The following is a 72089-nucleotide window of genomic DNA, read 5'->3' on the forward strand; positions in this document are numbered from 1 at the left end:
AAGCATATAATTTGACTCCCAGTTATGACTTCAACAAACGATGAATGACAATGCTCCAAGTTAATTAGGTCCGCTTAAATTAACCTTCAGATTTCCCTAGATTCATTGGATTGAATGGGATACGCATTACAACCAAATTATTCCTAATCAAAGTCTCTCACATGGAATACGCATGATAGAGACATTCAACAAAGATCATTAAGTTCAACGGAAATCATAAACATTGACTAGGCATTCATAACTATGGAATACGCATGTTAATCCAGCCTAGGGTTTACTAAACACAATCGTGACTAGCGATTTTTACTACTCATGAATATAAGTTCATAACGATTAGGTGAAATTCCCTTATATCCTAGCATCAAGTCTTAGGCATGCAAATTAAGTGTCGACCCTCAACCCACATACATAAACAAGTTCTTAATCAAAACAGAAAAGTAACCCACATCTAAAGTTCATGAATTCATAACTGGAGTAAATCAAATCATAACCAACATATGTCCATGGCTTCAAATTCGCCTCTAACTAAAAAGAAATTAGTTTCACATGTTTAACATAATTGAATAACAAGTTAAATTAAACATGAAAATAGAAACAAGAAAAGAAAGAACAAATGGATGGAAAGTTAGCTACGGGGTTCATCTCCACATATGTTATACTTGCATAATAAAACGATTTCCAATTGCATTTCAACAAATCATTAATTCTCAACGCCCCGGGTCAATTAGGTCCGCTTAAATTAACCGTCAAGTTTTCCTTAAGTTAATGAATTGGATGGGTTAGCGCAACGCAATTCACAACATTCTCCAAAAGTCCTTTACGTGAAAAGCACAATAAAGATACAATCAAAGATCATTAAGCATCATGAAAACTTTAAGTGTTGACGAGGCATTCGTTACTATGGACTACGCATGAAACTTATGCCAAGAATTTATTTAACGCGATTGTTTATAAGCAACCTCCACTACTTGTGAATATAAGTTCGTAACTATTAGGTGAAACTCACTTATATTCTAGCGTCATATTGATGCATGAAAATTAAGCGCGCATTCTTAATAAACATTCATAAATAAGTTATCAATCAAACGGTTAAACAAATTGAACCACAACTTATGAAACGCAATTAGAATTAATCAAATCAAAATGCAAGCATAAACATATATTTCGAATCACCCCCTAGCTAAAGGGGGTTTAGTTTATTATAACTTTGAAATCAAAGAAATACCTAAACATTCCAACAACTCAAACTTGAATTGTATGAACGTTTAGGCACTCTTCTCTTCCATTCCTCATACGTACAAACAAAGAGAATTGAATTTAAACATTGAAATCAAAGAAACACCTAAACATTCCAACAACTCAAACTTGAATTGTATGAACGTTTAGGCACTCTTCTCTTCCTCGTTGTTGTAGCACAAGGTCTAAGGATAGTTTGATGGTGTGAATGGTTTGGGGAGTGGTGTTTGGATTAATAGGGAAATGGAAAAATGGTGTTTGGATTCTAAGGGAGACTCACGGCTAAGAGAGAAAGGGATGTGTTTGTGGTGTGTTGTGTATGAAAATGAGATGTCCATGAATGAATGAATGCAAGGGTATTTATAGGAGTAGTGGAGGGAACATATGGCTATGTTATTTGTAGGTGAAGTAGGTGGATGTTGTAGGTGAAGTAGGTGGATGTTGTAGGTGAAGTACATGTGTTTAAATGGTTGAAATGTGTAGATGATTATGAGTGATAAGTGATAAGTGTATGATATGTTAAGTGATAAGTGAATGATTATGATAAGTGATAAATGAATGTATGATATGATAAGTGGTGAATGATATGTGGTGAATGATAAGTGGTAAGTGATATGTGATAAGTGATATGTGGTGTGTGATAAGTGATTGAGTGGAATGTTGGAATGTTATGCACGGCTAAGGATAAAGGAAAGGTTTAAATGTCCTAAAACTAAAGGGAACAAGGTTCCAACACTTTGGTCTTTAATTAGGTCTTCAATTTTGTCCAACACTTTGGCTTCAAGCATAAGCTATCCGTCCTTAGCCCAAAAGTGCTCCAAAAGTCTCCAAAATGCATCTTTTTGCTCCTTTAGCCCTTTGGACCTACAAACACACGAAAATAGCTTAAAGTACTAAAATAACTAAAGAAAATTAACGTATATGCACGAGAACAAGCTATTTAAGTCGCATGAATATGCTCCTATCAAATACCCCCACACTTATCTTTTGCTAGTCCTCGAGCAAAACAAAACAAAAGAACACGAAACTAGACAAAACGAACAAAACACAACCTACACCTTCCAACAATCGTCTCACGGATTTCCAATGCACAAGACAAGTTAAAAATCATTATTCCCATAGATTTTAGTCATCTTCACACTTGAATACATTCTTAATCATAGTCACCACATACTATTTCACAATTAAGCATTTAAAACCATGTTTTGAATGTAGTAACATGCCTTAGAGAATTTGCTCAAATCCTTACAAGATATGCTCTCGTTTTTCACACAGATTTTCTGACTACACACCCTAAACTAGTTATATGTGAGAAGATTGATGTAATCATAAAAACAAACACTCACATATATGTATTTCAAAGGAAGCAATTTCTGGAGTTAATAAGCATGTTTAGATATGATCTCATGAATGGAATGCTACTATTTAGACGCGAGAACCAGTGATACCATAAGCTCATACCAAGTTCAAACTCCACAAATTGAAATACACAACACTTAAGATAGAAGTCAAGGGTTGTAACGGGGCTTGGGGTATGTGGATAACTGATGCGTGATTTTTACGCACACAAATTAAACCCTCTTTTTATCAATTGTAGTATAGGTGCAAGTAGAGATCGTTCTGGACCGGAGATTAGGAGGGATTGTTAATCACTTGGATTTGACTCAAAAACGTAAAAACGTAATAATAAACACTAAACTAGACTCAAAGAATGTAAAACTAAACTTTAAAACACTAAGACAAACCAAAGACTCAAAATGCTTTTAAAAACACAAACTAAAATGATTTCTAACTAAATTGACATTAAAGTAAAGGGGGATTTAAGTTTATACGAAATTAAATTAAATGAACAAATTAAAACAGAATGTAAATATGAAATTGATGAAATAGAATGGATGAATGCTAGCTAAGGGGGTCATCTCCACATATGTTACACTTGCATAATAAAAAGATTTCCAATTACATTTCAATAAATTATGAAACTCATCACCCCGGGTTAATTAGGTCCGCTTAAATTAACCGTCAAGTTTTCCTTAAGTTAATGAATTGGATGGGTTAGCGCAACGCAATTCACAACATTCTCCAAAAGTCCTTTACGTGAACAGCACAATAAAGATACAATCAAAGATCATTAAGCATTATGAAAACTATAAGTGTTGACGAGGCATTTGTTACTATGATGAGCATGAAACTCGTGCCAAGAATTCATTTAACGCGATTGTTTATAAGCAACCTCCACTACTTGTGAATATAAGTTCATAACGATTAGGTGAAAATCACTTATATTCTAGCGTCATATTCATGCATGAAAATTAAGCGCGCATTCTTAATAAACATACATAAATAAGTTATCAATCAAACAGTTAAACAAATTGAATCAACAACTTATGAAATGCAATTAGAAGTAATCAAATCAAAATGCAAGCATAAACATATATTTCGAATCACCCCCTAGCTAAGGGGGGTTTAGTTCCTCATACAAAACAAAGAGAATTAAAATTAAACATTGAAATCAAAGAAACACCTAAACATTCCAACAACTCAAACTTGAATTGTATGAACGTTTAGGCCCTCTTCTCTTCCTCTTTATTGTAGCATAAGGTCTAAGGATAGTTGGTTTGGGGGAATGGAAGTGTGGAATGGAGTGAGGAGTGATGGAAATGGAAAGATGGTTTTTGGATTCTAAGGGAGACTCACGGCTAAGAGAGAAAGGGATGTGTTTGTGGTGTGTTGTGTATGAAATGAGATGTCCATGAATGAATGAATGCAAGGGTATTTATAGGAGTAGTGGAGGGAACATATGGCTATGTCATTTGTAGGTGAAGTAGGTGGATGTTGTAGGTGAAGTAGGTGGATGTTGTAGGTGAAGTGGATGTTGTAGGTGAAGTAGGTGGATGTTGTAGGTGAAGTAGGTGGATGTTGTAGGTGAAGTGGATGTTGTAGGTGAAGTAGGTGGATGTTGTAGGTGAAGTTGGTGGATGATATGTTAAGTGATAAGTGATAAGTGATATGATATGTGGTTATGATATGATAAGTGGTTAAGTGGTGATGATAAGTGATAAGTGCATGTGGGTTAACTAATGAAGGAAATGCATGTGCAATGACAATGTGTTAGAATGGATGTGTGTTATGCATGGCATGATTGGGATTAGGAAAGGTTTAAATGTCCTAAAACTAAAGAGAACAAGGTTCCAACACTTTGGCTCCAATTAGGTCTTCAATTTCGTCCAACACTTTGGCTTCAAGCATAAGCTATCCATCCTTAGCCCAAAAGTGCTCCAAAAGTCTCCAAAATGCATCTTTTTGCTCCTTTAGCCATTTGGACCTACAAACACACGAAAATAGCTTAAAGTACTAAAATAACTAAAGAAACATAACGTAAATGTACGAGAACAAGCTATTTAAGTCGCATGAATATGCTCCTATCAAATACCCCCACACTTATCTTTTGCTAGTCCTCGAGCAAAACAAAACAAAAGAACACGAAACTAGACAAAACGAACAAAACACAACCTACACCTTCCAACAATCGTCTCACGGATTTCCAATGCACAAGACAAGTTAAAAATCATTATTCCCACAGATTTTAGCCATCTTGACACTTAAGTACATTCTTAATCATAGTCACCACATACTATTTCACAATTAAGCATTTAAAACCATGTTTTGAATGTAGTAACATGCCTTAGAGAATTTGCTCAAATCCTTACAAGATATGCTCTCGTTTTTCACACAGATTTTCTGACTACACACCCTAAACTAGTTATATGTGAGAAGATTGATGTAATCATAAAAACGAACACTCACATATATGTATTTCAAAGGAAGCAATTTCTGGAGTTAATAAGCATGTTAAGATATGATCTCATGAATGGAATGCTACTACTTAGACGCGAGAACCAGTGATACCATATGCTCATACCAAGTTCAAACTCCACAAATTGAAATACACAACACTCAAGATAGAAGTCAAGGGTTGTAACGGGGCTTGGGGTATGTGGATAACAAAGAAGGGATATGGAAAACAAAGGTTTTTAAAGAAATAGTGAGCAAAGCATTTGAATCAACTTAGAATTCACTTTTGAATGAAAACTCAACTTTTGAACAAAAAGGGAGAATTTAGACAATTTACGCCCAGAATTGGTGTTTTGGAACCTTTCTTCAATCACTTATTCTTTCATTTTATTTTTTTTTTTCAAGCTCTTTTTTTTTTCTTTCTTTCTTTCTTTTCTCTTTTTTTTTCTTTTCTTTTGAATCTCAAAACATCAACACTTAAACATTCTCTCCCCCACACTTATTTTCTTTCATAATGTAACTCAAAAGGAATTCAATTAAGTCATGCTCACTATCTTTTAAGAACAAGGGTGGGGATTGTCCTAAACTAGGCTAGGTGAGGAAAATGTGGGTAAACAAAGAATAAAGGCTAAACAAGGCTCAACGGGGTTAAAACTTGTAACATATACGAAGTATGGGAAGTAAGGCTATTTGGCTATGGTGGTGGTCACTACACAACTTCTTCTTGAATATGTGTTATGCAAATCAATAACATGCTTTGAATGAAATGGGCATGAGTTCTAGCATTTGGAACTATATGATAAAACGCCTTCTAAGTAGTAACCAAGCAAAGAATAATGAGATCATGCAACGACTTTAGAAAACAAGAAATCACAGATTATACTCTCCAAAGAATGTTATAGGCTCAAGTCTCTCAGGGTTGTAGCGTTTGTTTGAGTTCCTTCCTTCAAGCATGTTACAAAAAGGAATTTTTTTTTTCTTTTATGATTGCATGTGAAGTTATACATTATAACCATAACCAAGCATATACCAAGAGTAAATCAAACTTTTCTCTATGTTTATAACTCTTTCTAACCGTCATGCAATTATAAACCAAATCCTTATCATTGTGTTGGAAGGTACCCTAAGACACAAACACACACACAAAAACAACTTTAAAACAACTCTTTTTGGGTTTTTCAAAACAATTTTTCAAATTTTTATGGGATTTTCGAATTATAAAACAAAACACACTAAAACACTCTAAAACAACTTAAAAACACCTTAAAATAGCAAGGAACAACATTAGAAGTTATGGTGGATAAAACCCTACGAATTTGCATCAAAACACTTTAGTTACCCCCCCACACTTAAATCAAACATTGTCCTCAATGTTTTAAGCATAGATTCACACAAAACATAAGTAAACACACAAAAAGCAACTAAACATATTAAACATGGCATAATGTAATTAACAAAGAGAAGAGTTTAGGGACGCAAATCTGGTTATGGAGTGTAAATTCCCTCTTCTCCTTGGTGATTGCATTGAGGCTTTGATCTTTGTGATTCCACAGGCTTACTCTTGAACTGGTTTCTGCCCATCGTTGATTTTCCTTTGTGCTACTTCTTGAACTGGGCAGCAGGATGGTTCTTTTGGTTTCCCCCGAAGGCTTGAGCTTCCTCCTGTTATCTGTTTCTTTGTTCAATCTTTGCAGGAGTGGTCCCTTCTCTGGAAGTGTAACAACCGTTGAAGATGACTACTCGAGAGCAACGCTAGGTAAGCAATCAGGAATAGATTCCAGGCAGTTGGCTCCAGATCGGAAGACTGACTCCAAGTGCCGGCTGATTGCTTCTTTTACTTTGCCATGCAAGTAAGAACAAGGACAAAGAAAAAGACAGGGAAAGAGCATGATATGAGATACTTTTGCTTTTGACCTTGATGATATGAGATACCTTTGCTTTGAAGAAGCGGTGAATGAATCAGCACATGCTTCAATCCGCCGTTTCCTCCTGGGTCATAAGTACTCCAGGCATCTGGTATCATCTTTGGGGAAGAAGAAAGAATTGAGTATTTTGAAAGGCTTTGCTGGGAGTGCGCCCTCAGAGGTGAGGGAGAGTTGGGCATTTTCTTCAGGTTTGCCCTGCCATAAAAGACGAAGGTCGACATATATAGAGATAATATCAAGTGGTGGTACTTTTTACCCTTGTCGACAAACGTTTTAATCCCGCAAATCCGGCTCTTTGAAATAGTGGCGCCTCTTCGATCTTTGAATACGCCTCTTCGATTTCTGAGCAGGCGCCCCTTCGATTTCTGAACGACGCCCCTTCGCTTTCTGAACGACACGTGGTAGTGCAGATGCGGCTCCTTTTGACAAAGCTGCACGCGTCTTCTGAAAAGCAGAGAAAGCGTCGCCGAACTTTGCGCTTGTCGGCTAAAGATGTGTAGATGCGATGATGGCCTCCACGTGTTTTCAGCTTTGTCAGAAATCTTTTGACAAAGTTGAACGCGTTTTCTGAAAAGCCGAGGGAGCGTCGCCTAAATTACGCCGGAAAATCCGGCTCTTTGAATCGGTGGACGCGTCGTCTTGGCTTTTTATAGAGCTATCAATCACCCCAACACACACACTCTGAAGATTTCCCATTCCTGAAACTCGACTCCGGCCCTTTGTGAAATTTTAACTCCATCCACCCCTTCTCTTTGAACACTTTTGAAAAAAAAATGGCAAACTCATCGAACCTTAGCTTAGATTTGAGTCTCAGCAGCGATCCGGTTGCGCCCCGTCAAGGTAATGTATGGCGCCCTTCTTTTTTATCTTCTAACGGTCCTCTTTCAGGTGAAGACTCTGTGATGCAGGACGCCACAACAGCTACAATAGTAGCTAAAAACCTCCTCACTCCAAAAGATAGTAGGCTGCTGTCAGGACGGTCCGATGAGTTGGCCGTTCAAGAGTCCCTCGCACTTAGTGTTCAGTGTGCGAGTTCTGTGTCCAACATGGGCCAACGCCTGCTTGCTCGGTCCCGCCAAGTGGAATCGTTGATGGCCGAGGTGGAAAGACTTAAGCAAGAGATCCAGCAGCTTAAGTACGAGAATAGAAGTTTGCATGTGCTTGCAAATAACTATTCGTCGGGGATGAAGAGGAAGCTTGATGAGCTGCAAGAATCTGAGGGTCGAATTCACAGTGACCGTCAAAGGCTTGCGTCTTATCTCCAGAGGCACCTTTTTCCTGGGTCATCCAGCGCTTGGCCAAGTATTGAGGCCTGGAATGCTCTAGCTCCGATGCCTCCCGCTTCGATGGCTTCCGCTCCGATGCCTCCCGCTTCTATGCCTCCCGCTTCTGCGCCTCGTAGTGGGGCTTCACGCAAACAACCTTTGTGAAGCTCCACCTTTCTCCATGTTTAGTATCTTTCTTTCTCTCTTTTTTTTTTTTTTTTTTTTTTTTTTTTTTATTTTTATTAACATAAATAAAATCAAACGGCATGGAATTGGTCCTTGAATGGAAGGTGATACTTGAAGTGAACCGGCAATGGTTTGAATTCTAGTGTAGGTGCCTGATTCATAAAAAACAGCAAGTTAGTATAAAATGTAAAGGAATTTGAAAAAAACTTACTTGTTTTGTCCGACAACAACTCAATGACAAACACCACTCCTTTGAAAGTTTCAGGGATATTGGACTTGGCCAGATTGCAAGTGATAGTTATGACTTGTCCAATGTCATCAAATTTAACTTCTTTGGATTTTGTGGTTTCAAGAACGTCCTCTTTGATGAATTCATGACATTCCCTACTTGTCACCTTTGAAAGGGCTTCCAAGATGTCTTTTTCACCTTCTTCTTCCTTGGAAGTCATGAATCTGCAAGGAATAGGGATACTTGTTGGAACGGGGTTAAAAATAATGAAATTTGGAACAACCATACCTGTATTAGATGGCATAGGAGCAATAGGTGCCTCCGGTAAAGGTGTTTCCACCCTTTCCGTGGGTTGGGTGTATTCCTCTTCCTTGTGATTTGATTTTGATGGTTGAGGGTCCGTTCCAACCTCCTTGTCACTTCTCAACATGATAACATTGGTGTTTTCAAATTCTCCCTTCTGATTTGCAATGGTTGAACTAGGGAGTTCGCCTTGGTCTCGAAACTGTCCTACGAACTCCGCGATCTGCCCAATTTGCTTATCCAAGTGGTCCAACCTTTGTGGTGGCTGCATAGGCGTTGAATAGAACTCCTCATATGGCTGCCAATATCCTTCTTGTTGAGCCTCATTGTCTTGATTTTGTGAGCCCTGCACCAAACAAATTAATTCATTAAGCTTTTGATTATAATCTATTGACGAACTTGAGTTTGGTTGGGCATATTGAATATGAGTTTGTGGTGGCTGCCAATATCCTCCTTGTTGAGCATTTTGAGGTTCCCACCACATAGAGTTTGAATGATCACTCCAATCCGAATTGTAAGTATTGGAAAACACGTTATTCCTTGATTGAAGATTTGATGCGTGATTTTTACGCACACAAATTAAACCCTCTTTTTATCAATTGTAGTATAGGTGCAAGTAGGGATCGTTCTGGACCGGGGATTAGGAGGGATTGTTAATCACTTGGATTTGACTCAAAAACGTAAAAACGTAATAATAAACACTAAACTAGACTCAAAGAATGTAAAACTAAACTTTAAAACACTAAGACAAACCAAAGACTCAAAATGCTTTTAAAAACACAAACTAAAATGATTTCTAACTAAATTGACATTAAAGTAAAGGGGGATTTAAGTTTATACGAAATTAAATTAAATGAACAAATTAAAACAGAATGTAAATATGAAATTGATGAAATAGAATGGATGAATGCTAGCTAAGGGGGTCATCTCCACATATGTTACACTTGCATAATAAAAAGATTTCCAATTACATTTCAATAAATTATGAAACTCATCACCCCGGGTTAATTAGGTCCGCTTAAATTAACCGTCAAGTTTTCCTTAAGTTAATGAATTGGATGGGTTAGCGCAACGCAATTCACAACATTCTCCAAAAGTCCTTTACGTGAACAGCACAATAAAGATACAATCAAAGATCATTAAGCATTATGAAAACTATAAGTGTTGACGAGGCATTTGTTACTATGATGAGCATGAAACTCGTGCCAAGAATTCATTTAACGCGATTGTTTATAAGCAACCTCCACTACTTGTGAATATAAGTTCATAACGATTAGGTGAAAATCACTTATATTCTAGCGTCATATTCATGCATGAAAATTAAGCGCGCATTCTTAATAAACATACATAAATAAGTTATCAATCAAACGGTTAAACAAATTGAATCAACAACTTATGAAATGCAATTAGAAGTAATCAAATCAAAATGCAAGCATAAACATATATTTCGAATCACCCCCTAGCTAAGGGGGGTTTAGTTCCTCATACAAAACAAGGAGAATTAAAATTAAACATTGAAATCAAAGAAACACCTAAACATTCCAACAACTCAAACTTGAATTGTATGAACGTTTAGGCCCTCTTCTCTTCCTCTTTATTGTAGCATAAGGTCTAAGGATAGTTGGTTTGGGGGAATGGAAGTGTGGAATGGAGTGAGGAGTGATGGAAATGGAAAGATGGTTTTTGGATTCTAAGGGAGACTCACGGCTAAGAGAGAAAGGGATGTGTTTGTGGTGTGTTGTGTATGAAATGAGATGTCCATGAATGAATGAATGCAAGGGTATTTATAGGAGTAGTGGAGGGAACATATGGCTATGTCATTTGTAGGTGAAGTAGGTGGATGTTGTAGGTGAAGTAGGTGGATGTTGTAGGTGAAGTGGATGTTGTAGGTGAAGTAGGTGGATGTTGTAGGTGAAGTTGGTGGATGATATGTTAAGTGATAAGTGATAAGTGATATGATATGTGGTTATGATATGATAAGTGGTTAAGTGGTGATGATAAGTGATAAGTGCATGTGGGTTAACTAATGAAGGAAATGCATGTGCAATGACAATGTGTTAGAATGGATGTGTGTTATGCATGGCATGATTGGGATTAGGAAAGGTTTAAATGTCCTAAAACTAAAGAGAACAAGGTTCCAACACTTTGGCTCCAATTAGGTCTTCAATTTCGTCCAACACTTTGGCTTCAAGCATAAGCTATCCGTCCTTAGCCCAAAAGTGCTCCAAAAGTCTCCAAAATGCATCTTTTTGCTCCTTTAGCCATTTGGACCTACAAACACACGAAAATAGCTTAAAGTACTAAAATAACTAAAGAAACATAACGTAAATGTACGAGAACAAGCTATTTAAGTCGCATGAATATGCTCCTATCAAATACCCCCACACTTATCTTTTGCTAGTCCTCGAGCAAAACAAAACAAAAGAACACGAAACTAGACAAAACGAACAAAACACAACCTACACCTTCCAACAATCGTCTCACGGATTTCCAATGCACAAGACAAGTTAAAAATCATTATTCCCACAGATTTTAGCCATCTTGACACTTAAGTACATTCTTAATCATAGTCACCACATACTATTTCACAATTAAGCATTTAAAACCATGTTTTGAATGTAGTAACATGCCTTAGAGAATTTGCTCAAATCCTTACAAGATATGCTCTCGTTTTTCACACAGATTTTCTGACTACACACCCTAAACTAGTTATATGTGAGAAGATTGATGTAATCATAAAAACGAACACTCACATATATGTATTTCAAAGGAAGCAATTTCTGGAGTTAATAAGCATGTTAAGATATGATCTCATGAATGGAATGCTACTACTTAGACGCGAGAACCAGTGATACCATATGCTCATACCAAGTTCAAACTCCACAAATTGAAATACACAACACTCAAGATAGAAGTCAAGGGTTGTAACGGGGCTTGGGGTATGTGGATAACAAAGAAGGGATATGGAAAACAAAGGTTTTTAAAGAAATAGTGAGCAAAGCATTTGAATCAACTTAGAATTCACTTTTGAATGAAAACTCAACTTTTGAACAAAAAGGGAGAATTTAGACAATTTACGCCCAGAATTGGTGTTTTGAAACCTTTCTTCAATCACTTATTCTTTCATTTTATTTTTTTTTTTCAAGCTCTTTTTTCTTTCTTTCTTTCTTTCTTTTCTCTTTTTTTTTCTTTTCTTTTGAATCTCAAAACATCAACACTTAAACATTCTCTCCCCCACACTTATTTTCTTTCATAATGTAACTCAAAAGGAATTCAATTAAGTCATGCTCACTATCTTTTAAGAACAAGGGTGGGGATTGTCCTAAACTAGGCTAGGTGAGGAAAATGTGGGTAAACAAAGAATAAAGGCTAAACAAGGCTCAACGGGGTTAAAACTTACAACATATACGAAGTATGGGAAGTAAGGCTATTTGGCTATGGTGGTGGTCACTACACAACTTCTTCTTGAATATGTGTTATGCAAATCAATAACATGCTTTGAATGAAATGGGCATGAGTTCTAGCATTTGGAACTATATGATAAAACGCCTTCTAAGTAGTAACCAAGCAAAGAATAATGAGATCATGCAACGACTTTAGAAAACAAGAAATCACAGATTATACTCTCCACCGAACGTTATAGGCTCAAGTCTCTCAGGGTTGTAGCGTTTGTTTGAGTTCCTTCCTTCAAGCATGTTACAAAAACGAATTTTTCTTTTATGATTGCATGTGAAGTCATACATTATAACCATAACCAAGCATATACCAAGAGTAAATCAAACTTTTCTCTATGTTTATAACTCTTTCTAACCGTCATGCAATTATAAACCAAATCCTTATCATTGTGTTGGAAGGTACCCTAAGACACAAACACACAAAAACGACTCAAAACACTCTTTTTAGGGTTTTTAAAACAAGTTTTTCAAATTTTTATGTGATTTTCGGAGTTATAAAACAAAACACACTAAAACACTCTAAAACAACTTAAAAACACCTTAAAACAGCAAGGAACAACATTTGAAGTTATGGGTGATAAAATCCCACGAATTTGCATTAAATAAACTTAGAAACTGACTCGAAAACGTAAAATAAAGTTTAAAACACTAAACTAGACTCAAAGAATACAAAACTAAATGCTTAAAACACTAAAACAAACCAAAAGATTCAAACAAGTTCAAAAGACTCAAAACTCTTAAAAACACAAACTAAATTGATTTCTAACTAATTTGACATTAAAGTAAAGGGGGATTTAGATTTTAACGAAATTAAACTAAATGAACAAATTGCAAATTAAAGCAGAATGTAAATATGAATGTGATGGAATTGAATGGATGAATGCTAGCTAAGGGGTTCATCTCCACACATGTTACACTTGCATAATAAAATGATTTCCAATTGCGTTTCAATAAATCATTAATTCTCAACACTCCAAGTTAATTAGATCCGCTTAAATTAACCTTCAAATCTTCCTAACGTTATTGAATTGGATGGGTTAGCGCATACAACAATTCAAAACATTCCCCACAAGTCCCCTACATGATTGCATAATAGAGATACAAGCAAGAATCATTACGCTCTATGAAAATTATAAGTGTTGACGAGGCATTCGTTACTATGGAATACGCATGAAACTTATGCCAAGAATTTATTTAACGCGATTGTTTATAAGCAACCTCCACTACTTGTGAATATAAGTTCATAACGATTAGGTAAAAAATCACTTATATTCTAGCGTCATATTCATGCATGAAAATTAAGCGCGCATTCTTAATAAACATACATAAATAAGTTATCAATCAAACGGTTAAACAAATTGAATCAACAACTTATGAAATGCAATTAGAAGTAATCAAATCAAAATGCAAGCATAAACATATATTTCGAATCACCCCCTAGCTAAGGGGGGGTTTAGTTCCTCATACAAAACAAAGAGAATTAAAATTAAACATTGAAATCAAAGAAACACCTAAACATTCCAACAACTCAAACTTGAATTGTATGAACGTTTAGGCCCTCTTCTCTTCCTCTTTATTGTAGCATAAGGTCTAAGGATAGTTGGTTTGGGGGAATGGAAGTGTGGAATGGAGTGAGGAGTGATGGAAATGGAAAGATGGTTTTTGGATTTGTAGGGGAAGGGGGACTCACGGCAATGAGGGAATGGAAGTGTTTGTGGTGTGTTGTGTATGAAAATGAGATGTCCATGAATGAATGAATGCAAGGGTATTTATAGGAGTAGTGGAGGGAACATATGGCTATGTCATTTGTAGGTGAAGTAGGTGGATGTTGTAGGTGAAGTGGATGTTGTAGGTGAAGTAGGTGGATGTTGTAGGTGAAGTAGGTGGATGATATGTTAAGTGATAAGTGATAAGTGATATGATATGTGGTTATGATATGATAAGTGGTTAAGTGGTGATGATAAGTGATAAGTGATAAGTGATATGATATGTGGTGATGATAAGTGATAAGTGCATGTGGGTTAACTAATGAAGGAAATGCATGTGCAATGACAATGTGTTAGAATGGATGTGTGTTATGCCTGGCATGATTGGGACTAGGAAAGGTTTAAATGTCCTAAAACTAAAGAGAACAAGGTTCCAACACTTTGGCTCCAATTAGGTCTTCAATTTCGTCCAACACTTTGGCTTCAAGCATAAGCTATCCGTCCTTAGCCCAAAAGTGCTCCAAAAGTCTCCAAAATGCATCTTTTTGCTCCTTTAGCCCTTTGGACCTACAAACACACGAAAATAGCTTAAAGTACTAAAATAACTAAAGAAACATAACGTAAATGTACGAGAACAAGCCATTTAAGTCGCATAAATATGCTCCTATCAGGGCTCCTACCAATTGAACATCAAACGCTCGTTGCCTTGGCGGGTGGAGCATTGGTGGACAAAACACCCATGGCTGCCAAGATCTTAATTGCTAATCGAGCGTTGAACGCTCAACAATACAAAGGAGTAGGCCAAAGAGGACCCCCACGGCAGCAAGTTCATGAGGTAAGTTCCATACCCGACATTCATTCACAATTAGCTAATCTTACTTCCATTGTGTCTCAGATGGCCGAAGGAATGAAGATGCAAGGACCAATTGTATGCGGAGTGTGTTCTATCCAAGGACATGCTTCTGAGAAATGCCCACAACTAATTGAAAATGGTGGATGGGAAAGCGCAAATGCAATTGGATTTCAAGGCCAAAACCAACCAAGGAACGATCCATATTCTAACACATATAATCCAGGTTGGAGAGACCACCCAAACTTCAAGTGAAGGGAGCCCCAACAACCACCACAACAAGGAGGCTTTAGACAACAACCCCCAGGTTTCTTCACTAAGCCATACGCACCCATACATGCTTGATAGGAGCATATTCATGCGACTTAAATGGCTTGTTCTCGTGCATTTACGTTATGTTTCTTTAGTTATTTTAGTCCTTTAAGCTATTTTCGTGTGTTTGTAGGTCCAAAGGGCTAAAGGAGCAAAAAGATGCATTTTGGAGACTTTTGGAGCACTTTTGGGCTAAGGATGGATAGCTTATGCTTGGCGCCAAAATGTTGGACGAAATTGAAGACCAAAGTGTTGGAACTTTGTTCCCTTTAGTTTTAGGACATTTAAACCTTTCAATTCCCTTATGCCGTGCATCTCCACCTTTCTCCCAAAACCATACACATGCATTCATTATTCATTCCCTCACATGCTCCCATTACTTATCATCACCACTTATCACTTATCATAACCACATATCATATCACTTATCATTCACCACTTATCACTTATCATATTATTAACCACTTATCACATCATAACCACATATCATATCACTTATCACTTATCACTTATCATCATCACTTTAGCTTTAATTCACATGCACATTCACTCACCACAAACATTTCACATGCATACCTATTCCACAAATCAGCCACACATTCACACCTTTCTCCCTAAAACCGTGCACATGCTATCACCATGCATCCACATGCACTTGTTCCCCTTTCATCATTCCCTTTATTCTTTCATCATTCCATCCACTCATTCATCAAACCACTCCCATCCATTTCATCATTGCAAACATTCAAACAAACACCACACAATGCCGTGGCTCCTCTCCCATTTCCAGATTTCCCCTTTGCATTTCCCCTTCATAAATCAGCCACATGCACTTTAATCATTCAATCACACTAACACACATTCAATCTCCAACCTTTGCCGTGCATTACTCTTCAGATTTCCAACATTTCACATGCATTCCATCTTTTAATATTAATCACATACACTTTCCAGCCATTCCACATGCCATTGTCATTCCACTTCATAACACATGCATCTTGGCAGATTTCACATGCACTCATGCACATTCACCTTAATCATTCACATAGCTTTAATTCACATGCAAACACATTGCATTACCATTCACCACCAGAAAATCACCATCATTGCCGTGAGTTTCATACACTTTCCAGCCATTCCACATGCCATTGTCATTCCACTTCATTTCACCTTGCATTTTCAGATTATTCCTTCATCATTGCACCACACATTCATTGCACATGCTTTCACATTCAACATTCCAGAAATCCTCTCAAAACCGTGCATTCCCTTTCATTTCTGTCAACACACATGCAATTCCAACTTTCACATGCATCTTGGCAGATTTCACATGCACACACAAGCATTAGCACATGCAACCTAGCTGTCATGTGATAGGAGCATATTTATGCGACTTAAATGGCTTGTTCTCGTACATTTACGTTATGTTTCTTTAGTTATTTTAGTACTTTAAGCTATTTTCGTGTGTTTGTAGGTCCAAAGGGCTAAAGGAGCAAAAAGATGCATTTTGGAGACTTTTGGAGCACTTTTGGGCTAAGGACGGATAGCTTATGCTTGAAGCCAAAGTGTTGGACGAAATTGAAGACCTAATTGGAGCCAAAGTGTTGGAACCTTGTTCTCTTTAGTTTTAGGACATTTAAACCTTTCCTAATCTCAATCATGCCATGCATAACACACATCCATTCTAACACATTGTCATTGCACATGCATTTCCTTCATTAGTTAACCCACATGCACTTATCACTTATCATCACCACATATCATATCACTTAATCACTTATCACTTATCATCACCACTTAACCACTTATCATATCATAACCACATATCATATCACTTATCACTTATTACTTCACCTACAACATCCACCCACTTCACCTACAACATCCACCCACTTCACCTACAACATCCACCTACTTCACCTACAAATGACATAGCCATATGTTCCCTCCACTACTCCTATAAATACCCTTGCATTCATTCATTCATGGACATCTCATTTTCATACACAACACACCATTTTTCCATTTCCCTTGTAATCCAAACACCATTTTTCCATTTCCCTATTAATCCAAACACCACTCCCCAAACCATTCACACCATCAAACTATCCTTAGACCTTGTGCTACAACAACGAGGAAGAGAAGAGTGCCTAAACGTTCATACAATTCAAGTTTGAGTTGTTGGAATGTTTAGGTGTTTCTTTGATTTCAATGTTTAAATTCAATTCTCTTTGTTTGTACGTATGAGGAATGGAAGAGAAGAGTGCCTAAACGTTCATACAATTCAAGTTTGAGTTGTTGGAATGTTTAGGTATTTCTTTGATTTCAAAGTTATAATAAACTAAACCCCCTTTAGCTAGGGGGTGATTCGAAATATATGTTTATGTTTGCATTTTGATTTGATTACTTCTAATTGCATTTCATAAGTTGTTGATTCAATTTGTTTAACCGTTTGATTGATAACTTATTTATGTATGTTTATTAAGAATGCGCGCTTAATTTTCATGCATGAATATGACGCTAGAATATAAGTGATTTTCACCTAATCGTTATGAACTTATATTCACAAGTAGTGGAGGTTGCTTATAAACAATCGCGTTAAATGAATTCTTGGCACGAGTTTCATGCTCATCATAGTAACGAATGCCTCGTCAACACTTATAGTTTTCATAATGCTTAATGATCTTTGATTGTATCTTTATTGTGCTGTTCACGTAAAGGACTTTTGGAGAATGTTGTGAATTGCGTTGCGCTAACCCATCCAATTCATTAACTTAAGGAAAACTTGACGGTTAATTTAAGCGGACCTAATTAACCCGGGGTGATGAGTTTCATAATTTATTGAAATGTAATTGGAAATCTTTTTATTATGCAAGTGTAACATGTGTGGAGATGAACCCCTTGGCTAGCATCCATTCATCCATACTTTCATCATATTCATATTTACATATTTTTTATTCTGTCTAGTTTATTTAACTTGTTTCGTTATTTCAATTTTCGTATAAACTTAAATCCCCCTTTACTTTAATGTCAATTTAGTTAGAAATCATTTTAGTTTGTGTTTTTAAAAGCATTTTGAGTCTTTGGTTTGTCTTAGTGTTTTAAAGTTTAGTTTTACATTCTTTGAGTCTAGTTTAGTGTTTTATATTGTGTTTTTACGTTTTTGAGTCAAATCCAAGTGATTAACAATCCCTCCTAATCCCCGGTCCAGAACGATCCCTACTTATACTTATACTACAATTGTCAAAAAGAGGGTTTAATTTGTGCGCGTATAAATCCCGCATCATCATGTTCCCCCCATTTCACCTATAAATACTCATTCATTCATTCTCATTCAGGCACAATTCATTTCACAACAGAAATTGGTCCCTTGGGGCCGTGCCCTTCACAAAGTCCATCCATTCCATTCATACACTTCATCCATTGCAGAAATGTAGACCATAAACCACCTTTGTGCCGTGAGTCTTCCCTTACAATCCAAACACCATCCTTCCATTTTCACCACTCCCCAAACCATTCACACCATCAAACTATCCTTAGACCTTGTGCTACAATGAAGAGGAAGAGAAGAGTGCCTAAACGTTCATACAATTCAAGTTTGAGTTGTTGGAATGTTTAGGTGTTTCTTTGATTTCAATGTTTAATTTCAATACTCTTTGTTTTGTACGAATGAGGAATGGAAGAGAAGAGTGCCTAAACGTTCATACAATTCAAGTTTGAGTTGTTGGAATGTTTAGGTGTTTCTTTGATTCTCTTTGTTTTGTACCATGAGGAACTAAACCCCCTTGGTTAGGGGGTGATTCAAATATATGTTTATGCTTGCATTTTGATTTGATTACATCTAATTGCGTTTCATAAGTTGTGGATTCAATTTGTTTAACCGTTTGATTGATAACTTATTTATGTATGTTTATTGAGAGTGCACGCTTAATTTTCATGCATGAATATGACGCTAGAATATAAGTGAGTTTCACCTAATAGTTACGAACTTATATTCACAAGTAGTGGAGGTTGCTTATAAACAATCGCGTTAAATAAATTCTTGGCATAAGTTTCATGCAATCATAGTAACGAATGCCTCGTCAACATGATGCGAGATTTATACGCACACAAATTAAACCCTCTTTTCGTCAAATTGTAGTAAGTATATAAGTAGGGATCGTTCTGGACCGGGGATTAGGAGGGATTGTTAATCACTTGGATTTGACTCAAAAACGTAAAAACGTAATAATAAACACTAAGACAAACCAAAGACTCAAAATGCTTTTAAAAACACAAACTAAAATGATTTCTAACTAAATTGACATTAAAGTAAAGGGGGATTTAAGTTTATACGAAATTAAATTAAATGAACAAATTAAAACAGAATGTAAATATGAAATTGATGAAATAGAATGGATGAATGCTAGCTAAGGGGGTCATCTCCACATATGTTACACTTGCATAATAAAAAGATTTCCAATTACATTTCAATAAATTATGAATTCTCATCACCCCAAGTTAATTAGGTCCGCTTAAATTAACCGTCAAGTTTTCCTTAAGTTAATGAATTGGATGGGTTAGCGCAATGATAGGAGCATATTCATGCGACTTAAATAGCTTGTTCTCGTGCATTTACGTTATGTTTCTTTAGTTATTTTAGTAATTTAAGCTATTTTCGTGTGTTTGTAGGTCCAAAGGGCTAAAGGAGCAAAAAGATGCATTTTGGAAACTTTTGGAGCACTTTTGGGCTAAGGACAGATAGCTTATGCTTGAAGCCAAAGTGTTGGACGAAATTGAAGACCTAATTGAAGACCAAAGTGTTGGAACCTTGTTCCCTTTAGTTTTAGGACATTTAAACCTTTCCTTTATCCTTAGCCGTGCATAACATTCCAACATTCCACACTCCCACTTATCACACACCACATATCACTTACCACTTATCATACACCACATATCACTTATCACATATCATTCACCACTTATCATATCATACACTCAATCACTTATCACATATCACTTATCACACACCACATATCACTCATCACATATCATATCACTTATCATAACCACTTATCATTCATCAACACATGCATTCACATGTTTTCACAACCTACTTCACCTACAACATCCACCTACTTCACCTACAACATCCACTTACTTCACCTACTTCACCTACAACATCCACCTACTTCACCTACTTCACCTACAACATCCACCTACTTCACCTACAAATGACATAGCCATATGTTCCCTCCACTACTCCTATAAATACCCTTGCATTCATTCATTCATGGATATCTCATTTTTCATACACAACACACCACAAACACTTCCCCTTAGAATACAAAACCGTGAGTCCCCCTTCCACTTCTCCTCCATTGCTCCCCATTCCACCACTTCTCATCCATTTCCATAATCCCCCAAACCTCACCTTAGACCTTGTGCTACAACAACGAGGAAGAGAAGAGGACCTAAACGTTCATACAATTCAAGTTTGAGTTGTTGGAATGTTTAGGTGATTCTTTGATTTCAATGTTTCATTTTAATTCTCTTTGTGTTGTACGTATGAGGAATGGAAGAGAAGAGTGCCTAAACGTTCATACAATTCAAGTTTGAGTTGTTGGAATGTTTAGGCGTTTCTTTGATTTCAAAGATATGAGGAACTAAACCCCCTTTAGCTAGGGGGTGATTCGAAACTATGTTTATATTTGCAATATGAATTGATTAACTTTCGTTGGAATTTCATAAGTTGTGGATTCAATTTGTTTAACCGTTTGATTGATAACTTATTTATGAATGTTTATTAAGAATGCGCGCTTAATTTTCATGCATAAATATGACGCTAGAATATAAGTGAATTTCACCTAATCGTTATGAGCTTATATTCACAAGTAGTGGAGGTTGCTTCTAAACAATCGCGTTAAATGAATTCTTGGCATTAGTTTCATGCGTATTCCATAGTAACGAATGCCTCGTCAACACTTATAGTTTTCATGATGCTTAATGATCTTTGATTGTATCTTTATTGTGCTTTTCACGTAAAGGACTTTTGGAGAATGTGGTGAATTGCGTTGCGCTAACCCATCCAATTCATTAACTTAAGGAGAACTTGACGGTTAATTTAAGCGGACCTAATTAACCCGGGGTGTTGAGTTTCATAATTTATCGAAAGACCAACTGAGAATCAATCTTGTATGCAAGTGTAACATGTATGGAGATGAACCCCTTAGCTAGCATTCATCCATAAATTTCATATTTACATTCTGTCTAGTTTATTAACTTGTTTCGTTATTTCAATTTTCGTAAAACCTCAATCCCCCTTTTGCTTTAATGTTCATTTTAGTTAGAATTCAATTTAGTTTGTGTTTTTAAAGCATTTTGAGTTTTTGGTTTGTCTTAGTGTTTTAAACTTTAATTTTGTAATCTTTGAGTCTAGTTTAGTGTTTTAAACTGTGTTTTTAAGTTTTTGAGTCAAATCCAAGTGATTAACAATCCCTCCTAATCCCCGGTCCAGAACGATCCCTACTTATACTTATACTATAATTTGACGAAAAGAGGGTTTAATTTGTGTGCGTTGATGCGAGATTTATACGCACACAAATTAAACCCTCTTTTCGTCAAATTGTAGTATATGTATAAGTAGGGATCGTTCTGGACCGGGGATTAGGAGGGATTGTTAATCACTTGGATTTGACTCAAAAAAACGTAAAAACACAAAATAAATGTATTTCTAACTAATCTAACACTTTAAAATAAATGGGGGATTGGTTTTGGACGAAATTAAACTAAAATAGAAACTTGGAAACAAAACAGATTGTACAAACGAAATTGATGGAATAGAATGAAGAAAAACTAGTTAGAGGGTTCCTTATCCACACATGAACATAAGCATATAATTTGACTCCCAGTTATGACTTCAACAAACGATGAATGACAATGCTCCAAGTTAATTAGGTCCGCTTAAATTAACCTTCAGATTTCCCTAGATTCATTGGATTGAATGGGATACGCATTACAACCAAATTATTCCTAATCAAAGTCTCTCACATGGAATACGCATGATAGAGACATTCAACAAAGATCATTAAGTTCAACGGAAATCATAAACATTGACTAGGCATTCATAACTATGGAATACGCATGTTAATCCAGCCTAGGGTTTACTAAACACAATCGTGACTAGCGATTTTTACTACTCATGAATATAAGTTCATAACGATTAGGTGAAATTCCCTTATATCCTAGCATCAAATCTTAGGCATGCAAATTAAGTGTCGACCCTCAACCCACATACATAAACAAGTTCTTAATCAAAACAGAAAAGTAACCCACATCTAAAGTTCATGAATTCATAACTGGAGTAAATCAAATCATAACCAACATATGTCCATGGCTTCAAATTCGCCTCTAACTAAAAAGAAATTAGTTTCACATGTTTAACATAATTGAATAACAATTTAAATTAAACATGAAAACAGAAACAAGAAAAGAAAGAACAAATGGATGGAAAGTTAGCTACGGGGTTCATCTCCACATATGTTATACTTGCATAATAAAACGATTTCCAATTGCATTTCAACAAATCATTAATTCTCAACGCCCCGGGTCAATTAGGTCCGCTTAAATTAACCGTCAAGTTTTCCTTAAGTTAATGAATTGGATGGGTTAGCGCAACGCAATTCACAACATTCTCCAAAAGTCCTTTACGTGAAAAGCACAATAAAGATACAATCAAAGATCATTAAGCATCATGAAAACTTTAAGTGTTGACGAGGCATTCGTTACTATGGACTACGCATGAAACTTATGCCAAGAATTTATTTAACGCGATTGTTTATAAGCAACCTCCACTACTTGTGAATATAAGTTCGTAACTATTAGGTGAAACTCACTTATATTCTAGCGTCATATTGATGCATGAAAATTAAGCGCGCACTCTTAATAAACATTCATAAATAAGTTATCAATCAAACGGTTAAACAAATTGAACCACAACTTATGAAACGCAATTAGAATTAATCAAATCATATTACAAACATAAACATAATTTCGAATCACCCCCAAGCTAAAGGGGGGTTTAGTTCCTCATACAAAACAAAGAGAATTGAAATTAAACATTGAAATCAAAGAAACGCCTAAACATTCCAACAACTCAAACTTGAATTGTATGAACGTTTAGGCCCTCTTCTCTTCCTCTTTATTGTAGCATAAGGTCTAGGGATAATTGGTTTGGGGGATGGAAGTGTGGAATGGAAAAATGGTGTTTGGATTATAAGGGGAGAGATGGGAAGCTCACGGCTAGGGAAGGGAGAATGTGTTTGTAATGTGTTGTGTATGAAAATGAGATGTCCATGAATGAATGAATGCAAGGGTATTTATAGGAGTAGTGGAGGGAACATATGGCTATGTCATTTGTAGGTGAAGTAGGTGGATGTTGTAGGTGAAGTGGATGTTGTAGGTGAAGTAGGTGGATGATATGTTAAGTGATAAGTGATAAGTGATATGATATGTGGTTATAATATGATAAGTGGTTAAGTGGTGATGATAAGTGATAAGTGATTAAGTGATATGATATGTGGTGATGATAAGTGATAAGTGCATGTGGGTTAACTAATGAAGGAAATGCATGTGCAATGACAATGTGTTAGAATGGATGTGTGTTATGCATGGCATGATTGGGATTAGGAAAGGTTTAAATGTCCTAAAACTAAAGAGAACAAGGTTCCAACACTTTGGCTCCAATTAGGTCTTCAATTTCGTCCAACACTTGGGCTTCAAGCATAAGCTATCCGTCCTTAGCCCAAAAGTGCTCCAAAAGTCTCCAAAATGCATCTTTTTGCTCCTTTAGCCCTTTGGACCTACAAACACACGAAAATAGCTTAAAGTACTAAAATAACTAAAGAAACATAACGTAAATGTACGAGAACAAGCCATTTAAGTCGCATAAATATGCTCCTATCAAATACCCCCACACTTAGCTTTTGCTAGTCCTCGAGCAAAACAGAAAAACAAAACAAAAAGAACAAAACACAACCTACACCTTCCAACAATCGTATCAGGGACTTCCAATGCACATGACAAGTTAAAAATCATTATTCTCACAGATTTGAGCCATCTTTACACTTAAGTACATTCTTAATCATAGTCACCACATACTAGTTCACAATTAAGCAATTAAAACACATTTCAAATGTAGTAACATGCCTTTAGAGAATTCCCTCAATTTCTTACTAGATGTACTCTCGTTTTTCACACAGATTTTCTGACTACACACCCTACACTAGGTATATGTGAGAAGATTGATGTAAACATGTAGACGAACACTCACATATGTTATAATAAGGAAAGCATTTTCTGGAGTTAATAAGCATGTTTAGATATGATCTCATGAATGGAATGCTACTACTTAGACGCGAGAACCAGTGACACCATAAGCTCATACCAAGTTCAAACTCCACAATTGAAATACATAACACTCAATATAGAAGTCAAAGGGTAGTAACGGGGCTAGGGTATTGGCTAACAATGAAAGGTGAAGGATAAACAAACATTCTTAAAGCAATAGTGAGCAAAGTATTGAATTAGGCACTTAGAATTCCCTTAAGAACGCAGAAGTCAACTTTGAACACCCAAGGGAAAATCACACAAAACTTAGGGCCATATTCAACTTTTTGGACCCTTTCTTCAACCATCAACGCTCGTGAGTTCATTCTTACTTATTTTCACTCCTTTTTTTTTTTTTTTTTTTTTCTTTTCTTCTTCTTTTTCTTTTGAATCTCAAAACATACATATAAACGTAAGAACAAACTTTTACTCCCCCACACTCATTTTCTTGCATAATGTAACTCAAAAGGAATTCATTTAAGTCATGCTCACTAAACTTTAAGAACAAGGGTATAGGAAAGTCCTACTCTAAGCTAGGTAAGGGGTGATGTGGGTAAACAAGGAATAAAGGCAAAACGAGGCTCAACGGGGTTAAAACTTACAACATATACGAAGTATGGGAAGTAAGGCTATTTGGCTATGGTGGTGGTCACTACACAACTTCTTCTTGAATATGTGTTATGCAAATCAATAACATGCTTTGAATGAAATGGGCATGAGTTCTAGCATTTGGAACTGTATGATGAAACGCCTTCTAAGTAGTAACCAAGCAAAGAATAATGAGATCATGCAACGACTTTAGAAAACAAGAAATCACAGATTATACTCTCCAAAGAACGTTATAGGCTCAAGTCTCTCAGGGTTGTAGCGTTTGTTTGAGTTCCTTCCTTCAAGCATGTTACAAAAACGAATTTTTTTCTTTTATGATTGCATGTGAAGTCATACATTATAACCATAACCAAGCATATACCAAGAGTAAATCAAACTTTTCTCTATGTTTATAACTCTTTCTAACCGTCATGCAATTATAAACCAAATCCTTATCATTGTGTTGGAAGGTACCCTAAGACACAAACACACAAAAACGACTCTTAAAACAACTCTTTTTGGGTTTTTCAAAACAATTTTTCAAATTTTTATGGGATTTTCGAATTATAAAACAAAACACACTAAAACACTCTAAAACAACTTAAAAACACCTTAAAACAGCAAGGAACAACATTTGAAGTTATGGGTGATAAAATCCCACGAATTTGCATTAAATATACTTAGTTACCCCCCCCCCCCATACTTAAATCAAACATTGTCCTCAATGTTTTAAGCATATGGTTCACACAAAACATAAGTAAACACACAAAAAGCAACTAAACATACTAAACATGGCATAATGTAATTAACAAAGAGAAGAGTTTAGGAACGCAAATCTGGTTATGGAGTGTAAATTCCCTCTTCTCCTTGGTGATTGTATTGAGGCATGATCTTGGTGACTCCACAGGCTTACTCTTGAACTGGTTTCCGCCCATCATTGATTTTCCTTTGTGCTACTCTTGATCTGGGCAGCAGGATTCCCTTTAGGGTCTCCCCCGAAGGTCTGAGCTTCCTCCTGTAATCTGTTTCTTTGTTCAATCTTTGCAAGAGTGGTCCCTTCTCTGGAAGTGTATCAACCGTTGAAGATGACTACTCGAGAGCAACGCCAGGTAAGCAATCAGGGATAGATTCCAGGCAGTTGGCTCCAGATCGGAAGACTGACTCCAAGTGCCGGCTGATTGCTTCTTTTACTTTGCCATGCAAGTAAGAACAAGGACAAAGAAAAAGACAGGGAAAGAGCATGATATGAGATACTTTTGCTTTTGACCTTGATGATATGAGATACCTTTGCTTTTGAATAAGCGGTGAATGAATCAGCACATGTATTTGTTGTGCCGTTTCCTCCTGGGTCATCTGTACTCCAGGCATCTGGTATCATCTTTGGGGAAGAAGAAAGAATTGAGTATTTCGAAAGGCTTTGCTGGGAGTGCGCCCTCAGAGGTGAGGGAGAGTTGGGCATTTTCTTCAGGTTTGCCCTGCCATAAAAGACGAAGGTCGACATATATAGAGATAATATCAAGTGGTGGTACTGTTCTTTTACCCTTGTCGACAAATGTCTCTTCGATATCAGAACGACGCCTCTTCGATTTCTGAGCAGGCGCCCTTTCGATTTCTGAACGACGCCCCTTTTGCTTTCTGAACGACACGTAGTAATGCGGATGCGACTCCTTTTGACAAAGCTGCACGCGTTTTCTGAAAAGCAGAGAAAGCGTCGCCGAACTTTGCGCTTGTCGGCTAAAGATGTGTAGTTGCGATGATGGCCTCCACGTGTTGTCTGAAAAGAAGAAATCTTTTGACAAAGTTGAACGCGCCTTCAGAAAAGCCGAGAAAGCGTCGCCTAAATTACGCCGGAAATTCCGGCTTCTTGAATCGGTGGACGCGTCGCCTTGGCTTTTATAGAGCTATCGATCACCACAACAAACACACTCTGAAGAATTCCCATTCTTGAAAATCGACTCCGGCCCTTTGAGAATTAACTCCATCCGCCCCTCTCTTTGAACACTTTTGAAAAATGGCAAACCCATCGAACCTTAGCTTGGAATTGAGCCTTAGCAGTGATACAGGCGCGCCGCGTCAAGGTAACGTATGGCGCCCTTCTTTCTTATCTTTTAACGGTCCTCTCACAGGTGAAGACTCCGTGATGCAGGACGCCACAATAGCTACAATAGTAGCTAGGAACCTCCTCACTCCAAAAGATAGTAGGCTGCTGTCAGGACGGTCCGATGAGTTGGCCGTTCAAGAGTCCCTCGCACTTAGTGTTCAGTGTGCGAGTTCTGTGTCCAACATGGGCCAACGCCTGCTTGCCCGCTCCCGTAAGGTGGAATCATTGATGGCAGAGGTGGAAAGTCTTAAGCAGGAGATCAAACTGCTTAAGCATGAGAATAGAAGTTTGCACGTGCTTGCCAACAACTATTCGACGGGCATGAAGAGGAAGCTTGATGAACTGCAAGAGTCTGAAGGTCGGATTCAAAGTGACCGTCAAAGGTTTTCGTCTTTCCTCCAGAGGCACCTTTTTCCTGGATCATCCAGCGTTTGGCCAAGTATTGAGGCCTCGAATGCTCTATCTTCGATGCCTCCAGCTCCGATGCCTTCCGCTCTTATGTCTTTAGCCCCGATGCCTTCCGTCCCGATGTCTTCCGTCCCGATGCCTTCCGCTTCAAGAGTTTTGCCACGTAGTGGGTCTTTAAGTAAACAACCTTTGTGAAGCCTCCATCGTTCTGCCATGTTTTTTTTTTTTTTTTTTTTTTTTTTTTTCAAAATGCATTGGGTTGCCTCCCAAGTAGCGCTTTCTTTTACGTCTTGCAGCCGGACGAAGAATCCAATCACTCCAGGATACGTTCACGAATCGGATGAGAACTCCGAGTCATAAACTAGTACCTAGAACAAGAAACAAAATAACATAAGAATCTGGAATAAAATAAAAACAAACGAAAATAAAACAATCCAAGGGATTAGCAAATTTTCTAATCCCCGGCAACGGCGCCAAAATTTGATGCGAGATTTATACGCACACAAATTAAACCCTCTTTTCGTCAAATTGTAGTATATGTATAAGTAGGGATCGTTCTGGACCGGGGATTAGGAGGGATTGTTAATCACTTGGATTTGACTCAAAAAAACGTAAAAACACAAAATAAATGTATTTCTAACTAATCTAACACTTTAAAATAAATGGGGGATTGGTTTTGGACGAAATTAAACTAAAATAGAAACTTGGAAACAAAACAGATTGTACAAACGAAATTGATGGAATAGAATGAAGAAAAACTAGTTAGAGGGTTCCTTATCCACACATGAACATAAGCATATAATTTGACTCCCAGTTATGACTTCAACAAACGATGAATGACAATGCTCCAAGTTAATTAGGTCCGTTTAAATTAACCTTCAGATTTCCCTAGATTCATTGGATTGAATGGGATACGCATTACAACCAAATTATTCCTAATCAAAGTCTCTCACATGGAATACGCATGATAGAGACATTCAACAAAGATCATTAAGTTCAACGGAAATCATAAACATTGACTAGGCATTCATAACTATGGAATACGCATGTTAATCCAGCCTAGGGTTTACTAAACACAATCGTGACTAGCGATTTTTACTACTCATGAATATAAGTTCATAACGATTAGGTGAAATTCCCTTATATCCTAGCATCAAATCTTAGGCATGCAAATTAAGTGTCGACCCTCAACCCACATACATAAACAAGTTCTTAATCAAAACAGAAAAGTAACCCACATCTAAAGTTCATGAATTCATAACTGGAGTAAATCAAATCATAACCAACATATGTCCATGGCTTCAAATTCGCCTCTAACTAAAAAGAAATTAGTTTCACATGTTTAACATAATTGAATAACAATTTAAATTAAACATGAAAACAGAAACAAGAAAAGAAAGAACAAATGGATGGAAAGTTAGCTACGGGGTTCATCTCCACATATGTTATACTTGCATAATAAAACGATTTCCAATTGCATTTCAACAAATCATTAATTCTCAACGCCCCGGGTCAATTAGGTCCGCTTAAATTAACCGTCAAGTTTTCCTTAAGTTAATGAATTGGATGGGTTAGCGCAACGCAATTCACAACATTCTCCAAAAGTCCTTTACGTGAAAAGCACAATAAAGATACAATCAAAGATCATTAAGCATCATGAAAACTTTAAGTGTTGACGAGGCATTCGTTACTATGGACTACGCATGAAACTTATGCCAAGAATTTATTTAACGCGATTGTTTATAAGCAACCTCCACTACTTGTGAATATAAGTTCGTAACTATTAGGTGAAACTCACTTATATTCTAGCGTCATATTGATGCATGAAAATTAAGCGCGTACTCTTAATAAACATTCATAAATAAGTTATCAATCAAACGGTTAAACAAATTGAACCACAACTTATGAAACGCAATTAGAATTAATCAAATCATATTACAAACATAAACATAATTTCGAATCACCCCCAAGCTAAAGGGGGGTTTAGTTCCTCATACAAAACAAAGAGAATTGAAATTAAACATTGAAATCAAAGAAACGCCTAAACATTCCAACAACTCAAACTTGAATTGTATGAACGTTTAGGCCCTCTTCTCTTCCTCTTTATTGTAGCATAAGGTCTAGGGATAATTGGTTTGGGGGATGGAAGTGTGGAATGGAAAAATGGTGTTTGGATTATAAGGGGAGAGATGGGAAGCTCACGGCTAGGGAAGGGAGAATGTGTTTGTAATGTGTTGTGTATGAAAATGAGATGTCCATGAATGAATGAATGCAAGGGTATTTATAGGAGTAGTGGAGGGAACATATGGCTATGTCATTTGTAGGTGAAGTAGGTGGATGTTGTAGGTGAAGTGGATGTTGTAGGTGAAGTAGGTGGATGATATGTTAAGTGATAAGTGATAAGTGATATGATATGTGGTTATAATATGATAAGTGGTTAAGTGGTGATGATAAGTGATAAGTGATTAAGTGATATGATATGTGGTGATGATAAGTGATAAGTGCATGTGGGTTAACTAATGAAGGAAATGCATGTGCAATGACAATGTGTTAGAATGGATGTGTGTTATGCATGGCATGATTGGGATTAGGAAAGGTTTAAATGTCCTAAAACTAAAGAGAACAAGGTTCCAACACTTTGGCTCCAATTAGGTCTTCAATTTCGTCCAACACTTTGGCTTCAAGCATAAGCTATCCGTCCTTAGCCCAAAAGTGCTCCAAAAGTCTCCAAAATGCATCTTTTTGCTCCTTTAGCCCTTTGGACCTACAAACACACGAAAATAGCTTAAAGTACTAAAATAACTAAAGAAACATAACGTAAATGTACGAGAACAAGCCATTTAAGTCGCATAAATATGCTCCTATCATGCGTATAAATCTCGCATCAAATTTTGGCGCCGTTGCCGGGGACTAGAAAATTTGCTAATCCCTTGGATTGTTTGTTTCTGTATTGTCTTTTAGATTTAGTTTTTTTTTATTTGTGTTTTGTTTGTTAAGAACAACATGGCACTTGATAACGCTTCTCTTTTGTCACAGCTCATGGAAAGGTCCCAAATGCAAAGAGTTGATATATTTAATCTTCAATCAAGGAATAATGTGTTTTCCAATACTTACAATTCGGATTGGAGTGATCATTCAAACTCTATGTGGTGGGAACCTCAAAATGCTCAACAAGGAGGATATTGGCAGCCACCACAACCTCATATTCAATATTCCCAACCCAATTTAAGTTCGTCAATAGATTATAATCAAAAGCTTAACGAATTAATTTGTTTGGTGCAGGGCTCACAAAATCAAGACAATGAGGCTCGACAAGAAGACAAAAGGTTGGATCACTTGGAAAAGCAAATTGGGCAGATAGCAGAGTTTGTAGGACAATTTTGCGACCAAGGCAAACTCCCTAGTTCAACTATTGTAAATCCGAAGGGAGGATTTGAAGCACCTTTGCCGGAAGCACTTATTGCTCCTACGCCATCTAATTCAAGTAAGGTTGTTCCAATTAGTTCTAACCCCATTCCACCTAATATCCCTATTCCTTGCAGGTTCATGAATTCCAAGGAAGAAGAAAGTGAAAAAGACATCTTGGAAGACCTTCCAAAGGTGCAAAGTAGGGAATTTCATGAATTCATCAAAGGGGATATACTTGAGACAACAATGCCCAAAGAAGTTGAATTTGATGACATTGGACAAGTCATAACCATCACATGCAATCTGGCCAAGTCCAATATCCCTGAAACTTTCAAAGGAGTGGTGTTTGTCATTGAGTTCTTGTCAGACAAAACAAGTAAGTCATTTTTTTCAAATTCCATTACATTTTATACTAACTTCTTGTTTTTTTTGAATCAGGCACCTACACTAGAATTCAAACCACTGCCGGTTCACTTCAAGTATCACCTTCCATTCAAGGACCAATTCCATGCCGTTTGATTTTATTTATGTTAATAAAAAAAATAAATAAATAAAAAAAAAAAAAAAAAAAAGAAAGAAAGATACTAAACATGGAGAAAGGTGGAGCTTCACAAAGGTTGTTTGCGTGAAGCCCCACTACGAGGCGCAGAAGCGGAAGGCATAGAAGCGGGAGGCATAGAAGCGGGAGGCATCGGAGCGGAAGCCATCGGAGCGGGAGGCATCGGAGCTAGAGCATTCCAGGCCTCAATACTTGGCCAAGCGCTGGATGACCCAGGAAAAAGGTGCTTCTGGAGATAAGATGCAAGCCTTTGACAGTCACTGTGAATTCGACCCTCAGATTCTTGCAGCTCATCAAGCTTCCTCTTCATCCCTGACGAATAGTTATTTGCAAGCACATGCAAACTTCTATTCTCGTACTTAAGCTGCTGGATCTCTTGCTTAAGTCTTTCCACCTCTGCCATCAACGATTCCACTTGGCGGGACCGAGCAAGCAGGCGTTGGCCCATGTTGGACACAGAACTCGCACACTGAACACTAAGTGCGAGGGACTCTTGAACGGCCAACTCATCGGACCGTCCTGACAGCAGCCTACTATCTTTTGGAGTGAGGAGGTTTTTAGCTACTATTGTAGCTGTTGTGGCGTCCTGCATCACAGAGTCTTCACCTGAAAGAGGACCGTTAGAAGATAAAAAAGAAGGGCGCCATACATTACCTTGACGGGGCGCAACCGGATCGCTGCTGAGACTCAAATCTAAGCTAAGGTTCGATGAGTTTGCCATTTTTTTTCAACGATGTTCAAAGAGAAGGGGTGGATGGAGTTAAAATTTCACAAAGGGCCGGAGTCGAGTTTCAGGAATGGGAAATCTTCAGAGTGTGTGTGTTGGGGTGATTGATAGCTCTATAAAAAGCCAAGACGACGCGTCCACCGATTCAAAGAGCCGGATTTTCCGGCGTAATTTAGGCTACGCCCCCTTGGCTTTTCAAGAAAACGCGTTCAACTTTGTCAAAAGATTTCTGACAAAGCTGAAAACACGTGGAGGCCATCATCGCATCTACACATCTTTAGCCGACAAGCGCAAAGTTCGGCGACGCTTTCTCTGCTTTTCAGAAGACGCGTGCAGCTTTGTCAAAAGGAGCCGCATCTGCACTACCACGTGTCGTTCAGAAAGCGAAGGGGCGTCGTTCAGAAATCGAAGGGGCGCCTGCTCAGAAATCGAAGAGGCGTATTCAAAGATCGAAGAGGCGCCACTATTTTAAAGAGCCGGATTTGCGGGATCAAAACGTTTGTCGACAAGGGTAAAAAGTACCACCACTTGATATTATCTCTATATATGTCGACCTTCGTCTTTTATGGCAGGGCAAACCTGAAGAAAATGCCCAACTCTCCCTCACCTCTGAGGGTGCACTCCCAGCAAAGCCTTTCAAAATACTCAATTCTTTCTTCTTCCCCAAAGATGATACCAGATGCCTGGAGTACATATGACCCAGGAGGAAACGGCGGATTGAAGCATGTGCTGATTCATTCACCGCTTCTTCAAAGCAAAGGTATCTCATATCATCAAGGTCAAAAGCAAAAGTATCTCATATCATGCTCTTTCCCTGTCTTTTTCTTTGTCCTTGTTCTTACTTGCATGGCAAAGTAAAAGAAGCAATCAGCCGGCACTTGGAGTCAGTCTTCCGATCTGGAGCCAACTGCCTGGAATCTATTCCTGATTGCTTACCTAGCGTTGCTCTCGAGTAGTCATCTTCAACGGTTGATACACTTCCAGAGAAGGGACCACTCCTGCAAAGATTGAACAAAGAAACAGATAACAGGAGGAAGCTCAGACCTTCGGGGGAAACCAAAAGAACCATCCTGCTGCCCAGTTCAAGAAGTAGCACAAAGGAAAATCAACGATGGGCAGAAACCAGTTCAAGAGTAAGCCTGTGGAATCACAAAGATCAAAGCCTCAATGCAATCACCAAGGAGAAGAGGGAATTTACACTCCATAACCAGATTTGCGTCCCTAAACTCTTCTCTTTGTTAATTACATTATGCCATGTTTAGTATGTTTAGTTGCTTTTTGTGTGTTTACTTATGTTTTTTGTGAACCATATGCTTAAAACATTGAGGACAATGTTTGATTTAAGTATGGGGGGGGGGGGGGGGGGGGTAACTAAGTATATTTAATGCAAATTCGTGGGATTTTATCACCCATAACTTCAAATGTTGTTCCTTGCTGTTTTAAGGTGTTTTTAAGTTGTTTTAGAGTGTTTTAGTGTGTTTTGTTTTATAATTCGAAAATCCCATAAAAATTTGAAAAATTGTTTTGAAAAACCCAAAAAGAGTTGTTTTAAGAGTCGTTTTTGTGTGTTTGTGTCTTAGGGTACCTTCCAACACAATGATAAGGATTTGGTTTATAATTGCATGACGGTTAGAAAGAGTTATAAACATAGAGAAAAGTTTGATTTACTCTTGGTATATGCTTGGTTATGGTTATAATGTATGACTTCACATGCAATCATAAAAGAAAAAAATTCGTTTTTGTAACATGCTTGAAGGAAGGAACTCAAACAAACGCTACAACCCTGAGAGACTTGAGCCTATAACGTTCTTTGGAGAGTATAATCTGTGATTTCTTGTTTTCTAAAGTCGTTGCATGATCTCATTATTCTTTGCTTGGTTACTACTTAGAAGGCGTTTCATCATATAGTTCCAAATGCTAGAACTCATGCCCATTTCATTCAAAGCATGTTATTGATTTGCATAACACATATTCAGGAAGAAGTTGTGTAGTGACCACCACCATAGCCAAATAGCCTTACTTCCCATACTTCGTATATGTTGTAAGTTTTAACCCCGTTGAGCCTTGTTTAGCCTTTATTCTTTGTTTACCCACATTTTCCTCACCTAGCCTAGTTTAGGACAATCCCCACCCTTGTTCTTAAAAGATAGTGAGCATGACTTAATTGAATTCCTTTTGAGTTACATTATGAAAGAAAATAAGTGTGGGGGAGAGAATGTTTAAGTGTTGATGTTTTGAGATTCAAAAGAAAAGAAAAAAAAAGAGAAAAGAAAGAAAGAAAGAAAAAAAAAAAAAAGAGCTTGAAAAAAAAAAAAAAAAATGAAAGAATAAGTGATTGAAGAAAGGTTCCAAAACACCAATTCTGGGCGTAAATTGTCTAAATTCTCCCTTTTTGTTCAAAAGTTGATTTTTCATTCAAAAGTGAATTCTAAGTTGATTCAAATGCTTTGCTCACTATTTCTTTAAAAACCTTTGTTTTCCATATCCCTTCTTTGTTATCCACATACCCCAAGCCCCGTTACAACCCTTGACTTCTATCTTGAGTGTTGTGTATTTCAATTTGTGGAGTTTGAACTTGGTATGAGCATATGGTATCACTGGTTCTCGCGTCTAAGTAGTAGCATTCCATTCATGAGATCATATCTAAACATGCTTATTAACTCTAGAAATTGCTTCCTTTGAAATACATATATGTGAGTGTTCGTTTTTATGATTACATCAATCTTCTCACATATAACTAGTTTAGGGTGTGTAGTCAGAAAATCTGTGTGAAAAACGAGAGCATATCTTGTAAGGAATTGAGCAAATTCTCTAAGGCATGTTACTACATTCAAAATATAGTTTTAAATGCTTAATTGTGAATTAGTATGTGGTGACTATGATTAAGAATGTACTTAAGTGTCAAGATGGCTAAAATCTGTGGGAATAATGATTTTTAACTTGTCTAGTGCATTGGAAATCCGTGAGACGATTGTTGGAAGGTGTAGGTTGTGTTTTGTCTAGTTTCGTGTTCTTTTGTTTTGTTTTGCTCGAGGACTAGCAAAAGATAAGTGTGGGGGTATTTGATAGGAGCATATTCATGCGACTTAAATAACTTGTTCTCGTGCATTTACGTTATGTTTCTTTAGTTATTTTAGTACTTTAAGCTATTTTCGTGTGTTTGTAGGTCCAAAGGGCTAAAGGAGCAAAAAGATGCATTTTGGAAACTTTTGGAGCACTTTTGGGCTAAGGACGGATAGCTTATGCTTGAAGCCAAAGTGTTGGACGAAATTGAAGACCTAATTGAAGACCAAAGTGTTGGAACCTTGTTCCCTTTAGTTTTAGGACATTTAAACCTTTCCTTTATCCTTAGCCGTGCATAACATTCCAACATTCCACACTCCCACTTATCACACACCACATATCATACACCACATATCACTTATCACATATCATTCACCACTTATCATATCATACACTCAATCACTTATCACATATCACTTATCACACACCACATATCACTCATCACATATCATAACCACTTATCATTCATCAACACATGCATTCACATGTTTTCACAACCTACTTCACCTACAACATCCACCTACTTCACCTACAACATCCACCTACTTCACCTACAACATCCACCTACTTCACCTACTTCACCTACAACATCCACCTACTTCACCTACAAATGACATAGCCATATGTTCCCTCCACTACTCCTATAAATACCCTTGCATTCATTCATTCATGGATATCTCATTTTTCATACACAACACACCACAAACACTTCCCCTTAGAATACAAAACCGTGAGTCCCCCTTCCACTTCTCCTCCATTGCTCCCCATTCCACCACTTCTCATCCATTTCCATAATCCCCCAAACCTCACCTTAGACCTTGTGCTACAACAACGAGGAAGAGAAGAGGACCTAAACGTTCATACAATTCAAGTTTGAGTTGTTGGAATGTTTAGGTGATTCTTTGATTTCAATGTTTCATTTTAATTCTCTTTGTGTTGTACGTATGAGGAATGGAAGAGAAGAGTGCCTAAACGTTCATACAATTCAAGTTTGAGTTGTTGGAATGTTTAGGCGTTTCTTTGATTTCAAAGATATGAGGAACTAAACCCCCTTTAGCTAGGGGGTGATTCGAAACTATGTTTATATTTGCAATATGAATTGATTAACTTTCGTTGGAATTTCATAAGTTGTGGATTCAATTTGTTTAAACGTTTGATTGATAACTTATTTATGAATGTTTATTAAGAATGCGCGCTTAATTTTCATGCATAAATATGACGCTAGAATATAAGTGAATTTCACCTAATCGTTATGAGCTTATATTCACAAGTAGTGGAGGTTGCTTCTAAACAATCGCGTTAAATGAATTCTTGGCATTAGTTTCATGCGTATTCCATAGTAACGAATGCCTCGTCAACACTTATAGTTTTCATGATGCTTAATGATCTTTGATTGTATCTTTATTGTGCTTTTCACGTAAAGGACTTTTGGAGAATGTGGTGAATTGCGTTGCGCTAACCCATCCAATTCATTAACTTAAGGAGAACTTGACGGTTAATTTAAGCGGACCTAATTAACCCGGGGTGTTGAGTTTCATAATTTATCGAAAGACCAACTGAGAATCAATCTTGTATGCAAGTGTAACATGTATGGAGATGAACCCCTTAGCTAGCATTCATCCATAAATTTCATATTTACATTCTGTCTAGTTTATTAACTTGTTTCGTTATTTCAATTTTCGTAAAACCTCAATCCCCCTTTTGCTTTAATGTTCATTTTAGTTAGAATTCAATTTAGTTTGTGTTTTTAAAGCATTTTGAGTTTTTGGTTTGTCTTAGTGTTTTAAACTTTAATTTTGTAATCTTTGAGTCTAGTTTAGTGTTTTAAACTGTGTTTTTAAGTTTTTGAGTCAAATCCAAGTGATTAACAATCCCTCATAATCCCCGGTCCAGAACGATCCCTACTTATACTTATACTATAATTTGACGAAAAGAGGGTTTAATTTGTGTGCGTATAAATCTCGCACCACGCAACGCAATTCACTACGTTCTCCAAAAGTCCTTTACGTGAACAGCACAATAAAGATACAATCAAAGATCATTAAGCATTATGAAAACTATAAGTGTTGACGAGGCATTCGTTACTATGATGAGCATGAAACTCGTGCCAAGAATTCATTTAACGCGATTGTTTATAAGCAACCTCCACTACTTGTGAATATAAGTTCATAACGATTAGGTGAAACTCACTTATATTCTAGCGTCATATTCATGCATGAAAATTAAGCGTGCACTCTCAATAAACATACATAAATAAGTTATCAATCAAACGGTTAAACAAATTGAATCCACAACTTATGAAACGCAATTAGAAGTAATCAAATCAAAATGCAAGCATAAACATTTATTTAGAATCCCCCCCTAGCCAAGGGGGGTTTAGTTCCTCATGCTTACAAAACAAAGAGAATCAAAGAAACACCTAAACATTCCAACAACTCAAACTTGAATTGTATGAACGTTTAGGCCCTCTTCTCTTCCTCTTCGTTGTAGCATAAGGTCTAGGGATAGTTGGTTGGGGGGATGGAAGTGTGGAATGGAGTGGGGAGTGATGGAAATGGAAGATGGTTTTTGGATTGTAAGGGAGATACACGGCTAAGAGAGAAAGGGATGTGTTTGTGGTGTGTTGTGTATGAAATGAGATGTTCATGAATGAATGAATGCAAGGGTATTTATAGGAGTAGTGGAGGGAACATATGGCTATGTCATTTGTAGGTGAAGTAGGTGGATGTTGTAGGTGAAGTAGGTGGATGTTGTAGGTGAAATAGGTGGATGTAGTAGGTGAAGTAGGTGGATTGATGCGAAAATTAGCTTAACACACAAATTAACCCTCTTTTGACAATTGTAGCATATAAATAAGTAGGGATCGTTCTTACACCGGGGATTAGGAGGGCTTGCTAAACACTCTAAACTGACTCAAATAAATAAACTTAATCTTTAAACACTTAACCTCACTTAAAAAGACTCAAACACGTTCACAAAACTCAAAATAGGCTAAAAACACTCAAAAACTGCCTTAAAAACACAATCTGGGCAGTTTTGAGCCTAAACACAATTTTGGACGAAAATTGGTTCTAACTTGACTCAAAACTCTTAAAAACACAATCTAAAACATATTTGGACCAATTAGACACTCTAAGACAATTGGGGATTTGGTTTTTGACGAAAATCAAACAAACAAAACAAATATGTAAACTAGGCAGATTCTGACGAAATTGGTGGAATTAAATGGATGGTGAGATGGCTAGGAGGGTTTTCTCCACACATGGCATACTTGCATACAAAATAATCTCCAGTTGCTTATTCGATGAATTTATGAACCTCAACACCCCAAGTTAATTAGGTACGCTTAAATTAACTCTCAGAATTTCCTTAGGTCATTGAATTGAATGGAATTAGCGCATTGCAATCAAATTATTCCTTAAAAGTTTTCTATATGAAAGCGCATGATAGAAAGACAATCAAAGATCATTAGGTTCTATGGAAATCATAGGTGTCGACGAGGCATTCGTAACTATGAAAGCGCATGATACTTATGCCAAGAATTCACTTATCATAATTGTGACCAACAATCTTAACTACTCATGAATATAAGTTCCCAACGATTAGGTGAAGTTCCCTCATACCCTAGCATCATGTTTATGCATGCAAATTAAGCGTGCACTCTCAATTCATATACATAAGCAAGTTTTAATTAAAACAGATAAGCAAATTGAATTCATCATTCATGAAATCACAACTAAAAGTAATCAAATCATCATGCAAATATAACCATGGTTTCGAATTTCCCCCCTAGCCAAAGGGGGGATTAGTTCCTCATGCTTGCACAACAAAAAGTATTGAATTTAAACATTGAAATCATAAGAAAGAATACACCTAAATGCTCAGCAATTCCAAGATGGATTCGATGCACAGATTGGCTCCTCTTCCTCCTCCTTGCTGCGGCACAAAGTTTGAGTGATGGAATTTGTGGTTTTGGGTGGTGTTTTCTTGTTTGGAGGGATGGAGGATGGTTGATTATGGTGGGGAAGGGTGCGGCAGAGATGTATGGATGTGTAGGGAGGTCTAAGGAGGCTTAGAATGGAGAATGGAGGTGCGGCACAAGGGTTTTCTGTCTAGCATAAGGGGTCTACGAAATTTTGGCTGAAAATATGTTTATATAGTCCTAGGGTTAAGTAGATTAGGGTTAGGCTTAACAGATTTTATGGATTAGGGCCCTAGGGTTTGGCACAAGCAAGTTAAATCCACTTAGGAGAGGGTTTGGCCCCATTAGTTTCATAAAAGGATTTGTATACCCAAATCCACAAGGATTAAGGCCTAACAAATTAGAATCCAAAAGGAAAAAGGTTTAGGAAATTCGTCCAAAATTGGGCCTTCTAGAAACTAGGTGTTTTGTGGCTGATTTTGGGTTTTCTAGAAGAGATAAAAGGGGGAAGGGTGTGGCACCCTTTTAGGGTTAGATAAGGCTTCTAGAAATCATGTTTTTAGGTCCACTTGCAGCTAGGATTAAGGTGGAACAAGATTAGGTTAGGATAAGATATGATAAGGTTTGGATAAGATAAGGTTGGATAAGGTTTGATAAGGTTTGGATAAGATAAGGTTGGATAAGGTTTGATAAGGTTTGGATAAGATAAGGTTGGATAAGGTTTTGGATAATGTTTCCTCTTTTGAGCTGATTCCTTATCCACTTTGTCCTTAGCTTAGTTCCTTCCTCTTCTTATCACATTTCCACCTTCTTGAAGTCCAAATTCGTCCATCCATGTTAGCCCACATGCAAGCTCACCACCTAGTGTCCAAAATAGCTCCAAAATGCACCAAAATGCACTTTCTTGATACTTTAACCCATAGGACCTACAAACACACGAAATTGAGTTGTAATAGGACATTAACTAAGAAATAATAGCACAAATGCACAAGAATAAGCTAGTTAAGTCGCCTAAATATGCTCCTATCAAATTCCCCCACACTTATCTTTTGCTAGTCCTCGAGCAAAATAAATAAACAAAAGAAACAAAACATAACTCTAAACCTTCCAACGTTGCCTCAGGGATTTCCAATGAAACATAACATGTTAAAGATCACTACTCACATAGATTTAAGCAATCCTTACCCTCGAGCATACTTAATCATAGTCACCATTCACTAGCTCGCATTTAATCAATTAAAACAACATTTTGAATGTAGTAACATGCCTTAGAGAATTCCCTCAATTCCTTACTAGGTGTACTCTCAATTTTCACACAGATTTTCTAACTACACTCCCTACACTAGGTATATGTGAGAAGATTGATGTAAACATGTAGACGAACACTCACATATGTTATAACAAGGAAAGCACTTTCTGGAATTATTAACATGTATATATATGATCTCATGAATGGAATGCTAACACTTAGATGCGAGAACCAGGGATACCATATGCTCCACCCATTTTAAACTCCACATATTGAAACACATAACAATCAAGATAGAAGTCAAAGGGTTGTAACGGGGCTAGGGTATTGGTTAACAAGGAAAGATAGAGGAAACAAACATTCTTAAAGCAATAGTGAGCAGAGTAATGAATTAGGCACTTAGAATTCCCTTTAGAATGCAGAAGTCAACTTTGAATACCCAAGGGGAAGTCACACAAAACTTAGGGCCATATTCACTTTTTCGACCCTTTCTTCAACAATCACACTTGTGAGTTCATTCTCACTTATTTTCAACTCCTTTTCTTTCTTTTTCTTCTTTTTTTTTTTTCTTCTTTTTCACGATTTTTTTTTCTTTCTTTCTCTTTCGTTCTTTTTTTTTTCTTTTTTCTTTCTTTTTCCCGTGCCCCTTTTAAGACTTTGGCACACACACACTCACAAAATCCTTTCCCCCACACTTGTTTTCTGCAAGAATGTCACTCAAAAGGAATTCCTTCTAAGTTATGCTCCACTATACTTCAAGAACAAGGGTATGGAAAGTCCTATTCTAGGCTAGGTAAGGGTGATGTGGTTAACAAGAAAATAGGCTAACTAAGGCTCAAAGGGGTTTAGACCTACAATACAAATGACAAGGGTGGATTCGGCTATTTGGCTATGGTGGTGACTACTACACAACTTCATCTTGTTATTTGTTATGCTAATCAATTTCATGCTTTGAATAAAACGGGTATGAGTTCTAGTATTTGGAACTATAGTGATGAAACGCATTCTAAGTAGCAATCAAGCAAAGAATAATGAGATCATGCAACGACTTTTAGAAAACAAGAATGCACAGATTAATAACTCTCCAAATAAACATTTAGGCTCAAGTCTCTCAGGGATGTAGCGTTAGTTTGAGTTCATTCCTTCAAGCATGTTACAAAAACTGATTTTTATCATTTGTGATTACATGTGAATTCGTAAACTATAACTACAAACAAGCATAAACCAAAGAGTATATCAAACGTCCATCCATGTTTGTAACTTTCTTTAACCATCATGCAATTAAAAACCAAATCCTCATCATTGTGTTGGAAGGTAACCTACGACACAAACAAACACACAAAAACAACTCTTTTTGGGTTTTTCAAAGCAATTTTTCAAATTTTTATGGGATTTTCGGATTTTTAAGTCAACATACTCTAAAACACTCTAAAATAGCTTAAAAACACTTAAAAACAGTGGGAAACAAGTTTAGATATGTTAGGTGGTAATACCCTACGAATTTCATGCAAAAATATCTCAAAACAGAATGTTACCCCCCCACACTTAAACTAAACATTGTCCTCAATGTTTTAAGCACAATTAAACACATTACACATAACATAAAGTAAGCAACAAAGGAAAGGGGTTAGGGACGCAAATCTGATGTGGAGCGATTCCCAAGTTCTTCCTTTGTTGATTGCATGGGTTGCCTCCCAAGTAGCGCTTGCTTTAACGTCTTGCAGCCGGACGATGCTTCCCTTCAAACTTCCCTAGGTCCCACGGCATGGAATTGATCCTTGAATGGAAGGTGATACTTGAAGTGAACCGGCATTGGTTTGAATGCTAGTGTAGGTGCCTGATTCATCAAAATCAGCAAGTTAGTATAAAATGTAATGGAATTTGGAGAAGATGACTTACTTGTTCTGTCCGACAAGAACTCAATGACAAACACCACTCCTTTGAAAGTTTCAGGGATATTGGACTTGGCCAGATTGCATGTGATGGTTATGACTTGTCCAATGTCATCAAATTCAACTTCTTTGGGTTTTGTGGTTTCAAATATGTCCTCTTTGATGCCTTCTACATCTTCTCTAGCCACTACCTTCTCTTGAATCATTCTTCTTGGTGTACAAAGTCCTTTGAAGAATTCAACACCATCTAAAACTTGATGTGTTGCACCAAGAATTGGAATAGTATTTTGCACCTTTGGGAAGGCTTCCACGATGTCCTTTTTACTCTCTTCTTGGTTGGGAATCAAAAACCTGCTAGGAAAAGGGACATTGGGTGGAATAACATCAGAATAACATGGAATTGGGACGTCCTTACTTGTGGTGGGTGGTTTAGAGGGCTTAGGGGGCTGCGGCAAGGGTTGTTCTACCCTTGCCGTGTGCATGTCTTCTTCCTCCTCCTCAATTAGCAGCTCCTCATCCACTTCTAGGCTATGTTTGGACATTTTTAGGTCAGCTCCAACCTCCATAGCACTTCCCAAAGTGATAGCATTATGGATTTCAAAATCTTCCTTTGAGTTTTCAATAGTTGCGTTGGAGAGTTCACTTTGCTCTTGAATTTGTTTCATGAACTCCATAATCTGCCCAATTTGCTCCTCCAATTTACCCAACTTCTTGTCTTGATTTTGTTCGTCCTGCGTCAAAGAGGTTAGTAATTGAAAATTTTTATCATTATCCATGGACATACTTGAACTTGATTGGAATTGTTGTGGGAGAGGTTGTGGTGGCTGCATAGGTGTTGTATAGAACTCCTCATATGGTTGCCAATATGCTTCTTGTTGAGCCTCCTTGGCTTGATTTTGTGACCCCTGCACCAAAGAATTTAATTCATTAAGAATTTGATTATAATCTATTGACGAACGTGAATTTAATTGAGCATATTGCATATGAAGTTGTGGTGGCTGCATAGATCTTGAATAGAACTCCTCATATGGCTGCCAATATGCTTCACGTTGAACTTGTTGAGCTTCCCACCACATAGAGTTTGAATGATCCCTCCAATCTCTTTGTGGACATTGATTGGCTTGAAATCCTTGCCTATATGAAGCACCAAATGTAGGGACACTCTGCATTGTGGTCCTTTCGGCATACGGCGACAATTGAGAAGTAAGATTTGCCAATTGAGCTTGAATGCTAGCAAAATCCATATCTTACTTCTCTAGTACCTAAAATCAAAGAAAGAGAACTAAATCAAATATCAAAAGTAACAACAAACAAAGAAAACAACACTAAGTTAGAAACTAAAACGAAAACAACTAAACCAAAAAGAAAAGAACCAAGGGATTAGCAAAGTTGCTAATCCCCGGCAACGGCGCCAAAATTTGATGCGAAAATTAGCTTAACACACAAATTAACCCTCTTTTGACAATTGTAGCATATAAATAAGTAGGGATCGTTCTTACACCGGGGATTAGGAGGGCTTGCTAAACACTCTAAACTGACTCAAATAAATAAACTTAATCTTTAAACACTTAACCTCACTTAAAAAGACTCAAACACGTTCACAAAACTCAAAATAGGCTAAAAACACTCAAAAACTGCCTTAAAAACACAATCTGGGCAGTTTTGAGCCTAAACACAATTTTGGACGAAAATTGGTTCTAACTTGACTCAAAACTCTTAAAAACACAATCTAAAACATATTTGGACCAATTAGACACTCTAAGACAATTGGGGATTTGGTTTTTGACGAAAATCAAACAAACAAAACAAATATGTAAACTAGGCAGATTCTGACGAAATTGGTGGAATTAAATGGATGGTGAGATGGCTAGGAGGGTTTTCTCCACACATGGCATACTTGCATACAAAATAATCTCCAGTTGCTTATTCGATGAATTTATGAACCTCAACACCCCAAGTTAATTAGGTACGCTTAAATTAACTCTCAGAATTTCCTTAGGTCATTGAATTGAATGGAATTAGCGCATTGCAATCAAATTATTCCTTAAAAGTTTTCTATATGAAAGCGCATGATAGAAAGACAATCAAAGATCATTAGGTTCTATGGAAATCATAGGTGTCGACGAGGCATTCGTAACTATGAAAGCGCATGATACTTATGCCAAGAATTCACTTATCATAATTGTGACCAACAATCTTAACTACTCATGAATATAAGTTCCCAACGATTAGGTGAAGTTCCCTCATACCCTAGCATCATGTTTATGCATGCAAATTAAGCGTGCACTCTCAATTCATATACATAAGCAAGTTTTAATTAAAACAGATAAGCAAATTGAATTCATCATTCATGAAATCACAACTAAAAGTAATCAAATCATCATGCAAATATAACCATGGTTTCGAATTTCCCCCCTAGCCAAAGGGGGGATTAGTTCCTCATGCTTGCACAACAAAAAGTATTGAATTTAAACATTGAAATCATAAGAAAGAATACACCTAAATGCTCAGCAATTCCAAGATGGATTCGATGCACAGATTGGCTCCTCTTCCTCCTCCTTGCTGCGGCACAAAGTTTGAGTGATGGAATTTGTGGTTTTGGGTGGTGTTTTCTTGTTTGGAGGGATGGAGGATGGTTGATTATGGTGGGGAAGGGTGCGGCAGAGATGTATGGATGTGTAGGGAGGTCTAAGGAGGCTTAGAATGGAGAATGGAGGTGCGGCACAAGGGTTTTCTGTCTAGCATAAGGGGTCTACGAAATTTTGGCTGAAAATATGTTTATATAGTCCTAGGGTTAAGTAGATTAGGGTTAGGCTTAACAGATTTTATGGATTAGGGCCCTAGGGTTTGGCACAAGCAAGTTAAATCCACTTAGGAGAGGGTTTGGCCCCATTAGTTTCATAAAAGGATTTGTATACCCAAATCCACAAGGATTAAGGCCTAACAAATTAGAATCCAAAAGGAAAAAGGTTTAGGAAATTCGTCCAAAATTGGGCCTTCTAGAAACTAGGTGTTTTGTGGCTGATTTTGGGTTTTCTAGAAGAGATAAAAGGGGGAAGGGTGTGGCACCCTTTTAGGGTTAGATAAGGCTTCTAGAAATCATGTTTTTAGGTCCACTTGCAGCTAGGATTAAGGTGGAACAAGATTAGGTTAGGATAAGATATGATAAGGTTTGGATAAGATAAGGTTGGATAAGGTTTGATAAGGTTTGGATAAGATAAGGTTGGATAAGGTTTGATAAGGTTTGGATAAGATAAGGTTGGATAAGGTTTTGGATAATGTTTCCTCTTTTGAGCTGATTCCTTATCCACTTTGTCCTTAGCTTAGTTCCTTCCTCTTCTTATCACATTTCCACCTTCTTGAAGTCCAAATTCGTCCATCCATGTTAGCCCACATGCAAGCTCACCACCTAGTGTCCAAAATAGCTCCAAAATGCACCAAAATGCACTTTCTTGATACTTTAACCCATAGGACCTACAAACACACGAAATTGAGTTGTAATAGGACATTAACTAAGAAATAATAGCACAAATGCACAAGAATAAGCTAGTTAAGTCGCCTAAATATGCTCCTATCATGGATGTTGTAGGTGAAGTAGGTGGATGTTGTAGGTGAAGTAGGTGGATGTTTAAATGGTTGAAATGTGTAGATGATTATGAGTGATAAGTGATAAGTGTATGATATGTTAAGTGATAAGTGAATGATTATGATAAGTGATGAATGATATGTGGTGAATGATAAGTGGTAGTGTTTAAGTATTTAAAATAGGGAACAAAGCCCTTCCTTGCATGGCAAGGAAGGGAGACACAAGGAAACACACGACAATGTCCTAAGGTTGCTAGGAATGTTGTTTTTGTGTTCTAAAATGCGTAGGAGTTTTCAATGATGCTCAAACATGAGGTCTTTTTAGGATTTAACTTTCCTACTTCAAGTCTTCAATTTCGTCCATCCTTTTGGCTCCAAGCATATGATATCCATTCCAATCTCTAATTTGCTCCAAAATGCTCCAAAAGGCATCCTTTTGCATACTTTGCCCTTAGAACCTGAAAACACACAAAAGAAGCATAAAGAACTAAAATAACTAAAGAAACATAACGTAAATGTACGAGAACAAGCCATTTAAGTCGCATAAATATGCTCCTATCACAACACTTATAATTTTCATAGAGCGTAATGATTCTTGCTTGTATCTCTATTATGCAATCATGTAGGGGACTTGTGGGGAATGTTTTGAATTGTTGTATGCGCTAACCCATCCAATTCAATAACGTTAGGAAGATTTGAAGGTTAATTAGTGCATCACGGTTAACTTGGGGTGTTGAGTTTCATGGTTTATTGAAATGCAATTGGAAATCATTTTATTATGCAAGTGTAACATATGTGAAGATGAACCCCTTAGCTAGCATTCATTCATTTCAATTCCATCCATATTTTCATCAAATTCATCTTTACAATCTGTTTTAATTACAATATGTGCATTTTATTTAATTTCGTCAAATCTAATTCCCCCTTTACTTTAATGTTCAAATTAGTTAGAAATCAATTTAGTTTGTGTTTATGAGTGTTTTGATTCATTTTATTTCCCAATTTCGTCCAAATTCACCAAAGTGCTCAAAACTGCCCAGAAAGTGATTTTAAGGCAGTTTTGAGTGTTTTGGATGATGTTTGAGTCTTTTGGTTTGTTTTAGTGTTTCAAGCATTTAGTTTTACATTCTTTAAGTTAGTTTAGTGTTTTATATTGTGTTTTTACGTTCTTGAGTCAAGTTATTACTTAAATTCGTCCAACATTGGGTTTAAGGTCAGAAACTGCCTAGTTAGTGTTTTTAGGCAGTTTTGAGTCTTTTGAACTTGTTTTGAGTCCTTTGAGTCATTGTGAACGTTTTTAACTTTGTTTTTATGTTTTTGAGTCAAATCCAAGTGATTAACAATCCCTCCTAATCCCCGGTCCAGAACGATCCCTACTTGCACCTATACTACAAATGATAAAAAGAGGGTTAATTTGTGTGCGTATAAATCTCGCATCACCTCCTTTTTGGTGAGTAAGTACTTCAACGCTGCATGATCAGTGTAAATGATAACTTTAGTACCAAGTAAATAAGAACGAAATTTATCTAAAGCAAAAACAACAGCAAGAAGTTCTTTTTCCGTTGTGGAGTAGTTCAATTGGGCATCATTCAAGGTCCGGGATGCATAATAGATGACCTGTTGCTGCTTGTTCTTCCTTTGGCCTAAAACGGCTCCTAATGCATAATTCGAGGCATCGCACATGAGCTCAAAAGGAAGGCTCCAATCGGGTGGAATAATGATGGGGGCCGAAGTGAGCATTTCCTTGAGATGTTTGAAGGCCTTCTCACACTCCTCATCGAACTTGAATGGCACATCCTTTTGGAGAAGTCGGCAAAGGGGGTTGGAGATTTTTGAAAAGTCCTTGATGAATCGCCTATAGAATCCTGCATGTCCAAGAAAAGAACGAACCTTTCTAACCGAAGTAGGAGAGGGTAAGTAGCGTATGATGCGTAATGTATAAGCACACAAATTAAACCCTCTTTTGACAATTGTAGTATATGAATAAGTAGGGATCGTTCTAGACCGGGGATTAGGAGGGATTGCTAATCACTTGAAAACTGACTCAAAAACGTAAAACAAAAGTTAAAATACTAAACTAGACTCAAAGAATGCAAAACCAAACAATAAAACACTTAAAACAAACCAAAAGACTCAAAACAGCCCCAAAACACTCAAAACTGCCTTAAAAACACAATCTGGGCAGTTTTGTGCACTTACACTAATTTGGACGAATTTGGGTGATAAATTGAATCAAAACACTTAGAAACACAAACTAAGACACTTTCTAACTAAATTGGACACTAAAGTAAAGGGGGATTTAGTTTTTGACAAATTAAACAAAGTGCACAGATTGTAATTAAAACAGATTGTAAAGATGAATTTGATGAAAATATGGATGGAATGCTAGCTAGAAGGTTCTTCTCCACACATGTCACACTTGCATACAAGATGATTTTCAGTTGGTCTTTCGATGAATCATGAAACTCAACACCCCGGGTTAATTAGGTTCGCTTAAATTAACCTTCAAGTTCTCCTTAAGTTAATGAATTGGATGGGACAACGCATACACAATTCAAAACATTCTTGATAGGAGCATATTTATGCGACTTAAATGGCTTGTTCTCGTACATTTACGTTATGTTTCTTTAGTTATTTTAGTACTTTAAGCTATTTTCGTGTGTTTGTAGGTCCAAAGGGCTAAAGGAGCAAAAAGATGCATTTTGGAGACTTTTGGAGCACTTTTGGGCTAAGGACGGATAGCTTATGCTTGAAGCCAAAGTGTTGGATGAAATTGAAGACCTAATTGGAGCCAAAGTGTTGGAACCTTGTTCTCTTTAGTTTTAGGACATTTAAACATTTCCTAATCCCAATCATGCCATGCATAACACACATCCATTCTAACACATTGTCATTGCACATGCATTTCCTTCATTAGTTAACCCACATGCACTTATCACTTATCACTTATCATCACCACTTAACCACTTATCATATCATAACCACATATCATATCACTTATCACTTATCACTTAACATATCATCCACCTACTTCACCTACAACATCCACCTACTTCACCTACAACATCCACCTACTTCACCTACAACATCCACTTCACCTACAACATCCACTTACTTCACCTACAAATGACATAGCCATATGTTCCCTCCACTACTCCTATAAATACCCTTGCATTCATTCATTCATGGACATCTCATTTCATACACAACACATTACAAACACATTCTCCCTTCCCTAGCCGTGAGCTTCCCATCCATTCCCTTATAATCCAAACACCACTCCTCATCCATTTCCATAATCCCCCAAACCTCACCTTAGACTTTGTGCTACAACAACGAGGAAGATAAGAGGGCCTAAACGTTCATACAATTCAAGTGTGAGTTGTTGGAATGTTTAGGTGTTTCTTTGATTTCAAAGTTTAAATTTAATTCTCTTTGTTTTGTACGTATGAGGAATGGAAGAGAAGAGTGCCTAAACGTTCATACAATTCAAGTTTGAGTTGTTGGAATGTTTAGGTGTTTCTTTGATTTCAAAGTTATGAGGAACTAAACCCCCTTTAGCTAGGGGGTGATTCGAAACTATGTTTATATTTGCAATATGAATTGATTAACTTTCGTTGGAATTTCATAAGTTGTGGATTCAATTTGTTTAACCGTTTGATTGATAACTTATTTATGAATGTTTATTAAGAATGCGCGTTTAATTTTCATGCATGAATATGACACTAGAATATAAGTGAATTTCACCTAATCGTTATGAACTTATATTCACAAGTAGTGGAGGTTGCTTATAAACAATCGCGTTAAATGAATTCTTGGCACGAGTTTCATGCTCATCATAGTAACGAATGCCTCGTCAACACTTATAGTTTTCATAATGCTTAATGATCTTTGATTGTATCTTTATTGTGCTTTTCACGTAAAGGACTTTTGGAGAATGTGGTGAATTGCGTTGCGCTAACCCATCCAATTCATTAACTTAAGGAAAACTTGACGGTTAATTTAAGCGGACCTAATTAACCCGGGGCGTTGAGTTTCATAATTTATCGAAAGACCAACTGAGAATCAATCTTGTATGCAAGTGTAAAATGTGTGGAGAAGAACCCCTTAGCTATTCTATCATCCATTCATTCCATTTCATCAATTTCATATTTACATTCTGTCTAGTTTATTTAACTTGTTTCGTTATTTCAATTTTCGTATAAACTTAAATCCCCCTTTACTTTAATGTCAATTTAGTTAGAAATCATTTTAGTTTGTGTTTTTAAAAGCATTTTGAGTCTTTGGTTTGTCTTAGTGTTTTAAAGTTTAGTTTTACATTCTTTGAGTCTAGTTTAGTGTTTTATATATTGTTTTTACGTTTTTAAGTCAGTTTCCAAGAGATTAACAATCCCTCCTAATCCCCGGTCCAGAACGATCCCTACTTATACTTATACTACAATTGACAAAAAGAGGGTTTAATTTGTGTGCGTATAAATCTCGCATCAAATTTTGGCGCCGTTGCCGGCGATTAGCAACTTTGCTAATCCTTTGGATTGTTATTTTCGTTTTCTTTTTAGTTTTAGTTTTAGTTTCTGTTATGTATTTCAGTTTTTAGTTTTTGATTTGTGTTTTGTTTGTTGAATTCAAGTACTAGAGAAGCACAATATGGCACTTGATAATGCTTCTCTTTTGTCACAGCTCATGGAAAGGTCCCAAATGCAAAACGTTGGTACATTTGATCTTCAATCAAGGAATAATATGTTTTCCAATACTTACAATTCGGATTGGAGTGATCATTCAACTTCTATGTGGTGGGAACCTCAAAATGTTCAACAAGAAGGATATTGGCAGCCACCTCATATTCAATATGCCCAACCAAACTCAAGTTCGTCAATAGATTATAATCAAAAGCTTAATGAATTAATTTGTTTGGTGCAGGGCTCACAAAATCAAGTCAAGGAGGGCCAAAATCAAGACAAAAGGTTGGACCACTTGGAAAAGCAAATTGGGCAGATCGCGGAGTTCGTAGGACAGTTTCGAGACCAAGGCGAACTCCCTAGTTCAACCATTGCAAATCCGAAGGGAGAATTTGAAACTGCCAAGGAAATCATGTTGAGAAGTGACAAGGAGGTTGGAACGGACCCTCAACCATCAAAATCAAATCACAAGGAAGAGGAATACACCCAACCCACGGCAAGGGTGGAAACACCTTTGCCGAAGGCACCTATTGCTCCTACGCCATCTAATTCAAGTAAGGTTGTTCCAAATTTAATTAGTTCTAACCCCATTCCACTTAATATCCCTATTCCTTGCAGGTTCATGAATTCCAAGGAAGAAGAAAGTGAAAAAGACATCTTGGAAGCACTTCCAAAGGTGCAAAGTAGGGAATATCATGAATTCATCAAAGAGGACGTTATTGAGGCAAACAACCCCAAAGAAATTGAATTTTATGACACAAGACAAGGACCAAATAAGTTATCAATCAAGCAGTTAAACAAATTGAATCCACAACTCATGAAATTCCAACCAAAGGTAATCAATTCATATTGCAAGCATAAACATGGTTTTGAATCACCCCCTAGCTAACTAGGGATTTAGCCTCTCATGTTCATAGAAAGAGAAACAAAATTGAAATTAAACATAAAGAACAAAAGATTGATTACACCTAGAACGCCCAACGAATCCACTTGAATTTTTGCGCGTTTAAGCTCCTCTTTCTTCTTCTCCTTGCTGCGGCAGAGATGTTTTTGGATGATTTGGGATGATTTTCTGGGTTGTAGATGGGTTTATGGGGATATGGTGGTGCGGCAAGGGGTGTGAGTGGTGGAGGAAGGTTGGGAATGGTGGCTGGACTAGTGGAGTGGCTGCGGATTGAAGGAGAAGGGGGATGGTGGCTGCGGCAAAGGGAGAGAATTAGGGTGATGGATACTGAATGATGAAAGAATGAATGAATAATCTAGGCTCTAGGGTGAAATAAAGGGTACGGCTGAGATGTGGAATTAGAGGGCTTAGGGTTTATGGATGGGAGTTGCGGCTGAGATGCTTTTGTTGCTGAAATATGAAGAATGAATGAATAATCTCCCTAGGGTGCGGCTAAGTGGTGGAATACCTAGGGTTTTCAGAAAATCCAACCCTAGCTTATTTTTATTAACTAAAATTAATTCAAAGGCTGCTAGAATTAGGAAATAAAATCAGAAATCAAAAGGGAATTGATTAATAGGTGCGGCTAGGGTTTATTTGAAAGGGAAATAGGTTTAAGTTCAGAAATTAAAGGGAGAGTGGCTGCAAGGTGCGGCTAGGGAAAACGGTTAGGGTTTAGGTGCATAAAATGGGACAAAAATGCCCCCCTTGCACGGCAAGGGAAGGGGAGAAGGGGAAAGGCCACGGCAAAGGTTGGAAAGTGGGCTAGGGCCTTTGTTTTGTGTCCTAAAGTGCACACATGGCGTTCAAAGTGGCTAGAAAATACGGACGTTTAAGATTAGGAAAGGTTACCAAAACGGGAAACCTAGGGTTAACTTTCCTACTTCAAGTAGGAATCCTTGTTGAAGTAGGAATCCTCGTTGAAGTAGGAATTCATTGTTGGAGTAGGAATTCATCGTTTCTTCAAGTCTTCAACTCATTCATTCCTCTTTTGCTCCAAAAGACTCCAATTTGCATCTTCTTGCACACTTTGGCTTTATAATCTGAAAATGCACAAAAGTGACTTTAAACACTAAAATAACTAAGGAAACACAACATAAATGCACGAGAACAAGCTAATTAAGTCGCATGAATATGCTCCTATCAGCGTACAAGATCTATTTTTGATTTGTCAACTTCAATCCCTTTGGCCGAAATTATGTGCCCTAAAACTATGCCTTGTTTTACCATAAAATGACATTTTTCCCAATTTAAAACAAGGTTAGCTTCAATGCATCGTTCTAAGATTAAAGTGAGATTATGTAAGCAATCGTCAAACGAATCTCCAAATACACTAAAATCATCCATAAAAACTTCAATTATTTTCTCCACAAAATCTGAAAATATACTTACCATGCATCTTTGAAAGGTGGCCGGTGCATTGCATAAACCGAATGGCATGCGACGATAAGCAAAAGTACCAAAAGGGCACGTGAAAGTGGTCTTTTCTTGGTCATTCGGAGCTATGACAATTTGATTATATCCCGAATATCGATCAAGAAAACAATAAAAAGAATGACCGGCTAACATTTCAAGCATTTGATCAATGAACGGCAAAGGGAAGTGGTCCTTCCTTGTGGTGGCGTTGAGCTTCCTATAATCGATGCAAACTCTCCAACCCGTTTGGATGCGTGTTGGCACAAGCTCATTCTCAGCATTCTTCACCACCGTCACTCCGGATTTCTTTGGCACTACTTGAATTGGTGAAACCCAACGGCTATCCGAGATAGGATAAATCACTCCGCAATCAAGTAATTTAATAACCTCCTTCACAACTTCCATCATTGGAGGGTTGAGTCGACGTTGAGCCTCTCGGGTTGGTTTAGCCCCCTCCTCTAGAAGTATGCGATGCATGCATGTTGTAGGGCTAATTCCCTTAATATCGGCCAAGGTCCATCCTATGGCTGTTTTGTGCTCTTTCAACACGCGAATCAATTTCTCTTCCTCCGTTGCCGTGAGTGATGAAGAAACAATGACGGGCAACGTTTCTTTGTCTCCCAAATAGACATACTTCAAGTGACTTGGCAATGGTTTAAGTTCAAGAACGGGTGCCTGAATCACTGAAGGTAATAACTTGTTAGTAGAAACAGGAATTGAAATTGGGTTTGGGGGCTTACCTTGATATTGTGGCGATGATTCAAGTGAAGCCACCATCTCGGCAATACCATCATCATGCACGGCCAGATTTGGTTCTCTACCCATTCCTTCGGCAATTGTGGTTTCAAGTGGGTCTTTGTCCAATGAATCAAGAAAATCTTGCGCCAATGACTCAAGTATATCAATATAGAAACAAGAATGATTGTCATTAGGATATTTAATAGTTTCAAAAAGATTGAAATCAATAACTTCCCCGTCAAATTCCATCGTTAAAGTTCCTTTGAACACGTCGATCTTGGTGCGGGTTGTTTTCATGAAAGGTCTCCCAAGTAGGATCGGCAATGGTGTAGAATGGGATGAATCCTCCATGTCAAGCACGTAAAAGTCTGCCGGAAAGATCAAATTGTTAACCTGCACCAACACATCTTCCAAAACTCCTTTTGGATAGGTATTAAAACGATCGACCAATTGAATAATCACACCATCGTTTTTAAGTTCTCCCAAGTTCATAAATGCATAAATTAAGTAAGGCATGACATTAATTGAAGCTCCTAAATCTAGCATAGCATGTTCAAATTTAGTATTTCCAATAACACAAGGAATTGTAAAACTACCCGGATCTTTGCATTTAGGTGGTAGTTTTCTTTGTAACACTGCCGAAACATTCTCACTTACCTGGACCACCTCTTTGTTTGAAATCCTCTTCCTTGTGGTGCAAAGCCTTTTCAAAAATTTCGCATACTTAGGAACTTGCTTAATTGCATCAAGGAGCGGAATATTGACTTGAACTTTCCTCAAGGTTTCCAGAATGTCCTTCTCATTCCCTTCTTTCTTTGATTGCCTAAATCTACTAGGGAAGGGCACATTTAGTGGAATAGAACTTGACAAAGTCGAATTTGGACTTACCTTAGGGGTGTTGGACGGTTTTGGGGTGGTAGATGGCTGCGGCAAGGTTGGTTCCACCCTTGCCGTGGCTTTGGTGCCTTGTTGATTCTTTTCTTGCAGCAACATGTCCTCTTCTTGACTTGTTTTGGACGGTTTTGGGGTGGTTCCAACTTCCTTACCACTTCTCAATGTGATTGCCTTGGTAGATTCGAACCCTCCCTTTGGGTTGACAATGGTTGAGCTAGGGAGCTTGCCTTGGTCTCAGAATTGTCCTACAAACTCCGTAATCTGCCCAATTTGTTTTTCTAAGTGGTCCACCCTTTTGTCTTGGTTTAGCATCGCTTTTTCTTGGTTTTGCAATGCTTTGTTTTGATTTTCTTGCCCCTGAGACAAATTGGTAAGTAACTTAAGAAGTGTAGCATTATCTAAAGACGTACCTTGATTGTTTTGGGCAGATTAGGGTGGGGTTGGATCATTGCCGTAGGTTTTGGTGTAAAACCCCAGGGGTTGTTGTCTAAAGCCTCCTTGTTGTTGAAGTTGTTGAGGCTCCCTCCACTTGAAGTTTGGATGGTCTCTCCACCCTGGATTGTATGTGTTGGAATATGGATCATTCCTTGGCTGATTTTGGCTTGGAAATCCAATGGCATTTGCACTTTCCCATCCCCCATTCTCAATCAATTGAGGGCACTTGTCCGAAGGATGTCCTTGGATAGAACATACGCCACATACACTTGGTCCTTGTATCCTCATTCCTTCGGCCATCTGAGACACAATAGAAGTAAGATTAGCTAATTGAGATTGAATGTCGGATTGGGAAATTACCTCATTCACTTGCTGCCGTGGGGTGTCTCTTTGTCCAACACCATATTGTTGTGCATTCAACGCTCTATTTGCAATTAAAACCTTGGCAGCCACGGGCGTTTTGTCAACCAAAACACCTCCCACCGAGGCATCTGATGTGATAAAAGATAGCACTCAAATTAAACCCTTTTTTTGACAATTGTAGTATAGATATAAGTAGGGATCGTTCTAGGCCGGGGATTAGGAGGGATTGCTAATCTAATGAAAATTGACTCAAAGATGTAAAAATATGTTTTAAAACACTTTAAATACACTCACAAGACTCTTACTAACTTATATGACTCAAAACAACCAAAAATAACCAAAAAGACTCAATTTAGACTCTAGGACTTAATTTGGACGAAAATACACTTGGTTTTGACTCTAAAGACTCAAAAAGACTCTTTTGGACAGATTTGGAACAAATAAGAAAGGGGGTTTTGATTTTGGACGAATTTAAAAGAAAACAAGTGACTTAAAACTTTAAAACAGATTTTGGACGAAAATAAGAAAAACTAATGGATGATGGGTGATGCGAGATTTTATACGCACACAAATTAAACCCTCTTTTCGTCAAATTGTAGTATAGGTGCAAGTAGGGATCGTTCTGGACCGGGGATTAGGAGGGATTGTTAATCACTTGGATTTGACTCAAAGGACACAAAAAAAAAAAATTCAAAAGACTCAAAACTGCCTAAAAACACTAACTAGGCAGTTTCTGACCTTAAACCCAATGTTGGACGAATTTAAGATTATGGCTTGATTCAAACGTAAAATAACAATATAAAACACTATACTAGACTCAAAGAATGCAAAACTAAACTTTAAAACACTAAAACAAACCAAAAGACTCAAAACAACACAAACACACTCAAATCTGCCTAAAAACCACTTTCTGGGCAGATTTGAGCACAAACACAAATTTGGACGAATTTGTGTAACAAAATGACTCAAAACTCTTATAAACACAAACTAAGACACTTTCTAACTAAATTAGACAATAAAGTAAAGGGGGATTTTAATTTGACGAAAATTGAAATAACGAAACAAGTTTAATAAACTAGACAGAATGTAAATATGAATGCGATGAAATTGAATGGATGAATGCTAGCTAGAAGGTTCTTCTCCACACATGTTACACTTGCATAATAAAATGATTTCCAATTGCATTTCAATAAATTATGAATTCTCAACACCCCAAGTTAACCGTGATGCACTAATTAACCTTCAAATCTTCCTAACGTTATTGAATTGGATGGGTTAGCACATACAACAATTCAAAACATTCCCCACAAGTCCCCTACATGATTGCATAATAGAGATACAAGCAAGAATCATTACGCTCTATGAAAATTATAAGTGTTGACGAGGCATTCGTTACTATGGAATACGCATGAAACTTATGCCAAGAATTCGTTTAACGCGATTGTTTATAAGCAACCTCCACTACTTGTGAATATAAGTTTGTAACGATTAGGTGAAACTCACTTATATTCTAGCGTCATATTCATGCATGAAAATTAAGCGTGCACTCTCAATAAACATACATAAATAAGTTATCAATCAAACGGTTAAACAAATTGAATCCACAACTTATGAAACGTAATTAGAAGTAATCAAATCAAAATGCAAGCATAAACATTTATTTCGAATCCCCCCCTAGCCAAGGGGGGTTTAGTTCCTCATGGTACAAAACAAAGAGAATCAAAGAAACACCTAAACATTCCAACAACTCAAACTTGAATTGTATGAACGTTTAGGCCCTCTTCTCTTCCATTCCTCATTCGTACAAAACAAAGAGTATTGAAATTAAACATTGAAATCAAAGAAACACCTAAACATTCCAACAACTCAAACTTGAATTGTATGAACGTTTAGGCACTCTTCTCTTCCTCTTCGTTGTAGCACAAGGTCTAAGGATAGTTTGATGGTGTGAATGGTTTGGGGAGTGGTGGAGGAATGGAAGAGGAGTGGTGGAAATGGAAGGATGGTGTTTGGATTGTAAGGGAGAGTCACGGCAAGGGTGGTGTTATGGTCTACATTCTGAAAATGGAGAGTGAATGAGAATGAATGCAATGGATGCTTGCTAGGAGGGAATGTGGCTGCATGTTTGAATGATTAAAGGATGCATGTGGGTTGGAATTGCATGTGCAATGAATATGTGGCTGCATGTGCAAGGGGACAATCTGAAAATGCATGTGAAAGCATGTGTTGGCTGCAATGATGAAATGGATGGGAGTGCATGTGGCTTAATTAATTAAAGGGAGTGCATGTGCAATGTTTTAAAGGATGGAATGCATGTGAATATGATGGAAATCTGATTTATTTGAAGATGCATGTGCAATGAAGTGGAATGACAGCTAGGTTATGATGATGAATGCATGTGGCTGATTTAATTGAATAAGAAAGCATGTGGATTTAATGGTTTAAAGGGTGAATGCATGTGGATGCATGTGTTGATGAATGGGATTGTGGAGTTTCTGAAATGGTTTAAATGTCCTAAAACTAAAGGGAACAAGGTTCCAACACTTTGGTCTTCAATTAGGTCTTCAATTTCGTCCAACACTTTGGCTCCAAGCATAAGCTATCCATCCTTAGCCCAAAAGTGCTCCAAAAGTCTCCAAAATGCATCTTTTTGCTCCTTTAGCCCTTTGGACCTACAAACACACGAAAATAGCTTAAAGTACTAAAATAACTAAAGAAACATAACGTAAATGCTGAGAACAAGCCATTTAAGTCGCATGAATATGCTCCTATCAAATACCCCCACACTTATCTTTTGCTAGTCCTCGAGCAAAACAAAACAACAAGAGAACACGAAACTAGACAAAACGAACAAAACACAACCTACACCTTCCAACAATCGTCTCACGGATTTCCAATGCACATGACAAGTTAAAAATCATTAGTCCCATAGATTTTAGTCATCTTCACACTTGAGTACATTCTTAATCAAAGTCACCACATACTATTTCACAATTAAGCATTTAAAACCATGTCTTGAAAGTAGTAACATGCCTTAGAGAATTTGCTCAATTCCTTACAAGATATGCATTCGTTTTTCACACAGATTTTCTGACTACACACCCTATACTAGTTATATGTGAGAAGATTGATGTAAATATGAATTCTAACACTCACATATGTTATATCAAAGAAAGTGATAGGAGCATATTTATGCGACTTAAATGGCTTGTTCTCGTACATTTACGTTATGTTTCTTTAGTTATTTTAGTTCTTTATGCTTCTTTTGTGTGTTTTCAGGTTCTAAGGGCAAAGTATGCAAAAGGATGCCTTTTGGAGCCTTTTGGAGCAATTTAGAGATTGGAATGGATATCATATGCTTGGAGCCAAAAGGATGGACGAAATTGAAGACTTGAAGTAGGAAACTTAAATCCTAAAAAGACCTCATGTTTGAGCATCATTGAAAACTCCTACGCATTTTAGAACACAAAAACAACATTCCTAGCAACCTTAGGACATTGTCGTGTGTTTCCTTGTGTCTCCCTTCCTTGCCATGCAAGGAAGGGCTTTGTTCCCTATTTTAAATACTTAAACACTACCACTTATCATTCACCACATATCATTCACCACTTATCATATCATACATTCATTTATCACTTATCATAATCATTCACTTATCACTTATCACTCATAATCATCTACACATTTCAACCATTTAAACATCCACCTACTTCACCTACAACATCCACCTACTTCACCTACAACATCCACCTACTTCACCTACAACCTCCACTTACTTCACCAACCTCACACACTTACTTCACCTACAAATGACATAGCCATATGTTCCCTCCACTACTCCTATAAATACCCTTGCATTCATTCATTCAGGAACATCTCATTTCATACACAACACATTACAAACACGTTCTCCCTTCCCTAGCCGTGAGCTTCCCATCCATTCCCTTATAATCCAAACACCACTCCTCATCCATTTCCATAATCCCCCAAACCTCACCTTAGACCTTGTGCTACAACAACGAGGAAGATAAGAGGGCCTAAACGTTCATACAATTCAAGTGTGAGTTGTTGGAATGTTTAGGTGTTTCTTTGATTTCAAAGTTTAAATTTAATTCTCTTTGTTTTGTACGTATGAGGAATGGAAGAGAAGAGTGCCTAAACGTTCATACAATTCAAGTTTGAGTTGTTGGAATGTTTACGTGTTTCTTTGATTTCAAAGTTATGAGGAACTAAACCCCTTTAGCTAGGGGGTGATTCGAAACTATGTTTATATTTGCAATATGAATTGATTAACTTTCGTTGGAATTTCATAAGTTGTGGATTCAATTTGTTTAACCGTTTGATTGATAACTTATTTATGAATGTTTATTAAGAATGCGCGCTTAATTTTCATGCATGAATATGACACTAGAATATAAGTGAATTTCACCTAATCGTTATGAACTTATATTCACAAGTAGTGGAGGTTGCTTATAAACAATCGCGTTAAATGAATTCTTGGCACGAGTTTCATGCTCATCATAGTAACGAATGCCTCGTCAACACTTATAGTTTTCATAATGCTTAATGATCTTTGATTGTATCTTTATTGTGCTTTTCACGTAAAGGACTTTTGGAGAATGTGGTGAATTGCGTTGCGCTAACCCATCCAATTCATTAACTTAAGGAAAACTTGACGGTTAATTTAAGCGGACCTAATTAACCCGGGGCGTTGAGTTTCATAATTTATCGAAAGACCAACTGAGAATCAATCTTGTATGCAAGTGTAACATGTGTGGAGAAGAACCCCTTGGCTATTCCATCATCCATATTTTCATCACATTCATATTTACGTTTTGCCTTTAATTACAATTTGTCCATTTAATTTAATCTCGTCCAAACACAATCCCCCCTTTACTTTATTGTTCAATTTAATTAGAAATCAATTTAGTTTATGTTTTAAAGTATTTTTGAATTCTTTGAGTCTAGTATAGTGTTTTATATTGTGTTTTTACGTTTTTGAGTCAAATCCAAGTGATTAACAATCCCTCCTAATCCCCGGTCCAGAACGATCCCTACTTATATCATTACTACAATTGTCAAAAAGAGGGTTTAATTTGTGTGCGTATAATTCTCGCACCAAATTTTGGCGCCGTTGCCGGGGATTAGAAAATTTGCTAATCCCTTGGATTATTTGTTTCTGTATTGTCTTTTAGATTTAGTTTTTTTTTATTTGTGTTTGTATGTTAAGAACAACATGGCACTTGATAACACTTCTCTTTTGTCACAGCTCATGGAAAGGTCCCAAATGCAAAGAGTTGATATATTTAATCTTCAATCAAGGAATAACGTGTTTTCCAATACTTACAATTCGGATTGGAGTGATCATTCAAACTCTATGTGGTGGGAACCTCAAAATGCTCAACAAGGAGGATATTGGCAGCCACCACAACCTCATATTCAATATGCCCAACCAAATTTAAGTTCGTCAATAGATTATAATCAAAAGCTTAACGAATTAATTTGTTTGGTGCAGGGCTCACAAAATCAAGACAATGAGGCTCGACAAGAAGACAAAAGGTTGGATCACTTGGAAAATCAAATTGGGCAGATAGCGGAGTTCGTAGGACAATTTTGCGACCAAGGCAAACTCCCTAGTTCAACCATTGTAAATCCGAAGGGAGGATTTGAAGCACCTTTGCCGGAAGCACTTATTGCTCCTACGCCATCTAATTCAAGTAAGGTTGTTCCAATTAGTTCTAACCCCATTCCACCTAATATCCCTATTCCTTGCAGGTTCATGAATTCCAAGGAAGAAGAAAGTGAAAAAGACATCTTGGAAGACCTTCCAAAGGTGCAAAGTAGGGAATTTCATGAATTCATCAAAGGGGATATACTTGAGACAACAATACCCAAAGAAGTTGAATTTGATGACATTGGACAAGTCATAACCATCACATGCAATCTGACCAAGTCCAATATCCCTGAAACTTTCAAAGGAGTGGTGTTTGTCATTGAGTTCTTGTCAGACAAAACATGTAAGTCATTTTTTTCAAATTCCATTACATTTTATACTAACTTGTTGTTTTTTATGAATCAGGCACCTACATTAGAATTCAAACCAATGCCGGTTCACTTCAAGTATCACCTTCGATTCAAGGACCAATTCCATGCCGTTTGATTTTATTTATGTTAAAAAAAAAAAAAAAAAAAAAAAAAAAAAAGAAAGATACTAAACATGGAGAAAGATGGAGCCTTCACAGAGGATGTTTACGTGAAGCCCTGGTGCGAGAATTATATGCGCACAAATTAAACCCTCTTTTTGACAATTGTAGTATAAGTATAAGTAGGGATCGTTCTGGACCGGGGATTAGGAGGGATTGCAAATCTCTTGGAAACTGACTCAAAAACGTAAAATAAAGTTTAAAACACTAAACTAGACTCAAAGAATGCAAAATTAAAGTTTAAAACACTAAGACAAACCAAAAACTCAAAATGCTTTAAAAACACAAACTAAATTGAATTCTAACTAAAATGAACATTAAAGCAAAAGGGGGATTGAGGTTTTTACGAAAATTGAAATAACGAAACAAGTTAATAAACTAGACAGAATGTAAATATGAAATTTATGAAATGGAATGAATGGATGATAGAATAGCTAAGGGGGTTATCTCCACATATGTTACACTTGCATAATAAAAAGATTTCCAATTGCATTTCAATAAATTATGAAACTCATCACCCCGGGTTAATTAGGTCCGCTTAAATTAACCGTCAAGTTTTCCTTAAGTTAATGAATTGGATGGGTTAGCGCAACGCAATTCACAACATTCTCCAAAAGTCCTTTACGTGAACAGCACAATAAAGATACAATCAAAGATCATTAAGCATTATGAAAACTATAAGTGTTGACGAGGCATTCGTTACTATGATGAGCATGAAACTCGTGCCAATAATTCATTTAACGCGATTGTTTATAAGCAACCTCCACTACTTGTGAATATAAGTTCATAACGATTAGGTGAAAATCACTTATATTCTAGCGTCATATTCATGCATGAAAATTAAGCGCGCATTCTTAATAAACATACATAAATAAGTTATCAATCAAACGGTTAAACAAATTGAATCAACAACTTATGAAATGCAATTAGAAGTAATCAAATCAAAATGCAAGCATAAACATATATTTCGAATCACCCCCTAGCTAAGGGGGGGTTTAGTTCCTCATACAAAACAAAGAGAATTAAAATTAAACATTGAAATCAAAGAAACACCTAAACATTCCAACAACTCAAACTTGAATTGTATGAACGTTTAGGCCCTCTTCTCTTCCTCTTTATTGTAGCATAAGGTCTAAGGATAGTTGGTTTGGGGGAATGGAAGTGTGGAATGGAGTGAGGAGTGATGGAAATGGAAAGATGATTTTTGGATTATAAGGGAAGGGGGACTCACGGCAATGAGGGAATGGAAGTGTTTGTGGTGTGTTGTGTATGAAAATGAGATGTCCATGAATGAATGAATGCAAGGGTATTTATAGGAGTAGTGGAGGGAACATATGGCTATGTCATTTGTAGGTGAAGTAGGTGGATGTTATGTTAAGTGATAAGTGATAAGTGATATGATATGTGGTTATGATATGATAAGTGGTTAAGTAGTGATGATAAGTGATAAGTGATTAAGTGATATGATATGTGGTGATGATAAGTGATAAGTGCATGTGGGTTAACTAATGAAGGAAATGCATGTGCAATGACAATGTGTTAGAATGGATGTGTGTTATGCATGGCATGATTGGGATTAGGAAAGGTTTAAATGTCCTAAAACTAAAGAGAACAAGGTTCCAACACTTTGGCTCCAATTAGGTCTTCAATTTCGTCCAACACTTTGGCTTCAAGCATAAGCTATCCGTCCTTAGCCCAAAAGTGCTCCAAAAGTCTCCAAAATGCATCTTTTTGCTCCTTTAGCCCTTTGGACCTACAAACACACGAAAATAGCTTAAAGTACTAAAATAACTAAAGAAACATAACGTAAATGTACGAGAACAAGCCATTTAAGTCGCATAAATATGCTCCTATCAAATACCCCCACACTTAGCTTTTGCTAATCCTCGAGCAAAACAGAAAAACAAAACAAAAAGAACAAAACACAACCTACACCTTCCAACAATCATATCAGGGACTTCCAATGCACATGACAAGTTAAAAATCATTATTCTCACAGATTTGAGCCATCTTTACACTTAAGTACATTCTTAATCATAGTCACCACATACTAGTTCACAATTAAGCAATTAAAACACATTTCAAATGTAGTAACATGCCTTTAGAGAATTCCCTCAATTTCTTACTAGATGTACTCTCGTTTTTCACACAGATTTTCTGACTACACACCCTACACTAGGTATATGTGAGAAGATTGATGTAAACATGTAGACGAACACTCACATATGTTATAATAAGGAAAGCATTTTCTGGAGTTAATAAGCATGTTTAGATATGATCTCATGAATGGAATGCTACTACTTAGACGCGAGAACCAGTGACACCATAAGCTCATACCAAGTTCAAACTCCACAATTGAAATACATAACACTCAATATAGAAGTCAAAGGGTAGTAACGGGGCTAGGGTATTGGCTAACAATGAAAGGTGAAGGATAAACAAACATTCTTAAAGCAATAGTGAGCAAAGTATTGAATTAGGCACTTAGAATTCCCTTAAGAACGCAGAAGTCAACTTTGAACACCCAAGGGAAAATCACACAAAACTTAGGGCCATATTCAACTTTTTGGACCCTTTCTTCAACCATCAACGCTCGTGAGTTCATTCTTACTTATTTTCACTCCTTTTTTTTTTTTTTTTTTTTTTTTTTTTTTTTTTTCTTCTTTTTCTTTTGAATCTCAAAACATACATATAAACGTAAGAACAAACTTTTACTCCCCCACACTCATTTTCTTGCATAATGTAACTCAAAAGGAATTCATTTAAGTCATGCTCACTAAACTTTAAGAACAAGGGTATAGGAAAGTCCTACTCTAAACTAGGTAAGGGAAATGTGGGTAAACAAAGAATAAAGGCTAAACAAGGCTCAACGGGGTTAAAACTTACAACATATACGAAGTATGGGAAGTAAGGCTATTTGGCTATGGTGGTGGTCACTACACAACTTCTTCTTGAATATGTGTTATGCAAATCAATAACATGCTTTGAATGAAATGGGCATGAGTTCTAGCATTTGGAACTGTATGATGAAACGCCTTCTAAGTAGTAACCAAGCAAAGAATAATGAGATCATGCAACGACTTTAGAAAACAAGAAATCACAGATTATACTCTCCAAAGAACGTTATAGGCTCAAGTCTCTCAGGGTTGTAGCGTTTGTTTGAGTTCCTTCCTTCAAGCATGTTACAAAAATGAATTTTTTTCTTTTATGATTGCATGTGAAGTCATACATTATAACCATAACCAAGCATATACCAAGAGTAAATCAAACTTTTCCCTATGTTTATAACTCTTTCTAACCGTCATGCAATTATAAACCAAATCCTTATCATTGTGTTGGAAGGTACCCTAAGACACAAACACACAAAAACGACTCTTAAAACAACTCTTTTTGGGTTTTTCAAAACAATTTTTCAAATTTTTATGGGATTTTCGAATTATAAAACAAAACACACTAAAACACTCTAAAACAACTTAAAAACACCTTAAAACAGCAAGGAACAACATTTGAAGTTATGGGTGATAAAATCCCACGAATTTGCATTAAATATACTTAGTTACCCCCCCCATACTTAAATCAAACATTGTCCTCAATGTTTTAAGCATATGGTTCACACAAAACATAAGTAAACACACAAAAAGCAACTAAACATACTAAACATGGCAGAATGTAATTAACAAAGAGAAGAGTTTAGGGACGCAAATCTGGTTATGGAGTGTAAATTCCCTCTTCTCCTTGGTGATTGCATTGAGGCTTTGATCTTTGTGATTCCACAGGCTTACTCTTGAACTGGTTTCTGCCCATCGTTGATTTTCCTTTGTGCTACTTCTTGAACTGGGCAGCAGGATGGTTCTTTTGGTTTCCCCCGAAGGTCTGAGCTTCCTCCTGTTATCTGTTTCTTTGTTCAATCTTTGCAGGAGTGGTCCCTTCTCTGGAAGTGTATCAACCGTTGAAGATGACTACTCGAGAGCAACGCTAGGTAAGCAATCAGGAATAGATTCCAAGCAGTTGGCTCCAGATCGGAAGACTGACTCCAAGTGCCGGCTGATTGCTTCTTTTACTTTGCCATGCAAGTAAGAACAAGGACAAAGAAAAAGACAGGGAAAGAGCATGATATGAGATACTTTTGCTTTTGACCTTGATGATATGAGATACCTTTGCTTTGAAGAAGCGGTGAATGAATCAGCACATGCTTCAATCCGCCGTTTCCTCCTGGGTCATATGTACTCCAGGCATCTGGTATCATCTTTGGGGAAGAAGAAAGAATTGAGTATTTTGAAAGGCTTTGCCGGGAGTGCGCCCTCAGAGGTGAGGGAGAGTTGGGCATTTTCTTCAGGTTTGCCCTGCCATAAAAGACGAAGGTCGACATATATAGAGATAATATCAAGTGGTGGTACTTTTTACCCTTGTCGACAAACGTTTTGATCCCGCAAATCCGGCTCTTTGAAATAGTGGCGCCTCTTCGATCTTTGAATACGCCTCTTCGATTTCTGAGCAGGCGCCCCTTCGATTTCTGAGCAGGCGCCCCTTCGATTTCTGAACGACGCCCCTTCGCTTTCTGAACGACACGTGGTAGTGCAGATGCGGCTCCTTTTGACAAAGCTGCACGTGTCTTCTGAAAAGCAGAGAAAGCGTCGCCGAACTTTGCGCTTGTCGGCTAAAGATGTGTAGATGCGATGATGGCCTCCACGTGTTTTCAGCTTTGTCAGAAATCTTTTGACAAAGTTGAACGCGTTTTCTTGAAAAGCCGAGGGAGCGTCGCCTAAATTACGCCGGAAAATCCGGCTCTTTGAATCGGTGGACGTGTCGTCTTGGCTTTTTATAGAGCTATCAATCACCCCAACACACACACTCTGAAGATTTCCCATTCCTGAAACTCGACTCCGGCCCTTTGTGAAATTTTAACTCCATCCACCCCTTCTCTTTGAACACTTTTGAAAAAAAAATGGCAAACTCATCGAACCTTAGCTTAGATTTGAGTCTCAGCAGCGATCCGGTTGCGCCCCGTCAAGGTAATGTATGGCGCCCTTCTTTTTTATCTTCTAACGGTCCTCTTTCAGGTGAAGACTCTGTGATGCAGGACGCCACAATAGCTACAATAGTAGCTAAAAACCTCCTCACTCCAAAAGATAGTAGGCTGCTGTCAGGACGGTCTGATGAGTTGGCCGTTCAAGAGTCCCTCGCACTTAGTGTTCAGTGTGCGAGTTCTGTGTCCAACATGGGCCAACGCCTGCTTGCTCGGTCCCGCCAAGTGGAATCGTTGATGGCCGAGGTGGAAAGACTTAAGCAAGAGATCCAGCAGCTTAAGTACGAGAATAGAAGTTTGCATGTGCTTGCAAATAACTATTCGTCGGGGATGAAGAGGAAGCTTGATGAGCTGCAAGAATCTGAGGGTCGAATTCACAGTGACCGTCAAAGGCTTGCGTCTTATCTCCAGAGGCACCTTTTTCCTGGGTCATCCAGCGCTTGGCCAAGTATTGAGGCCTGGAATGCTCTAGCTCCGATGCCTCCCGCTCCGATGGCTTCCGCTTCTATGCCTCCCGCTTCTATGCCTTCCGCTTCTGCGCCTCGTAGTGGGGCTTCACGCAAACAACCTTTGTGAAGCTCCACCTTTCTCCATGTTTAGTATCTTTCTTTCTCTCTTTTTTTTTTTATTTTTTTTATTTTTTTGTTTTTTTATTTTTTTATTAACATAAATAAAATCAAACGGCATGGAATTGGTCCTTGAATGGAAGGTGATACTTGAAGTGAACCGGCAATGGTTTGAATTCTAGTGTAGGTGCCTGATTCATAAAAAACAGCAAGTTAGTATAAAATGTAAAGGAATTTGAAAAAAACTTACTTGTTTTGTCCGACAAGAACTCAATGACAAACACCACTCCTTTGAAAGTTTCAGGGATATTGGACTTGGCCAGATTGCAAGTGATGGTTATGACTTGTCCAATGTCATCAAATTTAACTTCTTTGGATTTTGTGGTTTCAAGAACGTCCTCTTTGATGAATTCATGACATTCCCTACTTGTCACCTTTGAAAGGGCTTCCAAGATGTCTTTTTCACCTTCTTCTTCCTTGGAAGTCATGAATCTGCAAGGAATAGGGATACTTGTTGGAACGGGGTTAAAAATAATGAAATTTGGAACAACCATACCTGTATTAGATGGCATAGGAGCAATAGGTGCCTCCGGTAAAGGTGTTTCCACCCTTTCCGTGGGTTGGGTGTATTCCTCTTCCTTGTGATTTGATTTTGATGGTTGAGGGTCCGTTCCAACCTCCTTGTCACTTCTCAACATGATAGCATTGGTGTTTTCAAATTCTCCCTTCTGATTTGCAATGGTTGAACTAGGGAGTTCGCCTTGGTCTCGAAACTGTCCTACGAACTCCGCGATCTGCCCAATTTGCTTATCCAAGTGGTCCAACCTTTGTGGTGGCTGCATAGGCGTTGAATAGAACTCCTCATATGGCTGCCAATATCCTTCTTGTTGAGCCTCATTGTCTTGATTTTGTGAGCCCTGCACCAAACAAATTAATTCATTAAGCTTTTGATTATAATCTATTGACGAACTTGAGTTTGGTTGGGCATATTGAATATGAGGTTGTGGTGGCTGCCAATATCCTCCTTGTTGAGCATTTTGAGGTTCCCACCACATAGAGTTTGAATGATCACTCCAATCCGAATTGTAAGTATTGGAAAACACGTTATTCCTTGATTGAAGATTAGATATATCAACTCTTTGCATTTGGGACCTTTCCATGAGCTGTGACAAAAGAGAAGCGTTATCAAGTGCCATGTTGTTCTTAACAAACAAAACACAAATAAAAACTAAATCTAAAAGACAATACAGAAACAAACAATCCAAGGGATTAGCAAATTTTCTAATCCCCGGCAACGGCGCCAAAATTTGGTGCGAGAATTATATGCGCACAAATTAAACCCTCTTTTTGACAATTGTAGTATAAGTATAAGTAGGGATCGTTCTGGACCGGGGATTAGGAGGGATTGCAAATCTCTTGGAAACTGACTCAAAAACGTAAAATAAAGTTTAAAACACTAAACTAGACTCAAAGAATGCAAAATTAAAGTTTAAAACACTAAGACAAACCAAAAACTCAAAATGCTTTAAAAACACAAACTAAATTGAATTCTAACTAAAATGAACATTAAAGCAAAAGGGGGATTGAGGTTTTTACGAAAATTGAAATAACGAAACAAGTTAATAAACTAGACAGAATGTAAATATGAAATTTATGAAATGGAATGAATGGATGATAGAATAGCTAAGGGGGTTATCTCCACATATGTTACACTTGCATAATAAAAAGATTTCCAATTGCATTTCAATAAATTATGAAACTCATCACCCCGGGTTAATTAGGTCCGCTTAAATTAACCGTCAAGTTTTCCTTAAGTTAATGAATTGGATGGGTTAGCGCAACGCAATTCACAACATTCTCCAAAAGTCCTTTACGTGAACAGCACAATAAAGATACAATCAAAGATCATTAAGCATTATGAAAACTATAAGTGTTGACGAGGCATTCGTTACTATGATGAGCATGAAACTCGTGCCAATAATTCATTTAACGCGATTGTTTATAAGCAACCTCCACTACTTGTGAATATAAGTTCATAACGATTAGGTGAAAATCACTTATATTCTAGCGTCATATTCATGCATGAAAATTAAGCGCGCATTCTTAATAAACATACATAAATAAGTTATCAATCAAACGGTTAAACAAATTGAATCAACAACTTATGAAATGCAATTAGAAGTAATCAAATCAAAATGCAAGCATAAACATATATTTCGAATCACCCCCTAGCTAAGGGGGGGTTTAGTTCCTCATACAAAACAAAGAGAATTAAAATTAAACATTGAAATCAAAGAAACACCTAAACATTCCAACAACTCAAACTTGAATTGTATGAACGTTTAGGCCCTCTTCTCTTCCTCTTTATTGTAGCATAAGGTCTAAGGATAGTTGGTTTGGGGGAATGGAAGTGTGGAATGGAGTGAGGAGTGATGGAAATGGAAAGATGGTTTTTGGATTATAAGGGAAGGGGGACTCACGGCAATGAGGGAATGGAAGTGTTTGTGGTGTGTTGTGTATGAAAATGAGATGTCCATGAATGAATGAATGCAAGGGTATTTATAGGAGTAGTGGAGGGAACATATGGCTATGTCATTTGTAGGTGAAGTAGGTGGATGTTATGTTAAGTGATAAGTGATAAGTGATATGATATGTGGTTATGATATGATAAGTGGTTAAGTAGTGATGATAAGTGATAAGTGATTAAGTGATATGATATGTGGTGATGATAAGTGATAAGTGCATGTGGGTTAACTAATGAAGGAAATGCATGTGCAATGACAATGTGTTAGAATGGATGTGTGTTATGCATGGCATGATTGGGATTAGGAAAGGTTTAAATGTCCTAAAACTAAAGAGAACAAGGTTCCAACACTTTGGCTCCAATTAGGTCTTCAATTTCGTCCAACACTTTGGCTTCAAGCATAAGCTATCCGTCCTTAGCCCAAAAGTGCTCCAAAAGTCTCCAAAATGCATCTTTTTGCTCCTTTAGCCCTTTGGACCTACAAACACACGAAAATAGCTTAAAGTACTAAAATAACTAAAGAAACATAACGTAAATGTACGAGAACAAGCCATTTAAGTCGCATAAATATGCTCCTATCAAGCCCCACTACGAGGCGTCGAAGCAGAAGGCATAGGAGCAGAAGGCATAGAAGCAGGAGGCATAGAAGCGGAAGGCATCGGAGCGGAAGGCATCGGAGCTAGAGCATTCCAGGCCTCAATACTTGGCCAAGCGCTGGATGACCCAGGAAAAAGGTGCCTCTGGAGATAAGACGCAAGCCTTTGACGGTCACTGTGAATTCGACCCTCAGATTCTTGCAGCTCATCAAGCTTCCTCTTCATCCCCGACGAATAGTTATTTGCAAGCACATGCAAACTTCTATTCTCGTACTTAAGCTGCTGGATCTCTTGCTTAAGTCTTTCCACCTCTGCCATCAACGATTCCACTTGGCGGGACCGAGCAAGCAGGCGTTGGCCCATGTTGGACACAGAACTCGCACACTGAACACTAAGTGCGAGGGACTCTTGAACGGCCAACTCATCGGACCGTCCTGACTGCAGCCTACTATCTTTTGGAGTGAGGAGGTTTTTAGCTACTATTGTAGCAGTTGTGGCGTCCTGCATCACAGAGTCTTCACGTGAAAGAGGACCGTTAGAAGATAAAAAAGAAGGGCGCCATCCATTACCTTGACGGGGCGCAACCGGATTGCTGCTGAGACTCAAATCTAAGCTAAGGTTCGATGAGTTTGCCATTTTTTTCAAAAGTGTTCAAAGAGAAGGGGTGGATGGAGTTAAAATTTCACAAAGGGCCGGAGTCGAGTTTCAGGAATGGGAAATCTTCAGAGTGTGTATGTTGGCAGTGATCGAAAGCTCTATAAAAAGCCAAGGCGACGCGTCCACCGATTCAAAGAGCCGGATTTTCCGGCGTAATTTAGGCGACGCTCCCTCGGCTTTTCAGAAGACGTGTTCAACTTTGTCAAAAGATTTCTTCTTTTCAGAAAACACGTGGAGGCCATCATCGTAACTACACATCTTTAGCCGACAAGCGCAAAGTTCGGCGACGCTTTCTCTGCTTTTCAGAAAACGCGTGCAGCTTTGTCAAAAGGAGCCGCATCTGCACTACCACGTGTCGTTCAAAGAGAAGGGGCGTCGTTCAGAAATCGAAAGGGCGCCTGCTGATGCGGGAATTATACGCACACAAATTAAACCCTCTTTTCGTCAAATTGTAGTATATGTATAAGTAGGGATCGTTCTGGACCGGGGATTAGGAGGGATTGTTAATCACTTGGATTTGACTCAAAAAAACGTAAAAACACAAAATAAATGTATTTCTAACTAATCTAACACTTTAAAATAAATGGGGGATTGGTTTTGGACGAAATTAAACTAAAATAGAAACTTGGAAACAAAACAGATTGTACAAACGAAATTGATGGAATAGAATGAAGAAAAACTAGTTAGAGGGTTCCTTATCCACACATGAACATAAGCATATAATTTGACTCCCAGTTATGACTTCAACAAACGATGAATGACAATGCTCCAAGTTAATTAGGTCCGCTTAAATTAACCTTCAGATTTCCCTAGATTCATTGGATTGAATGGGATACGCATTACAACCAAATTATTCCTAATCAAAGTCTCTCACATGGAATACGCATGATAGAGACATTCAACAAAGATCATTAAGTTC

This window comes from Pyrus communis, chromosome 4 (genome assembly GCF_963583255.1).
Source record: "Pyrus communis chromosome 4, drPyrComm1.1, whole genome shotgun sequence".
In the NCBI taxonomy this organism is placed as follows: Eukaryota; Viridiplantae; Streptophyta; class Magnoliopsida; order Rosales; family Rosaceae; genus Pyrus; species Pyrus communis.